Here is a 52,255-nt window from a genome sequence, read left to right as displayed (position 1 = left end):
CTGACAAGTTTCAAAAATGAATAGATCGTTTTAAGAGTGTAGAGTACTATTTTGTTTTATTTCGGAGAAGCTTAATTCTATAGCCTCACAAATGTAAATAACTTCAGAAAAGTTCTGTGTTCAGTAGAGGGGCCTATCCTACCAGAACTTACAGCCTCTTCCCTTTTTCCAGATATCGTTGTGTGCACTATAAACGGACTTTTATAATGAAGGATTTGTACAATTTTTTTGACAAAATATAAGCCCCTTCTCCTTCATTAAAACAACAAAAATCGGACGCTAAACATATAGTTGTTCAAAATTGGCCATGTAAATTACATTGTTGGCACACTTTTTAATTTACGTAAATCGTCACTTTCATTTCCCAATTCGAAAAGCGTCTTTAAGGGCTGGGGTATGAGCGACCTTGAAGTTCCGGTATCTGGAGAGGGGAAGCAATGAGTTACCCCAAATCACAGCGGCAGGTAGTGACTGGGCCGCCGAGTGCTAATATATATTTATTTTGGAAGGTTCGTGTTTGTTTTAAATTTTGGGGCGTTTTTCCAAAATTTGATATTTTGGTCATATTTCAAAAAAGCGACATGCCAAAGACAACTCTTTGGGCACATAGTTTGTTATTGTTATTGCAGTTCTTTTCCACATACCTAAGTTAACATTCGATTGGGTGATTTACTAATATTATATATTTTATGACTGCAATTTGGCGTTTTCAATGCGTTTTACACGTATCATGAAATTAACGCAAATATCTAGTCACGCTGCTTTTAGAAATTTTACCTGATCGTCGGCTTTTGCAGGCAATAGAATGCAGATTGGCTCACGATAGATGTCGTATTCCTCTATGTGGTTCACTCATTGATAAAATGAGTTTGCATTCCTTGTAACAACACACACATTGCCGTCTGGAAACCGGGTCTGGTACTGATTTTGGGACAGCCAATAGACTTCAGCGCCGTATCAAATCTCATAAAAACCACACGACTGACGACTATGTGTTTATGTTTCCCGCACGAAAGCTTGTGTCTACATCTATTACTATACTTCTTTGGAAACGTTGACCTTTGACCATTCTTTGTATAACGCCCTGATATGACCTTGATATGTTCGCTTGATTGGGTACGTTATAGCATCCATTTCATTGAGGTGTTAGGACTTGGTCAGTACTATACTTGCAGGGATACAATAGTTTAACATGGTGTGTGAGCATGGTGAAAGACTCATTATTGATTAGGCGCGGACATATTAAAGGCACAGGTCCTTTGCGTGTATAGCAGAAAATTATAATAGAATGTGTGAATAGAATGTTTGGAATTTTGCAACTAAAATACTAACTGCATTCTGCATTATGTATTTATTTATTTATTTAGGCCTATGCCTATTTATTTATTTACTGACTTATTTATTTATTTTATTTATTTGGTATATTAGTTAGTAGGCCTCGTTAGTAATATTCCATGATATGCCTACGTCGGTTTATTATTGATTGTTGATAACTTGACAACTTGATTGATTGATCGATTGATAGTCATTTCACATTATATTCCTAGTTTATAGGCCAATTTGAATAACATCGTACATTAGATAAATAGACCTATCAGTATTGATTTATTCTATTCAGCAATATCAAGGATTACTATCAAACTTCTCATAGCTGATTGTAAGTTGTCTCAGTGGTAACGCAGTAGGTTTTACAACACCGAGGTCCCGGGTTCGATTCCCACCTCTGCCTATTTTTTGCAAGGCTGAGAAAATGAATGAAATTTCTGGACTGCAAACTTATTTGGCGCGCGATCTGAGCTGGTCCTTTTCTGGTGGCTGTGTCTGTTACAGGCACACTCCCTCTGCATCCAAACCAGGTTCACGCTCATTACACCTCCCTTAACGTGCGATAAAATAGGGTAAAAATACAATAATGAGGGTAAAAATACATTAAACACAGGCAAAAATACATTAAATACGGGCAAAAATACATTAAACACGGGCAAAAATACATTAAGGGTATACGATCAGTGTATTGTTGGTCGAAGCAGCAAAAAAATGTAGTTCACAGCATCTTGCGAATGGCAGTGAGCTTTAGCAAAAAATTGTATTGCTCAATTCATAGCGAGCGTGTAGAGGAATTCAAATATCACAGATATAATAATATTTATAATATTTATTTATTTATTTATTTCAATTGTCATAAATTACAAACATGAAAAAACACTAAAAGCAATTTAAATGACAATCCTGGAAAGAAGAAATGTACTTTTGTAGGTCCTGTAGTTCTTGGGTTATGTTGTAAAGAGGGCTGAAACAACATCACTTTTATAAAACATACATAACTCATTAACAACAATAAATTAAGCAAGTTTACAAAGTATATGATTTGTAGAATGAACTTTTGCAAAACACCAGAAGTATTAATTATGCGTAACATATTTTAATGTACTCAAGTAATAATGATTGATCGCATCAAAAGATGATGTTAATAAGCATGATATAATTATAATTAGTGTGACGTATAAGAGGCCGATTGTAATTGGTTATGAATGATTATATAATTCTAATTATTATGATGGATTAGAGGGCGATGGTAGTTAATTAATAATTATGACATAATGATAATGAGTGTGAGGGATAAGAGAGTTGTAAGTAATTAACAATGATTGTTAAAAGTGATTAAAGTTATATTGATAAGAGGAATGCTAATTGTTAATGAGTGGTTTAATTAAGAATGAGTAGCATTTATTTCATGGAGTAAATACGTATCATAATATTGAATATTGATGTGATGGAGAATGAAGATATCGTTGTCGCCGTGCTACAGCGACGCCGCAAAGGTATCGCTGTTGCTGTGCTACAGCGACGGCGCGAAGCTAGACCTTTTATGAGGGGCCTACACCGACGGCGGTAAGGTAGACCTATTTCCGTAAGGCTACACCGACGGTGCAAAGGTGCACCTTATGTAGACCTAATTGTTAAAGTTGCCATATTAGCAAATGAGTATGGTGGAGGAAGGTATCGTTGTTGCTGTGCTACAGCGACGGCGCAAAGCTAGACCTTTTTTACAGGTCTACACCGACGGCGCGAAGGTATCGCTGTTGCCGTGCTACAGCGACGGCGCGAAGCTATACCTTTTAATGGGCTACACCGACGGCGAGAAGGTGCCGTTGTTGCCGTGCTACAGCGACGGCGCGAAGGTGTCGTTGTTGCCGTGCTACAGCGACGGCGCAAAGCTAGACTTTTTGAGGGGCTAAACCGACGGCGCGAAGGTATACCTATTTCCATATGGTAACACCGACGGCACTGGGGTATACCTTACTTGGTCATGTCACCAAATGAATGTAGGGGAGGTAGGTATCGCTGTTGCCGTGCTACAGCGACGGCGCGAAGCTATACCTTTTTACGGGGCTACACCGACGCACAGTGGGCCAGAATCGCCTCAAAGTGTGCCAAAATTATAAACAGACATTCAAACGCATAAAAACACGGTGAAATGACTATATTAGGGGTTTTTGAGGCTGCAGAATTCAATGGAGGCATTTTCAAAAATGTATGACGTCATCAAAATGCTGAACGGTGATTGGTCGATTATTTTTACAACAGTATTTCAAATGACATATGTAAAAATTTTAATTGAAAAAGCAAAATAGGGGTTCCAAGGGGTGCGAAATTCAGTGATGACATTTTGGAAAGCGTATGACGTCATTAATATGCTGATATGTGATTGGTCAATTATTCCTCCCACAGTTATTCAAATGCCTGTGTAATAATTATTATAAAAACTTTCAAATCGGGGTTTTAAGGACTGTGGAATCCAATAGAGCCATTTTCCTAGGCATATGACGTCATTAAAATACCGAACCGTGATTGGCTAATTACTCTTACAACAGTAATTCAAATGTCCGATTGGAAAAGTATTAGCAAATAGCATATTCAAGGTTATACGGACTGCAAAATTCACTGACGGCATTTTCTAATACGTATGACATCAATAAAATGCGGACATTTTAATTGTCTAATATAAGCAAGCAAACAAACAACCAACCAGACTAGATGTTGGGGGTGGTTTCTCTTCCAAAATTTGTACGTGATTCTTCCTGTCGGACTCCAAAACGTCGCCATTATCTTAAACGTAATTTTGGCCTTAATTTTCAACCCATCACTATATACCAATTTCCTTGAAAAAGCAACCAATTTTGCCCAAATTGGGTACTTTTAGCAAAATACACAATGTAGGCATACTGGGCGCTTTCGTCTGTGGTGAAAACCCACCCATCGCTTTACAAAAATGGGCGAAAAGCACCCCAAAAGGCAAGTCATATACGTATACCATGGCAATGGGAGACCCCACCCGGATGTTAAAACTTATTAATTTAATTCACGAATTTAATATTTAATTAACGAATCTAATATAATATATAATTCGCAGAATATTAAATTCGTAGATTTAATATTTAATTTATTTAATATTAAATTCACAGATATAGGCCTAACATTGAATTCGCAGATTTGAAATTTAATTCGCGAAATTTATATTAAATTCGCGGATTTTATATTTAATTCGCAGATTTGATATTTAATTTACAAATGTTATATTTAATTCTTGAATTTAATATTAAATTCGCAGATTTGATATTAAATCTGCGAATTATATATTTCATCTGCAAATTTAATATTTGCGAATTTAATATTCAATTTGCGAATTAAATATTCAATTTGCGAATTAAATATTAAATCTGCGAATTAAATATGACAATTTCGAATTAAATATAACATTTGCAAAATAAATTTTAAATGTGCCAATTTAATATTAAATCTGTGAATTAATTAATTATAAATTTAAAATTCGCAGATTTGATATTTAATTCGCAGATTTAATATTAAATCGGTGAATTCAATGTTAAATTTGTGAATTAAATATTAAATTCTAGGCCTACTACTGTATTTAAAAGTTTGTTAAACTTTATCCATCTCTATACGGAGGTTGAACGGAGTTTTGTCTCCCATCAAGCTATTAATAGAACACTGTGCATCTCCAGATGTTTGTACACGCTGCAGCGCGGTACATCTCTTTTCACCTGAATTTACGATTTAGTGGCCACTTTTACTGCCACAGGGCCTCATAAAACTGACTCCACTGCAGAAGACTGCAAAAAGCTGCAACTGAATTTGGTACCACCACAAAGATGAAACTTTTCTGAATGTGCCTGTATAAGTTTTAAGGCGGGAATCAACGGGAATCTAATCTTTCGAGATCAAATTTGTTAAAATGTAATATTTCCTTAGTTTCGAGGACGGTTAAGCCAAAATATTTAATTCCCTGAAGGTTTTCACGTTCTTCATATCCTATTGTTATATTCTACAAATAGTTTCTCAAATAGCTGTGAAAGCACAAATGAATCAGAAATGTCAAAACAAAATTATAGAATTTTACCCCCAAATCATGATTTTGCTAATAAGAAGCATATTGTGGCGATTTCGCGTGTTTATTATAAAAAATACAACCTTTAAGAACAAACCAGTGGTGAAATATTTTCAGAAAATATTCTTAGGTTCATTATCTCTCCAAATCACATAAAAAAAATTCGAACATTGAAAGTCACTAAAGTAGGGTTTTGGCACACTTTGACTTTGACCTGGCCCACTGTGCGACGGCGCGAAGGTATCGCTGTTGCCGTGCTACAGCGACGGCGTGAAGCTAGACCTTTTTACAGGGCTACACCGACGGCGGGAAGGTATCGCTGTTGCCGTGCTACAGCGACGGCGCGAAGCTAGACCTTTTTTACAGGGCTACACCGACGGCGGGAAGGTATCGCTGTTGCCGTGCTACAGCGACGGCGCGAAGCTATACCTTTTACGTGCTACAGCGACGGCGCGAAGGTGTCGTTGTTGCTGTGCTACAGCGACGGCGCGAAGCTAGACTTTTTTGAGGGGCTAAACCGACGGCGTGTAAGTATACCTATTTCCGTATGGTAACACCGACGGCACTGAGGTATACCTTATTTGGTCAAGTCACCAAATTAATGTAGGGGAGGAAGGTATCGCTGTTGCTGTGCTACAGCGACGGCGCCAAGCTATACCTTTTTACTGGGCTACACCGACGGCGCGAAGCTATCGTTGTTGCTGTGCTACGGCGACGGCGCAAAGCTAGACTTTTTGCGTATTTTGTAATGGCTTGGTCATGTTAGCAAATAAATGTAATGAAGAGGAAGAAGGTATCGCTATTACCGTGTTACAATGACGCCGCTAACCTATAGGCCTACCTTGCCATTGGGTGAAGGTGCCGCTGTTGCCGTGCTACAGCGACGCCGCGAATGATTTTTTTAATTATTTGATTATTTAAAGAATAAAAATTAATGACCTGCTTGGTTTTAGGATTAACCAACACATGTTTATTTACGCTTCGCCCGCCCATACCCGAATATTAAAAAAGCCGTTAAAAAACTAATCCCTATTAATCAACATGCACGTATTGAATCATATATTTGCATATTGATACAAGTGATCGTTGGATTGTAGATGATGCTTGGGCGATATACATAGGATGCACATGTGAAATGGAGAGTTGCTTGTTTGTTGACAAGAGCAAATATTAAGTTAAGTTGTCATTGGTAAGCGCATAATGCACATAACTTAGTTTGCACCTGGTTGTCACTGGTTGGGGCATTTTATGAACGACGTATACACTGGTTTATGTTATTTCATAATTTCCAGATATTATAAATAAAAACAGGACCGTGACCACTGAAAAATTAATTAAGAAGAAACAGAACTTTTGCACCTGAGTACCACTGGTTGGGGCCCTTTATGAACGACGTATACACTGGTTTATGTGATTTCATACTTTGCAGTTGTTGTAAATAAAAACAGGACCGTGACCACTAAAAAGTTAATTAAAATGGTCATTCATCGCTCATACAGTTCCGACTAATTAGGTGAAAAAATAAGCATCATAAGACATTTATTTTACAAGTTCAACAAAACATTGTGAATGAAACAGAACTTGTAATTATCTTCCATCTTTATTCAGATTTGTATTGAACGTAAAACGCGGTCAATGTAAAGTAAAGCTTGCGAATGGTAGGGCGTTTTATGAACGACGTATAATCATGATAATTTTTATCATTTATGCCTATACTTAGCAAGGTCTTTTAAAAAGAAGAAATTTGTTACAAAAATCATGGAAATCGGTAGTAGGGTTGTTGAGAAATTGTCGTTCAAAGTTCACACGGCGATGTCGCTGTAGCCCTGCAACAACGATAACCTTCCTCATAGGCATCGCATTAATGGGTGAATATTTATAAAGTTTGTTTGTTTGTTTGTTAATTAATTCATTAATTATCAAACGGCGATGTCGCTGTAGCCCTGCAACAACGGTAACCTTCCTCATGGGCATAAGATTAATGACTGAATATTGATAAAAGTTAATTGTTTAAGAACGTTAATTAATTGATTAATTATCAAACGGCGAAGTCGCTGTAGCCCTGCAACAACGGTAACCTTCCTGGTGTGCATCAGAAAATTTACATTTATAATTAATGACTGACTATTGTTAAAAGTTAATGTTTTTATTTAATGTTCTTATGTTAATTAATAATTTTTTATCTCTTCTTTAAATAAGACAATTAATGAATGGAAACTGATCATTATGCAGATTTATGATTCCTGGCTGATTATGGGAAACAAAGCAATAACTATGAATATTAATTAAATTTAAAATTTACTAATGTTCCTCTTCTTGATTATATAGTGGCATTATTAATTAAATTACTACAATGTTGTTTTGAATCTCTCTCGTTCGTTTATTTAATTTGCTGAATTAAGTGATTTATTAATTGCACTGATTTAATCCATACATCATTCAATGTAGGCCTAATCATATCATCGAGTTTCGCGCCGTCGGTGTAGCAGGGCTAAAACTAGGGTAGCTTCGGCGACGGCCAAATGTGGTAGGGTATAGTAAAGTTTAGCCTAATATATTGATTCAGATAATGAAAATCTATTTTTTTTGGCTGCTTCGACCAACAATACCTCGTGTAACCTTAAACACGGGCAAAAATACATTCAATACGGGCAATAATACATTTAACACGCGGGCAAAAATACATTAAACACGGGCAAAATGCAATAAAAACGGGTAAAAATAGAATAAAAATTCCGGTTACTTGCAATAGCTCATAGCTGGCATAATTGGCACATGTCGTACACCGTACTATTATTATAATTTGTCAAGATCTTCTCTTCCTTGTCCATGCTGAAACCGTGGTCTACGGCCTTGGTCCACAGATCGATACATTTCAAGTACTCACCCCATACAAAGACGTATTTAGTAAACTAAAAACATTCAGTATTAAGGCTTAGGCCTATATGATGGTTTTAAAAATCTTGAAATTTCTGTCAACGGTTTCACAAAACAAACCTCTGCTAATTAATTTGTCATATATACATTATATTATAGTAATTGCATTAATATTGCAATAAGCAGGCACTTTAAAAGCCACTGCTTTAAACAGCACAATGTTGCTATGACTACAAATTCACCTTTATGCCATCAATTCTATTTTAAATTGATTGCCAATATATAAATTCATCGATTTTAGACTAGCGATCTTTCGACCTAGCGTTGCTTATTTATCATACCACCACTTAAGGCAAAACGCATTACGGTATATATTCAGTCAAGGCAGCGAGCAAACAATAGCAGTTATTTCATGATATTTTTGCTCAAATTTAGCTTTTCATTTTGAATTGGAATTGGAATTAACACAAAAATGCGTGTTGAGTTGGTGATGGGCCTTTTGGTTCTGTTAGTTGGAGCCGTCATTGCTGAGAAAACGAAAGACACACGATCGTCACCGGTAAGTACTATATTAAAAGTAAGGATGACGCAAATGAGATGGTATGATATCTCTATTTAATTCTCTTGCGACCTGTTGAACACGTTTTAACAGGTTTTCTTTAATAATGCTACAATTACGAAGAATATTAAATCACTCTTACTGGTAATTCATATATTTTTGAAATCAGTGTGTAGCGGCAGAAAATGTACTATTTTTAGTCATGTGGTTTTTGCGTTATATCATTATATAGACAGAAAAGTGAACAAAAAATTCAATAATTTTCATTCATATTTGACTGATCGTATGTTAATCAATTCAATGCCTCTGTGTTTTAATTTCAGTTTTTGTTCTTTGATTATTATGTTATTACTAAAGGCCTATTCTGTTACTTTCACTATAAATCTATGGCCTATGTTAATTCCCCCTTTCGTAATTGATTCGCAGCACGGTTAGTCTTATAGTAGATCTTGCTATACATGCTGTTACAACATGGTGAGCTGAAACTGTGGGAAAAACATTCATAGAAATTAGCACAATTATAATGAATTATAGGAATTATTCAATTTTTCAAATATTGTTCGAAGAAATTTCCAGGATTTCATGTTGTCTTGTGTAAATAATATACAATGTCATGTATATAATTGTTCACCAATGACCATATACCTGTTGAGCTTATTAAATTTAAATGGCGTATAGACCCATCACAGCTCAGCCATTGCATATTTGGCCGAAGAAAACGGCTGGTAAATTTGGTTTCAAGCTTATAATTTAAACATTTCCAATGATGCCGGTGACGGTGATGCCTTATTTTATTGGCTAAAAACAAACGAATTGAAAGAGAACGAGACTGAACAAAAATCAAGAGAACAATTCCACCCTATGCACTCTGGCAAAAAAGGGTGCTACAAGGGTTCGTCGGCTTTACACCAGGGGGCACCTTAACCAATAAAGCATCCAGGGGTCTATTTAGAGCCCCTATTGTTCTATAGTAAACGCATACCAAAAAGTAATTACCCCCTTTATCACGATATAAAACTCAAACTCCATGCATCAAATTAAATAAAAATTCCCTCTAAAAGGAAGGCCAGCCTCAATGCAGAAGAGGTCTTGTAAATAGTTTGGGTCACCGTGAAAGGCATTTTTAGGATCACGCTTACATCCATGTTACATGACAGTTCACCAAACCATCAATGGTCCTGTCAACTCTTTAATTCATTACTCCAAATTGTTCTGTATTTTTGTCTTTACTGCTTTTTACCCATGCTTATTATTAAAATCAAGAAATACACTGCAGTTGTTAGTTAATTCGCTATGTTAACTCAACTTACATGCACATTTTATTTTAAAATAATTTTATATTATTTCGCAATGTATATAGTTTACTATAAAGTAGATAGTGGCAAGCACCTGATATTAAGGACTGATCATTCACTACAATCTTCACTTTTAAACTGTATTTTTAATGTGTTGATTGTTAGTCCGAAACTCCTGCAAAGCTATGGACATGGCATCTAACCTACTCCATTCTGTAATAGTCTGCATTGTGTGTTTTCTCAGTCTTCAATCATTTTGTTGAATGTAATTTTATGAATCAAATAAAAAAGATAGAAATTGGCCTCACTTTAGTTATGTGTCATTCTACAGTATTTATAATTTATAAAGTAAGACAATAATTTATTTATTTTCTATAAGTGCATGTCAAAATATGGGATATATTGTTCAATATTATAGCTAGCCCTAAAAACTTTATTTTCAATCGGATTTTTCCCGTTGAAAAGACAAAACTGATGTTAAAGATAGCAATAATATCATCAATAACATTTTGAGTCAATTTTATCCATAAAACGATACAGGATAGGATAGATAATTACTTTGACTTCAATGTGGTCCAATGAAGATTTTGATTCTACAACATTATTAGATCTGTTATCAACATATCAATTATGCACTCACAGGCAACCAAACATCATGCTATGCTCAGTAGTCCACTGATATGACCTCGTGACCATTCCCCCGCTTTGACCATGTCATTTTTTTGATATGCTGATTGCTGAACAAGTTTATGTTTATATGTGTAGGCCTAACCTATGATAACTTTTTAAGTCATAATTAATTCAAACATAACTTTGGCAATACTCAATCGTTTTCGTTCGTTGAAACGGCAAAACATACTTTGTTTTCCTTGCAAATCGAATTAGCAGATATCAAAAACAATTCCACCACGAGAAGTAAAAAAATAATTCATACCAATAGAAGAAGCTTATAATCTTAGCTAATCTTTAGTGTACACAAACCCCATCTCAGAAACAGGTACCAGCCCTATGGGCTGGCGAAAAGTTGCACTAAAATTAAGCTACTCAAGTCAGTGTACCCTTAGGGACGCACCATTAGATTCTCAGGGGGGGGCATGGGAGTTTGGGTCAGGCAGAATTTTTTTTTTTTTTTTTTTTTTTTTTTATTTTTTTATCGCCTCTAAAGTGTGGTTTTATTTTTCATCTCATTAGTGGGCAAAGTTTTTTTTTTGTCTCACTAGTGGGCGAAGTTTTTTTTTCAAAAACTCCCATGCCCCCCCTGGAAATCTAATGGTGCGCCCCTTACCATGGTTTCATTCTCTACATGACTGGTCAAAGATGACCCGCGGTGACCAGTGCAGTGACGACCAGGCACTCTTAAGCATGTTAAGGGATCTGGAATGAGCGTTTTGAGCGTCTCGACAGTATTTTTTGTGGGACATGAGAGCACATCAGACATATCGAAGTGCATTCTGAATACGAAGAATGTCTTTCTGATATCAAATAATTTTCATTTTTGGAAATTCACGATATAATACAAATTTTATGACAAATTATTAAAATTTGATATTTTTCACATTTTTGATATAACAGTCCTCGAAGTAAATTTTATAAATCTAACGACATATTCTTAAAGTGTATGTAGCTGGGAGGAAAAGCCGACGATCAATTGAAAATTTTGACCTTTCATATTGAAGATGTGGATTTTCCCAAAAAACCTTTTTTGTGGTGTTTTGGGAAAAAAATCCATATCTTCAATACGAAAGGTCAAAATTTTCAATTGATCGTCGGCTTTTCATCCCAGCTACATACACTTTAAGAATACATCATCAGATTTATAAAGTTTATTTCGAGGACTGTTATATTTCAAAAATATCAATTTTTAATAGTTTGCCATAAAATGTGTATTACATTGCGAATTTCAAAAAATCTAAATTATTTGATATCAGAAGGACATTCTTCGTATTCAGAATGCAATTCGATATGTCTGATGTACTCTAATGTCCCACAATAAATACTGTCCAAACGTTCATACCCCATCCCTTAACAACAAAAGCAACATTTTCAATGGGTTTAGGTGCAACTTTTGAATGGGGGTTCGTTTTCATTCAAAGGTCCCCATGGCAACAAATTTTGGGCTATTAAGACAAATGAGGCATCAAAATTTACAAAACAAACCTGGGTTTTCCTTTTGTTGATGCATAGATTTTGACTTAATCTCATACTAAGGGGGGGGGGGGGGTACTTTTTGGTATAGATGTTTATAAGGAACCTGTGAACCCAGTGGAGAACCCTTTTTCCTGATAGTGTTCCCATAGCGGGAAGGTCTTGCACCCCTTTAAAGTTTTCGGGTTACGAGGAAGGAAATAATCTGCCCCAAATATGCGTGAGATCAGCAGAGTGACATGTATAAACACTGCAAATAAAAGTAACACTTTTTAAACACATGTACGCGTTTACTGAAAATAGTTAATAGGCCTACCCACATTATCTAGAACACTTTTAGATAATGTTTAAAACAATGTGTTTAAGGAAGCTTTTATATCGTTAGTGTTTATAACCGTTTATATATAACACTTTGGTGTATGTAAGTACAAACTTTAGAGTGCGATGATTTTGAAAACGCAATGAAAGTGTTAGGATTTATTTTGTATTTGTAATATGTAGGGTAGAGGTTTCTGAAAATACCATTCATAACGTGGATATTAAGTATTTTAAGATGTTGATAAACACGTTCATGTGTTTAAAAAGTGTTACTGAAACCTAAACATGTTTATTTGCAGTGTAGTGTTTTTGTGATGATACCATCCGCATCATAACGAAATCATTTCTTATGTTCCAGAAACTGCTGTGAAAATGGTTAAAAATACGCAAAGCTGCAGACATGTCTTATTATCTAAATCGTTTATTGAATCATGTCCAAAAATTGATAAAATATTAATAATGATCCCCTGAATGTGTAAATAAAGATGGTAATATTATGACGGTGATATGCACATACATGCCAACGGTATCTTTGGTTGCATAATTTTCCCTGTGTGATATTACCATACGAATGCTTGGGATTGATTAATTTAGTCCGACTTGAAAGAAATAAGGCTGCGCTCAATATCCTAAAATGAATATCTATATCAGTTATTGATTTATCGTTTTTAAAGGAAGTTGAGTGACGCTTTTGATATAATAAAATTGACTGTATAATGTCTCACCATGGAGGTATATAAATAAAGCGCTCCACAGACTCCGAGTATTGTACGTACAATATTGTATGCAACATATCTACGTTATTTAATCTATTGCCATTCTATTTCCAGTAATGTTTAAGTTCTAACGAATGTTTGATGACGAAAAGTCGATAATATGTTACATGTAATATCTAGTAGAAATATATTATCGATTTTACGTCATCAAACATTCGTTAGAACTTAAACATTACTGCATGGAAATAGAATGGCAATAGATTAAACAACGTAGATATGTTGCATACAATATTGTACGTACAATAAAAAGTCTGAATACTGCTTAAATGGAGAATGATCGCCAGAATTCTAATCTCCTAAGTGGAGATTATCCCGTTACCTCTATTCAATGAGTCACCAAACTTGAATTGACCAGCCACTTCAGCCAAGCTATTGGTCTCCACGATGGTTATGAGCCTCTACCATGGTTCATTGATTGTCACTCCCAAAATTTCCTCATAGGAATTGACCCTACATTGACCCGTACCGGAAGCCTTGTAAAAGAGACTGTATAATGACGTCAGCTAGTCAATCAGATGTTCAAAGTCACCAGTTTTGATAGCTTATAGTTTCAATGTATGATCGTGCGAAAACCCGAAGAAATTTGGATGTTCTGTTCTCAAGTTATGAAACTGTTTTCTACACTAGTTGTGCCGTAACTTGACAAATATACTTAGTTTTCATGTTCATATATTAAGCTTTTAAGAGGGTCTGAGGGAGTTCAAACATAGTGCAAATGAAAGCAAAACGTTTTTACCTTCCGATTGTGAAAAGATTATGTTGGGCCAATTTGGGCCATTTGAGTTACGAGCGAGCAAAATTTACCGGAAGTACTTCGGAATTCAAGCAAAAGTGATGATCAGACAATCTTTTCTAGAGCGAAATTGATAGGCCCTATACGGAATGTATAGGCCCTACATACTTTGTTTAAACAGTTTCTCATAGTTTAGTGTATGATAACCGTGATTTGGGTTGAAGCTTCGGGTCAAATTGATTGAGTGCCATGACGGATATGTCATATTATTGTTTTTTAAACTTTTAAATCTGTATTGTCATGAAATCGTATAGGCCGCCTAAATCATCATCATTAAACTTCTCATTTTATAATAAATAATTATCAGTATTTAGGCCTAAATGATTATATTAATATTATTAGGGGCTACCATTTTCTTTGGAGGAGGGTTCCAAATATACGGGGGGTCATAACTTTTGGGAAAAAAAAAGTCATAATTCAATTTTTCATGACCAAAATGTAGGAAGTCACAAGATGACAACAGATAAGGTGTTTCTTTTATCAAAAAGACTGTTTTCTTGATGCAATTTAACTGAGACTAGTATACCTAAACCTAGGTATAGGCCTACTAGTCTCAGAATTTAAGCACTCAATTTTTGGCGAAAATGAGATTTTGATATCAAAATTTTATGAAACATGAGCACTTTCCAATAAGTATAAACTTCATTTTACCCCATTGAAATCAATGGCCAGTGAAACAGACTTCACAATGTAATCAGCTTAGCATAATCAATATAAACCTGAAAATGCCCATTCAACAATAATTGGTCATAACCAACGTAGTACAAAAGAGGCTTGGCTGGATCATTCTCCATTTATTTATATACCTCCATGGTCTCACCATCTGACCATGGACGTACCGTACTAAATATTTAGTACGTCCATGGTCTCACAAATTGACAAGTTATTTGGGTGTGTGTGTGTCAGGGGTGTGTGTGTCCGAGGGGGGGCTTTCGTTAATAATTAATTAATCTCTATTAAATGCTATCTTCTGAAGACATTTTGTTGTTTCAACAAAACATGATTATTTGACTTTCTTAAGTTTCTTTGTCTCTTTTTAAACATATAAAGGTCGAAATACAATAATATTTCAATACACGTGATTGTTTTTCTAATAATACACTTCCACGATATCAAAGTTAAGGATAAATTGAAAGGCTCTGTTTAAAAGAATGTTTAAAAAGAAAAAGCAAAATACGTATGCAAATCTGTTATGAATTTAAGGATACAGTTGCAAACTTGCATTTTTATTTTTAACCCGTTGTTTCAAGGGATTTAAATATGCTCCTGACAATTTTTTTTAAATCTCCATGACACATCACTGAGGGTGTCGCAATTTTTTCCAAATCACGTGTGATGATGATTATTATTATTAGTGTTATTGTTATTATTATTATTGCTATTATTATCATCATCATCATAATGTAATTATTATTAATGTTGCTGTTGCTATTATTATTATTATTATTGTTGTTGTTCTTGTTGCTATTATTAGCCTATTATTATTATTATTATTATTATTATTATTATTATTATTATTATTATTATTATTATTATTATTATTATCATCACTATTATTATAAGTGTTATTATTATTATTATTAGTGTTAGTGTTATTATTATTATTATTGTTATTATCATTATTATTATTATTATTATTATTATTATTATTTTATTACTATTATCATGAAAGCGCCCTTTCAATAGATCGCCTCTTTAAAAGGTTATTAATTATTTTAAACTGTTGTGTTTTGGTAGTTCACAGCATCTTACGAATGGTAGTGAGCTTTGGCAAAAACTGCACTGCTCAATTCATAGCGAGTATGTAGAAGAATTAAAATATCACAGATATACTTTTATAGGTGTTGTGGTTCTTACGAGTTATGTTGTAAAGAGGGCTGAAACAACAACACTTTTGTAAAACGTACATAACTCATTAACAACAATAAATTAAGCAAGTTTGCAAAGTATGCGATTTGAAGAATGAACTTTTGTAAAACATCAACGTGTTAATTTTCAATAATATAATGATCTAAATAATGAAAATCGTTTTCGGTACATCATTGCACGAGAAGCGCGCAAAATTTCCAAGTTTACTCTTATTTTTGTTCAAAGCCAAGGTGTTTGACTGTAATTCTGGTCAGCATGTATATGTATAGGTATCTATACTGAGCTGGCTAGCACGGTATTGAAGAGCCAGGCCATGGAGGTGGGGGAGGGGGGAAGGATTCGCCGTGAAAGCAAGAACCTCTGCTGTGAGTTCTACCCATGCTAAAAATAATCTCTAAGTGCAGAAACCATATTTATTTCCATAGAAACGCGAATGGAATTAAGTGAAATTTGTTCGTTGAATCAATTATTTCACAATGAATGGGCACCATTAGTATTATAATGATTAAAGAGGCTGTATCAAAATGATTGGTACCCATCAGTTTCCAGTGATAATGGGCGCGCAAGACCACCACATCAAAATGGAACAGGTCTATAAAAGGACATTAAGAGGATCCAATGTCGTATAACGAAGAAACAGACTTCGTCAATAAACACCAAAAAATGATGGGTACCAATCATTTTGATACAGCTTATATAAACCAAACTGTGGCTATAATACTTTCAAAAATATCGTTCTCTTTACATTGTACATATGCAAAGTATTCTAGCATGGCAACCAGCGTAAAAAACTATAAAAAAAAGGTTTTATTTGAAACTCTATAATAGTGACAGGTTAAATTGCTAGAATTTAAACACACTTTGTCTCATATCCCTGAACAGACACAATGCAATTTTGCAGGCAGAAGCTTAATCAGCGCCAATATTGCAACATTGAAACAAACAACTATACAAACATCCTACTCCACCCCATCCCCGTATAGGCAATGAGGATAAAGTGCCTCGCCCAAGGACACAACACGTTGGCACGAGCAGGGCTCGAACTCGCAACCTATGGATTACGAGTCGGGCGCTTTATCCACTCGGCTACACGTGCGTCCAGTGAACACAACAGTGAGATTGAGATTTCCAAACGTAGGTTTCGGACGTACGTTGATCTATTCCTGTATCGAAGCGAGGTCACGTGCAAATCACAACTTCCGTCGGCAAAAAAAATATTTCCGTCGGTACATTTCCAAGTTGTGCCCCCTCGGTTCCAAAATCCTGGCTACGCCGCCGCGCCACTTATAATGTAATAAAGGTACAGCGATGTGTTGAAAATCGACTAAATTTATACGCGATGTCCATACGCAGAGATTGCCCATTGAAATGTATGTGATACTTTCGCGTACAAAAAATGACATTGCGATTTCCCATTTTGGATTCCAACGTACTGAGTATAAAACGCAGATGCTACGTTGAAATATGCTGATTTTACCTCATGTCGAAGTTCACGCAACGCGCCCAATTTTCAGGACGAAAAAGTCTCATTTTGAAAGTAAAGTCATGATATGGATGTAGTGTTCTTTAATCTACCAAAATATATGTTTTAGGGCAACTATAATATTTGCGGAGCACAAAAATACAATTAAGTTTAAGCAGCATGTTAAGTCAAAATTTTAGTCAAAATCAAAAGCGGGCTGTTTGAATTAGGCAGAGACTCAGTAGCCTGCCCCTTACTATTAATTTTTCAATTACTAAAGTCCGTTGGCTGATAAAGAAGTGCACATCGACAACTAAAGCCTGTTTTTATAGGCTTGAGACCCGCACAAACACTCCTTTAGGATATATGAGAACAATGGTACCACTTTCTCAACTGGTGCGCTTACAAATAATTTTCTATTCATCACTTATTATCAATTTGATGGCGGAAACCTTTTGTTCGAAACAATGCATGGTACCACTTTTATGAATATACTGTCGGCAAAGCAATTTGCTGCAATCTATTTGGCAATCTATTTCTCTCCATGTTTATTTTAACCTCTTTGCATCTGGGAGCTATAATAAGCCCAATCGGCATTGTAACTTCCGGTTTTTGAGAGCAGTTTTGGGACACTTTGACCTCTGACATATCGGGCAAAATCCTCCAATTATTCCTAATTGAAACATTTTTGTCATAATCTTATCATTAAAAATATGTAAATATTTAATTGATAAAATAATTGCCTATACCCGGAGTTTTTCTCTGGTTTATCTGCCTATACATGTCATGTTTAATTGTGCGATGCGTGCATGGTTTTTCTTTCACCTGTACATTTTAATACATTTTGTATAACTATAATAGTTTTACATAGTAATATATTAGTTGCACCAGAAAATCATCCAACACTACTTCATTACATTGTATACTACATCTTCGTCAAAAGTGGAACTGAAAACCCCTGGGCTAAAACCCATATCGACGTAGCCGTCTATAAAACCTCATTAAAATTGTTATTGTTCGTGTCCTCCAATACATTAAAACAATGATACTTAGTTTATAATTTCTGTTTCTTTTCTTTTTCTTCATGCAGGCTGACGACGAAACGGTACCCCCAGCAGATCAAACCCCTAGTCAACCCCGTCACGACCAGTCGGACCCTATACATCCCGACGAAGGCAAGAAAACACACCAGCGTGGACGCCATGGTAGCAAAGCAGCCCATCGTAAATCAAACAAAGAAGGCCAGCATGAAGGTGCGAGACAACACGCAGGAGCAGCGGCTCTGAAGGAAGAGATCATGAAGATCAAGAGTTCTGATCTCCCCGAAGAAGAGAAGCAAGCACGTCTTCACTCTCTCCGCCAGCACGTGAAGGGCAATCAAATGCTCCAGACCATGCCCCCAGAAGTCCGTGAACGTCATACAGAATTCCAACAGGCTATCAAACAGATACACGAAGATCCTACTCTGAGCGATGAGGAACGAAACCAGAGGGTTGCCGACGAGAAAGCAAGATTCAAATCTGATATGGAGGCATATAAAGCATCGGTATCACCAGAAGAGATTGAAAGGATGAAACAAGAAAGAAGAAGGACCATCGAAGGTCACACAGCAGCAGCTATAGCCGCTAAGCAGGCAGGAAACCATAAGATGGCAAGGGAATATCACCAAAGAGCTAAGATGGCGGCTAAAGGACACCCTCCACCTCCACAGAGGAAGCGTAGAGTACCGGCAAAACGTCCATCTCTTTCAGAGCCCGATTTCTTTTAAGATATTAAAGACGGAGGTTAGCTCATTATTGCAAAAAATAACTATGCATTAAGTTGGTTTTTGTATATCTTTGTTAGAATCATAGCTTTATAAATCAAACTCAACCATTGACCTGATGCCCCTCCGTACAATATTATAAGGGAGACTCTGTGCATTTTTCGCTGTGAAGTGAAACAGCGCCACCTTGTATCCAGGTTAACGTCTCAGCTCATAACTAAAGCATATTCGTCATTTTGACTTCACTTTTAAATTTTGCTTAACATTAATCAAACACTATTGACTTTCTAAACACAGTTTTTGGAGTGTGCATTTAGATCTTCAAATGTAAAGAATGATAATTAAATGTATGTTAAATATAATACATACATACAAAAGAGAATACCGTAAAGATTTGCCTAATGGCGCACACGGGCTGCCTTGACATAACTGGAATTTTAGGCACAAACTGAAAATTCCCTCCTGTAGAAATCTCACCAGCAAATATATAAATTCACGGATCCTTAATTTTTGTTGGGCGTTTCAGAGGAGGAAGCTCTCTATTTGTACGTGAAATGTACCGTAAGGCAAAAGACCACATGTGCACTATTAGGGGAATCTTCACGGTTCTAATGAAATTAATTTCATTATTATATTCAAATGATGTTCTGCAGCCATGGTGTATATTCAAGACAAAAACAATATATGTATATTTTGTACAAATGTTTTGACATGATACTGTAGTTATTGGAAGTGACAAGCTGTCGGTTCTACGCTATTTAGCGTATCCCGACAGTGGTGACCTTTGACCATGTCAAAGGTCACCATGTGTCTTTGTCTTGTCATTCTTAATAACGTAGGTTTATTAGAAATATCTGTTTGAATTGCGTTGTGATGTGAAACAATAATTTGCGACTTTATTTCTCTTAAATAGATTTGTAACATAGACCCCGTTCATACCAGAAATTAAGTGCGCGTTCACCTTATGGTTAATGAAGATCAAATGAAGACACGGTCCCGTTAACGAACGCGTACAAGGGCGGTTTGTCGGTACACGGCGGTTTGTCGGTGGCGCACTATGTTTGCAAAAAAGCATTGACGTCACTACCGAACTTGAAGCGAACCAATGTATATAAATCTAATTTCTAAATCTTCATTGATTATTCATCGAATAAGCGATTTTCCTGGTGTGAACGGGTTTACAGACAATAGTATATTTCGTTGAAAAATATTTGTATAGCCATTCACATTATGTAAAATCCAAAAAAAGTAAGAATTTATACCATCACCAAGTTTGAGTATAAATTCCATGCACTGACTTTTAAAGAATCGAAGTTGGTTTTAGCTATCAATTTGTTTTGATATAAATTGACTGGGAAACCTTCAATTTTGCATGTCTTCATTTTTCATGCTCATGAAAATGCAATGATAATAAAACATAACTTCACATGCTTATAACCTGTTAAAATATTAACTGCAACTGACTTCGATTAATACTTGACCGTACTTGACGTGTATTAAAATTCATTTTACAACGAGCTATATGTGTTTTTCGCTTCTATGGTCTCTTGAAAATGATATATAATAATTCAAATGTTTTGCATGCATTAAATAGATGCATTTGTAGGATTGTAGATAAATAATTCAAACTTTTTATAGCTTGACAAATCCATTAAATGAGTACTCACGACTTTAGTTTTCGCCACCAGGGCTGATGGCTTGATCACAAGTGAATAGGTCCACTGCTTTTCCCGCGAAACGGCTTGTTGACATTTCCCGGAAGTGAAGATGTTTTTGTTTTGAGCAGTGGACCTATTCACTTGTGATCAAGCCATCAGCGCTGATGGCGAAAGCTTAAGTCGTGAGTACTCATTTAATGGATTTGTCAAGCTAAAAAGTTTGAATTGTTTTGCATGCTTATTTTTTGTCGTTACAATATTGCCGCAGGAGTTTACGTGGCAACTATAATTGCTGCAGCGACAAAACGCCTCAGTACGCCGCGGCTGCGTCAGGAATTTCTGGGGGGGTGGGGACATGGGGAAAAGTGAATTTCAGGTGGGCCAAAATCAATCAATTTAGCGCAAAATTGCTGAAAAAATGTGACATTTTCGTAATTTTGGGGTTTTACTGGGGGAAATCGGGGAAGTAAGAAAAATATGGAGGGGGGGGGGGACTTGCCTCCCCGTAGTACCGCCACTGTCAGTGAAGTATTATATACGAAGGATAATCCAGTAGTGGAGACAAAGTAGTAGTTTGTCAAGATTTGCATGTGACAATTTTGTGGTAATTGGTCTCAAATTCGAATCATTCATTTCGCCATCGTGAATTTTTCGTCACACATGGAATAATTCATTAAACATGTTAAATGTTAAATGTGCCTAATTTGTCCAATGTGAAAATAATTTAATTTCTCCATCACAATGAATTAATTTCGCCAACACAATGAATCAACGTATTCAACTTCAATGTATAGAGGTTAAAGGATATCTCCAGCAATCACAACATTATGTCTTATATGTTAAAAATTTAATTATTATTTTAAACAAAATCACATTGACCATAAAAACGAATTAAAACAGCAGTCTCTCAACACGCGATATTCAAAATTCCCGGCGTCAAGATTGTCGAATGCAATGACGTCCCAGTAATATAATGTAGGCTGACAACAATTGAGAACAAAATAACCATGACGTCATTGTACTATAGATAATTTCGGCGCGGGAATTATGAAAATCGCGTGTTGAGAGCCGGCTACACTCAGATACACTGAGAGTACATTAGAAATATCAAATTGCATTGCAATCAAAATTATATGATATCAGAAGGACATTCCTCGTATTAAAATGCAATTCGTTATGTCTGATGTGCTTTCAGGTCCTACAAAATATACGCAAAAATGTTGCTATCCCAGCCCTTGAGTCTTAATTTTGGTAAACATTGTATATAAGCGTTTTAAGGCGATTTAATACCCTGATTTTCATCAGTACCCATCTTCTTTTTTTTGTTGCAAATTTATAAAGTATATAAATATGTTTATCATCTCATGTCCTGAACTTATAAAATATCTCTACATACAAAGTGGTTTTAAACCATTTTAGAAAATCATTTTAGCCCTATATATTGTTTTGTTTACTGTATCCTGGTAACTGAGATGTGTGTTTCATAACAAACCATAATTTATTCTATTGAACATGTCCAAGTAGAATACATGAATAGAATACATTAAATCCTTTGTTATACTATCTATAGAAATATACGCACTGATTATAACACTGAATAAATTAAATAGGCCTAAATAATCTCTTCCACATAGACAATTTAATACTACACCATGTATGTATCTTCTATAATATGTAGTTAGGAAAAGAGATTAAAAAGGCTATAAGGTCATGAAAGGTCAGGTTATAGGTCCATTGGTTCAGGTCAAATTCAGGCATCAATTTTGAATACATGTGATAGTCTGTGATATCATACATGTCATAATGAGGCATCAATTATGATATTTTGTCTGTTACTGGATATATAATGGAAATGTGTGAGATGGATATACTAAAATACCTTGGGATGTAAATGGTGAGTACAATTTAGATTGCCTAGTTGAGTTGGATTGGGCAAATAAATATAAAATAGTTACCAAAATCACAAAAATGAAGCTTACGGAAAACTACCTAATATGGTGGTATAGGTGACAAAAAATACAATATTTTTCAACATTGCTGTAGTGTGGTTGTGGTAACCTGTTACCTATGGCTTAATTAAGTTTCAGTGACATAGTGTTGCAAGTTCAAAATACAAAATATAGCTCGACATTAAAAATAGAAGCATTTTAACTGGTTCCTTTTTGATAGTTGTGGAGCACCAAGTTCATGAAGTCATAAAAGAAATCAGGGACCACTTATTCCCATTTTACATATCACCATTATTTCCCTAATGTGTTAGGAACACATATCCAAAATTTTAACGAAATCCGTTGATAGTAAGCTTTCCAAAATGAAGTGAATTTAAATCATCAGTGATGTACCTCCTTTTGGCTTCTATCTTCAAAAGCATGTAAGCTACATTCATACCGATGCCACCAATAAAACGAGAAGATTTGCCCTTCATTTTGCATACCACTTTGTCCAATTTTTTGTTTGTAATTTCTTCACAAAATGCAAAAAATGCAAAAAAAAAAAAAAAAATCAATGGGTGTAGTACCCCTTAACCAATTTTTTTTTTAAAGGGAGAAAAAAAATAAACGGGGGGGGGGGGGATTGGACGATGGTCAAAAGGCCGAAAAATTAAAAAATATCACGACGGCCATACTTAAGCCTATGAAAAACAGGGCTACAAGTGCCACACCGTTGCAAGTCGATCGACCCGGGGTGATGTAAGGCAGCAGACCGGATCATTCGTAGGATATCAACACTGTTACCATCGAAGCTACACCACATTTCGCCATACTGCATTCTAGAAACGCTTGCTGTTAGAATAAGAAAAAATTTAATGCTAATTTATTGCACATTCTAGGGAAGCGTGATAACCTTTTTAAAATAACCGAGTGAGAGGGTTTTCAAGAAAATATTTTCCTGTCAAAACTGAAGCATCCTCTGTATAAAAGAAAATATGAATATTAACTGCACATCATATATAACGATTCGTGATACCCAATTGTAGCACATTTGATGTCGTTTAAGAGACAGATAATTTTATTTCAATTTTATATACGCCAAAATATTTTTTTAATTGAGCAAGAATAAGGATAGAAAAAACGTTGAAAATTCTATGTGAATATTACATTAGACCCGGCAAAAGATTACTGTTTCGTTTTTATGGTAATCTAATCTTTTATTTCCTAAAAAACATTAAGGGTCTAATGTCGATTATTCACATACTTGATCAAAACATCGAACGTTTATACAAGAAAAATGGTAGGTTCCTCTATAGTATTTTACTGACCATGGAAATGTACTGACACACGAGCACGTGTCAAAATCGATATAATGTATTGTCTATATAGACGCCCATTTATCATGTTTATTGTTGGATACTGTAAAAATAGGCTTCGATGCACACCACTCCACGCCATACATAAATTCTGCCAGTCACATTTCCCCAATATGAAATTTTTTTAAAGTAAAATTTTAATTTTAATTTTACTTCATTAAAATTTGGCGGAGGCGGGGTTCGAACTCACGGCGCACTACTTTAGACACACTATGAACCCAGCGCCTTAGACCACTCGGCCACTTGTCTTGTTGCAACCCATTTGAAACTTATTTGAAGATATAATCGCAACTTCAACATAGGCCTACCACGTGACAAGCAAAGGCAGAGAAACGTACCATATTTGGGAATTTTATTTACCTAAAAACATTAATGTGTATTATTAGCGCTCAATTGTTGTTAACTGATGCGTGTTCTATAGGCCTATACAAAAAAATCCAACAATAAACATGATAAATGGGCGTCTATATGGACAATACATTATATCGATTTTGACACGTGCTCGTGTGTCAGTACATTTCCATGGTCAGTAAAAATTCCAGTTTTCAGAAAGAAACTGAAAACTCAACTTTTCTGTTAGCTTCTTTCTTGTTCCTTCTGTGTTTCCTTTTTTCATATCTCTCCTTTTCAGCGCTTTGATAAATTTTAAAGGCGCTTTATAAATATCTATGCAAGAGGCAAGGCTGGGTTCCTGTAGTGCGGAATGCGATAGTGGCGATGTAGTTTGTATGGCATATCATGTTTCCTTTGGTTAGCCTCATCGATGAAGGACATCACACAGAAGTTGCAGCCATTTAGGATATATGGAACAGTGTACAGTTGCTGTGATGGTATAGCTGGCAGGATCCTAGATTGGTCTTGGCCCATAATCTCTGGTTCGTGATGGTTGGCAGTTGGTTATGTATGGCGTTAATATGCAGCCTCTTCCATGATGTGTCAACTTGCATGACGGAGTCCCACTCTGAGCCACTGTCCCTGCTTAGCACAACCATATAGGTAGACAAGCATTATCATCTTAATCCACATCTTTGACAAGACCGGTCAAGCACTTTCTGTGGTCCTGCAGCTTCATGTCTTTGATTAGCTTCTGGTTCTTTCTAAAGCCAACGCCTGCTCTACCGGTCTGTCCTTTGCACATCTCATTTAGTATCAAGTGGCGTTCTCTCTGTTCTAGTTCCTTGACTCTGATCAATCTGACTTGCTTTGCCTTCTTTCTGAGACAGTCTTTGTACAGAGCTTGAGTGCTTCCATCTAAGAGTGTTTGTTGAGATGGTATTTGGTGTCCTGCATGCACTTAAGGACCCGGTGCTTAATCTCGCCGATTACCTCTGCGTCGTCTCGCAGCATTTCGATGGCTCTACTGCGTCTTGCAGTTTCAAGCCGCAGCACGCCGATGAATTAATATAGTGTAGCCATATACCTGGTTGCGAATTCGCGAGCAGTTATGGGCATCGAGTTCGCAACATCTTGCCATCTTCTTGCTCTGCGGTTTGCCATTCATTACTCAAAACCTTTATATTAATGTTTATTGTAGTACGTACTTGAGTTTACTCACCGTGAGCAATTTGCGGATCAGTCGATATAATCCGGCAAAGAATCAACGCACTCAAGGACATTAATTTGTAAGGGTATTGTTGTCAAGTGTTATAAGCCGGTTGCGAGAAATGTAGGAGTTGGGCCGATGAAGCCGATGAACGGTTGACTGAACATGGCTTTTCATCGAGCAGACACACATTTTGTTAGTGCATATCGCAACAGTATTTTATTTCTCAGCATAGGCGCATCGGCTTGGGTCTGCGTCTTGGGTTGCGGGCACGCCGCAGACTTTATCGGCGAGATTAAGCACCCAGACCTAAGAGAAGTGGTGAGCCTCTTTAGCTGTAGGCCGTATCTATTCCTGCTTCGGTACAGGGCGGTGTTGGCGGTGTATCGGCTTACTCCAGCCGATCGCTTCAAGTGTTTGGTGCAGGTAACCTCCAGATTCTCGAGGAACGTAATTGGGAAATTATAGATGGTGAATTCCCATTGGGTATGATTGCGTTGTTGTAGATCCACATCTTCATGATACCGTTGAGTTGGCTATTGTCCGTTGTTTTCATCATATATGCCAATTTATCTTTCACGGATTGTCTGATAGCATGGTCTTTCTAGTCTTCAAATATTAACTTGCCAAGAAATCTCATCGGCTGACTGTTGATGAGCCTCTATCAATTCGTCGGCCGTATCACATACTGACGTATTCGACATTTTTAACATTTTTGAGAAAATTGGTATATTAATTTGTTATGTTCTACTCTATATATTCACCGAAAACCATGCCTCAAAGTGGCTTAATTAGTAAGATATTAATTAATTTAATTTTGACGTATTTACAAAACCTTGAAATGTCTGTATCACATAACGACGTATTTGCCGATCACCTATACTGCGCAAGCCCAGTATGTCGTATCTGCAATTTGAAGGATTTGCCGTTTCACATACTGACGTATTTGCGCGACGTATTTGCGCGACTTTGTCATTACACGATAAAATCGCTGTTTTATCCTTTTCACATACTGACGTATTTGCGCAACCGTTTCACATACTGACGTATTTGCGCGACGTATTTGTCATTTGAACAGCGAAATTGTCATTAGACCTTTTCACATAGTGACGTATTTTATTTAATATTGTTTTTTGCAGAATAAGTTATGCTCTGATAGTAATAAGTGAATTATATTGAAAATATAGTATATTCGCGTTACTGCTAACCTGGTTTTAATCGACAATAATGTTTTAATCAAGATTATGAAGCAAATGAAAATCTCTAAATTTTCAACTTCGATTTTCTCGAAATGCGTATTTTGCAAATACGTCAGTATGTGATGCGGCCGACGAATTGTTAACTTAGGGAGTTTTCTGTCCTTCTCGTCTTTGTTTCTTCATCGCATGCGACCGGCATTTGATTGGTTTGGCCCGGGGGGCACTTCCATAGCAGATATGCACCATGTGCCTCGGGATAGCCCCCTTTTTCAAACCGGCTTGTCACCACCTATCCCTTTTTTTGTGTTTATGGTCCTACCTATTATCCAATGACCCCCTTAAAAAAATTAATGTACTCAATGACCCCCGTTTTTCTATTTCCTGCTACCTAAAGACCCCCCTTTTTAATTCCCAAATTTAGGTGTTATTTGTGTTCTCCTCCAGAAATAATGAGATTTTTCACTTTCCAAGGTGGCCAAGGTGTTTTTTCGCAGTTTGGCACTTATTTATGTACTTAATGATACTCTTTTGGCAATCCTGTACCCAATGACTCCCATTTTACAATTTGTTACCCCAATGACCATCATTTTTTCAAAGTATCATACCGAATGACCCCATATTTATTCAGGTTGTGTACTTCTTCTTCTTGCGTATGTCAGGAAGAAACAAGATATAAAAGCCAAAACATTAAATTACATTACATTTCAAGCCCAGTACGCATCAAACAGTCCCTGGTGGCTTCGTCAACTTCAATCAGGCCGGAGATACCATTCGGTGGTCTATGGAGATGACAGGATGATATGATGTGGTCGGCTGTTTGTTCCTCACTACCGCACTCGCATGCTGGGCTTTCAATTAAGCCCCATTGGAACAGGTTGGCATTGAAGCGTCCAACTCCACTTCTCAGGCGGTTTAATTTTGTCCAAGCAGACCTGGGTAGATTGAAGCCTGGGATGGTGTCTGTTGGGTCTGTGACAAAGCGCTGGAGTGGTGAGGAAGACTGAAGCCATTGGTCTTTCCATGCCTTAGCTGTCCAGTCCTTGGCTGTCTGGTTAGGCTGTGTTGTCTTCATCAAGACTGTTGCTTGTTGAGCAAACGGCTTCCTGGATACCAATCTCCTGCTTTCCCCCTCACTGTTCCTAGCTCTTGACTGGGTGTCATGAAGGAGGAGTCCTGGTTCTTCAGACCGGAGTGCTATAGCTACGGAGGCTGCTTTCCTTCTGATGTCCGGCGGAGGGATTCCTGCTAAAACCGGAAGCTGTTCAGTTGGAGTTGGTCGCAGACATCCTGACACAGTGCGCATAGCTTCATTTAGACCTGTGTCTACCGGGGTGTGGTAGCTCCTGCTCCATACTGGTGCACAGTATTCTGCTGGTGCGTATACCAAGGCCAGGGTTGATGTTCTGAGGGTCTTGGCGCTTGCTCCCCAGCTGGTGCCGGCTAGGTGACGAATCACTGCGCATCTTGCTGTGATTGATCTTGTCCCTTAGATTAACCAAGTGCTGCCGGTAGGTGAGGGCTCTGTCCAGTTTCACTCCTAGGTATGTGGGGCAAGCCTCGAAGTTCAGTCGCTTGGACTTGATGGTTACATTGAGTTCTCGGTTGGCTTCCCTGTTGTTGAGATGGAAGGCAGAGGAGACAGTCTTAGCAACACTCAGCTTGAGCCGCCATTGGTAGAGGTAAGTATCTAGGGTGTCCATGTCTAGGCTGAGCGCTCTCTCAATTGTGTCCCAAGAGTTGCCAGACTTCAGGATTGCCAGGTCATCTGCGTATCCATACTTCTTAGCAATGGTATTGGGCAGGTCATGGATGTAGATGTTGAATAAGAGAGGTGCTAGGATGAATAAAAATATTCATGTACTCAATGACCCCCGTTTTTCTATTTCCTGCTACCCAAAGACCCCCCTTTTTAATTCCCTAATTTAGGTGTTATTTGTGTTCTCCTCCAGAAATAATGAGATTTTTCACTTTCCAAGGTGGCCAAGGTGTTTTTTCGCAGTTTGGCACTTATTTATGTACTTAATGATACTCTTTTGGCAATCCTGTACCCAATGACTCCCATTTTACAATTTGTTACCCCAATGACCATCATTTTTTCAAAGTTTCATACCGAATGACCCCATATTTATTCAGGTTGTGTACTTCTTCTTCTTGCGTATGTCAGGAAGAAACAAGATATAAAAGCCAAAACATTAAATTACATTACATTTCAAGCCCAGTACGCATCAAACAGTCCCTGGTGGCTTCGTCAACTTCAATCAGGCCGGAGATACCATTCGGTGGTCTATGGAGATGACAGGATGATATGATGTGGTCGGCTGTTTGTTCCTCACTACCGCACTCGCATGCTGGGCTTTCCTTTAAGCCCCATTGGAACAGGTTGGTTGGAAGCGTCCAACTCCACTTCTCAGGCGGTTTAATTTTGTCCAAGCAGACCTGGGTAGATTGAAGCCTGGGATGGTGTCTGTTGGGTCTGTGACAAAGCGCTGGAGTGGTGAGGAAGACTGAAGCCATTGGTCTTTCCATGCCTTAGCTGTCCAGTCCTTGGCTGTCTGGTTAGGCTGTGTTGTCTTCATCAAGACTGTTGCTTGTTGAGCAAACGGCTTCCTGGATACCAATCTCCTGCTTTCCCCCTCACTGTTCCTAGCTCTTGACTGGGTGTCATGAAGGAGGAGTCCTGGTTCTTCAGACCGGAGTGCTATAGCTACGGAGGCTGCTTTCCTTCTGATGTCCGGCGGAGGGATTCCTGCTAAAACCGGAAGCTGTTCAGTTGGAGTTGGTCGCAGACATCCTGACACAGTGCGCATAGCTTCATTTAGACCTGTGTCTACCGGGGTGTGGTAGCTCCTGCTCCATACTGGTGCACAGTGTTCTGCTGGTGCGTATACCAAGGCCAGGGTTGATGTTCTGAGGGTCTTGGCGATTGCTCCCCAGCTGGTGCCGGCTAGGTGACGAATCAATGCGCATCTTGCTGTGATTGATCTTGTCCCTTAGATTAACCAAGTGCTGCCGGTAGGTGAGGGCTCTGTCCAGTTTCACTGCTAGGTATGTGGGGCAAGCCTCGAAGTTCAGTCGCTTGGACTTGATAGTTACATTGAGTTCTCGGTTGGCTTCCCTGTTGTTGAGATGGAAGGCAGAGGAGACAGTCTTAGCAACACTCAGCTTGAGCCGCCATTGGTAGAGGTAAGTATCTAGGGTGTCCATGTCTAGGCTGAGCGCTCTCTCAATTGTGTCCCAAGAGTTGCCAGACTTCAGGATTGCCAGGTCATCTGCGTATCCATACTTCTTAGCAATGGTATTGGGCAGGTCATGGATGTAGATGTTGAATAAGAGAGGTGCTAGGATGAATAAAAAATTCATGTACTCAATGACCCCCTTTTTTTTTTTTTTCCTGCTACCCAATTACCCCCCTTTTTAATTCCTCAAATTTAGGTGTTATTTGTGTTCTCCTCCAGAAATAATGAGATTTTTCACTTTCCAAGGTGGCCAAGGTGTTTTTTCGCAGTTTGGCACTTATTTATGTACTTAATGATACTCTTTTGGCAATCCTGTACCCAATGACTCCCATTTTACAATTTGTTACCCCAATGACCATCATTTTTCAAAGTTTCATACCGAATGACCCCATATTTATTCAGGTTGTGTACTTCTTCTTCTTGCGTATGTCAGGAAGAAACAAGATATAAAAGCCAAAACATTAAATTACATTACATTCCAAGCCCAGTACGCATCAAACAGTCCCTGGTGGCTTCGTCAACTTCAATCAGGCCGGAGATACCATTCGGTGGTCTATGGAGATGACAGGATGATATGATGTGGTCGGCTGTTTGTTCCTCACTACCGCACTCGCATGCTGGGCTTTCCTTTAAGCCCCATTGGAACAGGTTGGCATTGAAGCGTCCAACTCCACTTCTCAGGCGGTTTCATTTTGTCCAAGCAGACCTGGGTAGATTGAAGCCTGGGATGGTGTCTGTTGGGTCTGTGACAAAGCGCTGGAGTGGTGAGGAAGACTGAAGCCATTGGTCTTTCCATGCCTTAGCTGTCCAGTCCTTGGCTGTCTGGTTAGGCTGTGTTGTCTTCATCAAGACTGTTGCTTGTTGAGCAAACGGCTTCCTGGATACCAATCTCCTGCTTTCCCCCTCACTGTTCCTAGCTCTTGACTGGGTGTCATGAAGGAGGAGTCCTGGTTCTTCAGACCGGAGTGCTATAGCTACGGAGGCTGCTTTCCTTCTGATGTCCGGCGGAGGATTCCTGCTAAAACCGGAAGCTGTTCAGTTGGAGTTGGTCGCAGACATCCTGACACAGTGCGCATAGCTTCATTTAGACCTGTGTCTACCGGGGTGTGGTAGCTCCTGCTCCATACTGGTGCACAGTATTCTGCTGGTGCGTATACCAAGGCCAGGGTTGATGTTCTGAGGGTCTTGGCGCTTGCTCCCCAGCTGGTGCCGGCTAGGTGACGAATCAATGCGCATCTTGCTGTGATTGATCTTGTCCCTTAGATTAACCAAGTGCTGCCGGTAGGTGAGGGCTCTGTCCAGTTTCACTGCTAGGTATGTGGGGCAAGCCTCGAAGTTCAGTCGCTTGGACTTGATAGTTACATTGAGTTCTCGGTTGGCTTCCCTGTTGTTGAGATGGAAGGCAGAGGAGACAGTCTTAGCAACACTCAGCTTGAGCCGCCATTGGTAGAGGTAAGTATCTAGGGTGTCCATGTCTAGGCTGAGCGCTCTCTCAATTGTGTCCCAAGAGTTGCCAGACTTCAGGATTGCCAGGTCATCTGCGTATCCATACTTCTTAGCAATGGTATTGGGCAGGTCATGGATGTAGATGTTGAATAAGAGAGGTGCTAGGATGAATAAAAAAATTCATGTACTCAATGACCCCCGTTTTTCTATTTCCTGCTACCCAAAGACCCCCCTTTTTAATTCCCAAATTTAGGTGTTATTTGTGTTCTCCTCCAGAAATAATGAGATTTTTCACTTTCCAAGGTGGCCAAGGTGTTTTTTCGCAGTTTGGCACTTATTTATGTACTTAATGATACTCTTTTGGCAATCCTGTACCCAATGACTCCCATTTTACAATTTTTTACCCCAATGACCATCATTTTTTCAAAGTTTCATACCGAATGACCCCATATTTATTCAGGTTGTGTACTTCTTCTTCTTGCGTATGTCAGGAAGAAACAAGATATAAAAGCCAAAACATTAAATTACATTACATTTCAAGCCCAGTACGCATCAAACAGTCCCTGGTGGCTTCGTCAACTTCAATCAGGCCGGAGATACCATTCGGTGGTCTATGGAGATGACAGGATGATATGATGTGGTCGGCTGTTTGTTCCTCACTACCGCACTCGCATGCTGGGCTTTCCTTTCAGCCCCATTGGAACAGGTTGGCATTGAAGCGTCCAACTCCACTTCTCAGGCGGTTTAATTTTGTCCAAGCAGACCTGGGTAGATTGAAGCCTGGGATGGTGTCTGTTGGGTCTGTGACAAAGCGCTGGAGTGGTGAGGAAGACTGAAGCCATTGGTCTTTCCATGCCTTAGCTGTCCAGTCCTTGGCTGTCTGGTTAGGCTGTGTTGTCTTCATCAAGACTGTTGCTTGTTGAGCAAACGGCTTCCTGGATACCAATCTCCTGCTTTCCCCCTCATTGTTCCTAGCTCTTGACTGGGTGTCATGAAGGAGGAGTCCTGGTTCTTCAGACCGGAGTGCTATAGCTACGGAGGCTGCTTTCCTTCTGATGTCCGGCGGAGGGATTCCTGCTAAAACCGGAAGCTATTCAGTTGGAGTTGGTCGCAGACATCCTGACACAGTGCGCATAGCTTCATTTAGACCTGTGTCTACCGGGGTGTGGTAGCTCCTGCTCCATACTGGTGCACAGTATTCTGCTGGTGCGTATACCAAGGCCAGGGTTGATGTTCTGAGGGTCTTGGCGCTTGCTCCCCAGCTGGTGCCGGCTAGGTGACGAATCAATGCGCATCTTGCTGTGATTGATCTTGTCCCTTAGATTAACCAAGTGCTGCCGGTAGGTGAGGGCTCTGTCCAGTTTCACTCCTAGGTATGTGGGGCAAGCCTCGAAGTTCAGTCGCTTGGACTTGATGGTTACATTGAGTTCTCGGTTGGCTTCCCTGTTGTTGAGATGGAAGGCAGAGGAGACAGTCTTAGCAACACTCAGCTTGAGCCGCCATTGGTAGAGGTAAGTATCTAGGGTGTCCATGTCTAGGCTGAGCGCTCTCTCAATTGTGTCCCAAGAGTTGCCAGACTTCAGGATTGCCAGGTCATCTGCGTATCCATACTTCTTAGCAATGGTATTGGGCAGGTCATGGATGTAGATGTTGAATAAGAGAGGTGCTAGGATGAATAAAAAAAATTCATGTACTCAATGACCCCCGTTTTTCTATTTCCTGCTACCCAAAGACCCCCCCTTTTTAATTCCCAAATTTAGGTGTTATTTGTGTTCTCCTCCAGAAATAATGAGATTTTTCACTTTCCAAGGTGGCCAAGGTGTTTTTTCGCAGTTAGGACGCAGCCATGTGGCATACCGTTCCTCAGACTGCGTGGTCTGCTAGCTTGGCCGTCGCTGGTCTTAAGAATGAAGTTGCGGTTCGAGATTAGCTGCACGATGAAGGACACCATCCGTCTGTCTGGTATGAGCTTGAGGAGTTTGCATATCAGGCCTCTATGCCACACGGTGTCGTATGCTGTTGGCAGATCTACATACAGCACCAGCCTTCTGGTTCCCTTCAAAGCTGTCTTCGATGTCTTGGGTGAGGAGGGTGACCTGGTCCACTGTTGATCTGCCCTGACGAATGTACTGAATGACCCCATATTTTTGTAATTGTACATTTGACCTGAATGCCCCCTACTTTTAACATGGCCGAGGCACATCCCTGCCATTTCAGATAGTGCGTATCTACATGAGGAAGTCGTTGACTATGTTGATCAACTTCTGACAATATTCTGGGCTTTTGGCAATCAGTGTGAGATCATCTACGTAGGCTTTAGCAGAGGAATCGGTGGTTGTGTTGCTCACACGGTACCCAAGGTGGCTGTGTTTAAGCAGATCAAGACCTAAGTTGAAGACAGCCAGAAATTGGATGCAGGATAGTGGACACCCTTGGAACACACCAATACTACAGTGTATCCAGTCTATTGTCCAATCTTTTGTCTTTACACGAATATAACTCTCATCGTAGTATTTAAAGATCATCCTCTGGATGTTATCTGGCACATGGTACCATTCCAATGCGAACTGAATCAAGTTGTGTGGTACAGTGCCATGTACGCATTTTGGAGATCAAGCCACAATAGGATTTCCATTTCTTTTGGCATCCTGGAGCATCTCGGTTAGTGCCTCTGTATGTTCTACACAGCCAGCTACTTTCTCTCCATGAAGCCTTTCTGAATGGATTTGTCAATAATAGCTATACATTTTCAATATTAATATCAGCTGTATAATTATGTAGCTGCTTTCCTCAACATTAATATCACCAGGAGAAAATAGCTTCTGTATATTAATATAAGCAATAAATATTGCTATTATTTCTCATTATTTATATCAGCAATAGATATTATACTAATATCAGAAATCAACCAGCAATATAGAAACTTCGTCAATAGTAAATATCAGCAGCGGATAGCTACTGTATCAACACTTGTCTTAATACTAATTATAGAGAGTTTGTCCGTCTGTCCGCGCGCTATCGCGTGCGAGTGGAGCTATCTGCGTGCTCGCAGAGCGAGTACGCGCGGATCTATCGTGTGCTCACAGAGCGCGTACGCGGAGTATCAACGGGCGTGTGCGCAGAGTACCGACGGGTGCAGTGCGGTCCGATGAGATGCACCGATGTATTATAGGCCCTGTTGCGTTCATCGATTGATTTCATTACTTTAGTAACGGCCTACATTTTCGGGGTCCTCCAATGTAGTAACAGGGCACTCAGGGCTTGGAAGAGGCGAACGACGGGTTTCCAGATTCATATGGATACCGAAGTAAGCATCACAGCTACAAAACAGAGTTGTGTCAAGTTCACGTTGGGTCTTGATCACTAAGAGACGCAGCCCTATATCATATTAGTTTAAAAGGTCAGGGCAGTTATTTAGGTGATTGGTAATTCGAGATATGCCTATTATGAGAACCACCCAACCCGAGAACCGCGAAATCTAGTATTATATAGATATAGATTATCTACTTTTTTTTATCAACACTGATATGATTTTGCAACTTTTGTTTGTAAACCCTTTGATACGAGCGTCAGCGTACTAGGTCAAGGTCAACTGCAAAATTGAAAGAAAAAAACAACAATTCAAACCATTCCGCGGAAACATGGCATGTTGCCTCAGGGGATTGACCGCTAAGTCAGGTACCGCGTGAGCAAACTCATGATAGCGCAAACAGCGCGAGTGTACACAAAAGAAACTTCGCGCGTAAGATAAGCGATGTCGCCAGGTCTGTACGTTGTACCGGCGTCAGCTGAATTCGAGTACGCTTCCAATCTGTGTATTAATAATCTAAGATTCAAATAAACAAAACAACAACACCAATTCTTATTGACACAAGGTGTATCCATTTTACCTTTCACACTGTTCATAATACATGTAATAAGTATCCGTTATAGAAAGCTAGCACCAATTGCACTTTGAACTTTACCGATCAAATTATTCTGAATTGCAAGCTTCCAGCTTTTGACGAGATTTGAACAATATCGAGTAAGTTTATAATTTTACTTAATTGCTAATATGTAGGCCTATGCATTTTAGAGTAATCAATAACATTTAATTTTATTATTACGTGTTACGTGGATATTTACCCATAATACACAAACATATTTGTTCCACTTGTAAGCCTTTATTGATTTTAAATTTCAGTCAACAGAAGCTATTAAAATGTCCAGTGTGTTTTCAACAAAATAGTCAAAATATTGTGATACCCTTTAAATGACAGAATGTTACTGTAGCTTTCACTGTGTATTTTACAGAATGGTTTACAAGTAATCTGAAAGCTTTCAGCTTCATTAGACCACTATACACTTACTAAGCATACCGCGATATCGATATTACGACCGTAAACATGGTAAATACTACTTCCGTGTTTTTTACAGTCTGTGTTGTTGAATCATGGAAGAATTGTGCGGCCGCCATACTATAGACCATTAGGAAACGAATTTGGAGAAAACCGTCTGTTAATAAAATACTACGCTGAGCCACCAGCCTGGGTGGCTCACGCTCCAGTAATTTCAGATGATTGAGCTCAATAATACTTCAAAGAATGTCTTCCAATTCATGAAAACAAATAGATAATCAGCTTATCGACTTGTGTTTGTAATTATCAGAAGGTTTTCTTCAAATTCATTCTCTAATGTATGAGTTTATGAGGGGCTGTGCAATAATTTTGAGCCCCGGGGGTAAGATTTCTGAACGGCCCGCCTAAAATCGCTCCCCCTTCGGCCTGCCAAAAATCGCTTGCCCCCTGCGGCCCGCCAAAAAATCTTTCCCCCCCCCCCCCCCCTTGAACATGCCAATCTCAATTGGGATCTCAATTTGAAGAGTTTGGTTCCAAAAGGCATTAAGTCCAAAGGCTGCTTTGTGGAATTTTTTTATTTGAAAATATTCCTAACAATTTATTGGTTATCTTAAAAAAATGCAAATTTCTTTAACCTCCTACGTGCGAAAAAGAAAACAATAGATATAACAGAAAATATTTTGTTTTGTTCCAAAAGGTGTTAAGTCCAATGGCAGCCATTTTTAAACCTGGCATTGGAGAATTTTAGGGGACAAAATGATATTGAAAATAAGCAAGAGTTTATCCATTCCAATCGTTAAATGTCATTTAAAGTTTAAAAATGTAAAAATATACCAGAAAAATGTGACACAAGGCAGCTATTGGACTTAATGCCTTTAGGAAACAAACTCTTTATTTTATTTGCAAACCCTGAATGGTTATGTTGCTAGCGCTGCGAGCAGGAAAATTTGCATATTAAAGCGTTTCCGTACTGTTTTCCTAAGCCTTTTTAGAGCGTATAATTAAAGAGGCGCCTCATGAATGTATGCCAAAATTCGCTAGCCTCCCTCTCGTCTTGCCAAAATTGCCCCCCCCCTTATCGGCTCGCCAAAATGTTCTTGCCCCCCCCCCCCAATTTAACCCCCAGGGCCTCATAATTATTGTACAGCCCCTGCTGCGTGGTAACATTGTTCATGGCACTTTGTAATGGCACTTGTGTGACGATTGTTTGTTTGTTTGTTTACCGAAGTTGGTCCGTAACGGGCACACTTTGGTCCATGGAAAATCCATTGTCCAGACCTATGCGAAATGCACAAGCCAGACTAGGTCAGCCTATAAAATAAATATATAGGACCACGGACAGTAGGCCACTCCCTACAATCAATACAACAATTCCGTTGTTCGTTTCCTTTATCAAACCTCTATTCTGGAATCAGGAAAGGAAAAGTAAATAATAAAAACAACAGTGAAAAAAAATGAATACAAAATATAACAAAACCGGAAAAATATCATAACCAACCAACCAACTAAACAAGCAAACACCATTCAGTAAACAAGGTTCGTTAATTCAGTAAATGCGCTTACTTGTGTACGTTTCAGCAAACACTGTTGCCTTTGTCACTGACACTTGGTGATGACTGTTACTGGCAACCGACTAGATGTATTTCCAGGGGATTTTCTTGATCTCTGCTCATTGAAAATGTGACATAGTTGATACTGTCCTTCGTCTCTGTTCATGGTGGCACCCTCCTTTTCTCTAAAGTCTTTCCTTCATCATATAGCATCCTTCATCCAGCATTTAATTAAACCCACAGACGAAAAATCAACTGGCAACTCTGAGATTTGCTCTGGATATACACCTAGCGTCAGTTGCCAGTAACAGTCACTCCGAAGTTTTGACAAAAGCGGCAGTGTTTGCTCAGTGTCACACAAGTAAGTGTATTATGATTTTCTGAATCAAATATAATGAGTGTGTTCTACAGATCCTGTTCAACCAACAATCAAAATTTTTACCAAGTACATTAAGGTCTGATATTATATATTATAGCGAGAACAATTCGACGACTACTAAAACAAACAACCCCTAACAAACAAGCAAATAACTGAGATTCTGATTCTTATTTTCTTATCCAGCTTGTTCGAACCGGCAAAGACAATGGATACAGCCGCTTGCAGTACGTCGGCGGAATGTTCTTTTGACATCCTCACCGATGATGTTCTCATTATCATCTTCTCATTCCTCACTCTATATGAACGTCTTATGGTCATGAGGTATGTAAATATTTTTGGATATAAACATATATTATAGTAATATATGATTTTATAAAATTTATTTATCCATCAATCTTTTTGTTGTTGTTGATTTTAAACCTCTGTTGCACTTAAGATGGCAATGATGACTTTAGAAGCTTATTGAATCAGTTATCAGCACGAAGACGAAGACCAAAATAAATTGAATTAAATTGAATTGCTTGTCCCTTCCCTTTTTAGCATGTTTAGCTTGCAGTTTATCTTAGCTTAGTTATTACACAGCCCCGTACATTCATCAGTATACGAAATCATGATGATATGCAACAGGAACCTAACTCTTTGTTCTTACGAATCTGAACTGAACACAGATTAATAAATTCTTACGCATTGCTTTTACCTTTTTACAGAGTTAACAAAAGATGCAAGAGAATATTTTCAAGTTCTCATGCCTGGACCTATATTGATTTCTGGGAAGAACAGAAGACAAACAAGAATTGGGCAGTTGATGGATTCAATAGGACAAGGATGTTTTGGCTAGACGACAAGTCTTGGATGTTCCCCGTCGACGAGAAAGCTGTACTTGATTTCCTAAAGCGGTACACTAGTGGAGCATTGAAATCCATTTATCTTCATACTGCAAGTACAAATATTCTGGCATATCTACAGCAAACGTATGGTAATCTTGAAACTATTTCTTTCATTTCTGCGAATGATCCACCAAGAGAGGCACGTGCATTAGACATGAAGCATTCATATAAACCTCTTCCCCATGATCATGATGATAATTTGCCAGTAGCTAAAAGTGTCAGAGTATGCGAAATTCCAATGTACACTGTCGGTTGCAATGGATGTGGAGAAATGCATGACAAGTTGGTGATTCGTCTTGGAAAGTGCAAAAACCTGCGACGTTTGACAATTACTGGAATGAATCCACGGTTTTTGAAACCTGATGGATGGGACGCACTTTCACAAGATATAACAGAGCTGAACTTTCTCAGTACTGCGATACCTAGAAGAGGCTGTCGTGGGCAAAGTAGTGGACTTGATTTCAGTAGCCAACTTTGCACAATGTTGGCAGCACTTTTGAAGTTGACAAAAGTTAGATGCTTCAGACTTTCAATCGATAATCCGGACAACGCGGATCGCTACTTCAAAATTGACGAGTTCTTGTGTGGCATCGCTGACAAATGGCAGGATTTGAGACGTCTTACCTTGATTGGAATACGTCCTCCTTCAGGAGAAATATTTCCTATGATGATTGCAGCACTAACACAATTGCAGGTGTTGGAGCTCTACGGTCAGATGATAACAGATGAGAACATTGCACATATTGCTAAACATCTCAAGAAGCTCACATCTCTCAAGCTTGCAGATGGACCCTATACCTCGACTGGTATCAAAGGTTTGTGTGGTCATCCTTCTATCGAAAGACTGTACCTATTGCAGGGCAAGCAGTACCAACCTGTCCCCGAGTGGGTTTCGGCCGTGTATAACGTGATTCTTTCTCTTCCCAAGATTGTCTATGTCAAACTCCTAGGATACAGGATAATAGCACTTCACGCGAGGGAAGAAATGCCGACGATTTCACCCACCGTTCAAATAGACGTGGAAAATACGCGACTCCGTATGCCAGTTACTGACTAGATGTTTTAGTTACTATATACATGACATACAAGGTGCTTCAAAATAACAGTCATCCTAGGCTATTTAATAAAAGGCACTTTATTTAATGCCCGCATGACCCGTGGGTGCCGCCATAACAAGACCATCAAATGATCAGTAGATGTTCTACAATACTAACAGATATAGGAACTTTTCAGAATATGATCAAAATTACTACAATAGGCTAATTCATTATGGGGATTATGCTTTTCTAGAACTAAATTTAGGAAGTTTTTACCGGCGGAAAAAAGTTATCGACGGAAACTCGCACAATAATGCTACAAAGTTAATTGCAAAAAAACCAACAAATTTGCTAGACAAATCTGGACATGCATCCCACGTTTCTAATTGAAATATACAGGAATACCATCCGATGTGTCAGAGGTCACTTTTCCAGACTTCCAGTCTACAAGCTATAATGTCAGCGCATATCTGGTCACATGGGTATTAAATTAAGTGCATTTATATAAAAACACAGTTTTTGTTAGCTACATTTTATTTCAATTGTTTTATTTTCATATTATTACAATACCTTAAATCACAAGTTTTGAAAAAATCTACGAAATTTTGTCCAAGGGGTAACGCTATGTAAATTAGTCGTTATTTTAACATTCCCAATGAAGCAAAATATAGCTCTATGTATTTATGACGTTGGTTATCATACCAGGGATATGAGCTAACCCTCATATCGCTGATCAAACACCACCCTTGATCTGATCTCGACCCTCTGTACAATATTATAATTAATGAGATCCTGCATGCGTTTTTGCTGTAGGTGAAACTGCGCCACCATTTATCCAGATTTAAATCTCAGCTATGCTAAATCGGATTCGTCATTTTGACTTTACTGTAAAATTGTACTAAACAAACACTATTTTTGCTATGATTTCTTTAATGCTAACATGCTTCTAGAATACCGTAAAACCTCGTTTACAAGCATATAGAGTGCTTTTGATGTAAGCTTAACTTGGTGTCAAGAGTATAGCTAACCATCAAAATATCCCACAACGAAAGATGAGCACAAGCACATCTTTGTTTTCATATTTTCTCTTACTACTTTTTACTTTTCTCTAATTGTTTTTTTTTTCACGGTTGAACTTATTGTACCAAAGAACCATATTGACAAATTAAATATGTCACATCTTGACTCTTGGTGGTAACAAATAAAGGAATATGGTAATTTTTGGTTAAGGCGTTTCTGCACGTTATATCTCCTTCCATCAACATAATGATATTGATGACAATTTGCATTTAGGCTTTGTTTGTGTTTTGTTGAGTTGAAATCACTCAAATTAAAAAATATCCACCACTAATTGCAACAGAATACATTTTGCATGCATCCATCTCCCAAAAGCTCACGCAAAAACATATCAAAAGCCCCTAAAAATCCATGTTGTGGAACAGTGCCTAATTTGCATAAATCCAAAATGGCCGCTTATGCAGGGGTGAAATTTCAAATTTGGTCATATCATGCTAAAAAACATACAAATTTATTGCTCTCGTCATAAGAATTCAGAAAAAGCATAGTTTCGAATTAAGAAAATGTATAGTTGTCGATGTACATTTCGTGAGTTATAGGGGAAAAGGTCAAATGTAAATCCTTTGATACGAGGCGTACTAGGTCACGGTTGACCGCAGAATTGAAAAACAAACAAACAAAATAAAACAAAACAAAACAACCTAAATAAAAACAAAACAAAACAACAACAACAACAAAAACCCAACAAAACAAAACAACAACAACAACAAAAAATAAAAAATATCAAATCAACAACAACAACAACAAATCAACACCATTCTTATTGAAATGTGTATCAATTTTCACAATGTACATCATGTATCCGTTATAGAAAGCTACAAAGTGCACTTTGAACTTTACCGATCAGATTATTCCGGATTGCAAGTTTCCTGATTTTGACAAGATTTGAACGATATCGGGTAAGTTAAAAATTTCCACAGATTATTTGATGTACGATAGTTTAGAGTAATCAGTAGCATTCAATTTTATACCACACTGTAGTAAATAACTTACGGATTGGTGTTACATGAAGATTTAACCATAATACACAGATTTATTTTTCCCACTCGTAAGCTTTTATTGATTTTAAATTTCAGTCAACAGAAGCTATGAAGAATTACGTTTTCAAAGCGCAGTGGTTTTTTTTAAAAAGAGTCAATTGTGATACCTTTTAAATAACAGAATGTTACTGTAGATTTCGCCTGAGACTAGTTAAGGTATACTAGTGTCAGGATTTCGCTGTGTATTTTTACAGAATGGTTTACAAGTAATCTGAAAGCTTTCAAGTTCATTATATTAGACCAATATACACTTACTGTGCATACCGTGATATTAGATAGCGCTGATATATTTCACATGTACTTCCGTGTTGCCTGAATTGTATTGGTGTGGCCGCCATCATAGACTAACAGTCTATTGATATCCGGGATTGATATGCGTTGTTAGATTATTCAGCGCACTTATTGCGTGACGTTTGCTTGTTCGCCTTGGTTGGTCCATAACCCACGATTGGGTCCATGGAAAACCCATGGTCCTGACACATACAGAAGGAAAAAAACCCGCAGTGATTTATAGTGCGCTACGCACAAGCACAACGCCTATAGACGTTGACCCACAAGCCTCAGCGCACTTTATTGTCGCTGACCACTAAGGTCTCATATTCTCTGTAGACAAGGGCCAGTCTTCAGTGAACGGCTCTTTTCAGAGCCACCAAAACCTTTATACAGATAGGCGAGATCTGCTTGTTCTCTGTTGACAAGGGGCAGTCTTCAGTGAACGACTCATTTCAGAGCCATCAGTAGACAAGGGGCGGTCTACATGTCTCATTCTTAGGTACTTTGTCCTGAAGAAGTCAGAGCTACTCCTGACGAAAGCTTGACAGTTCTAAACTTGTCCGACGGTGAACCCGCTAAAAACCCACTAAAGGTCCCATATCATTTCATAAACCATTTAGGGACTGCAGCTGCAGCTTCAAGGGCGCATACCCTGGACAATGACTTTCGCAACCATCTCCCCGAGTTCCGTACGAGTTACATAGAGACAATTAGCAGTATAAAAAGTCCTTGTCCAGGGATATTTCAAGCTAACTCATTTTTCCACGAGAGCGTACTAAACCACCGCGAGGGTTCGAACACGCAACCTCTCGCACCATAGTCGAACGCCTTATCGATTGAGCTAAATTGATTGCTATAAATTTCTCATTAATCCCCTTTTTTGGAGTCAGGAAAGGAAAAGGAAATAGTAAAAACAATAATAGTGAAAAAAAAAACAATTAAAAATAAATGAATAAAAAATAAGTACAACAAATCCAGCAAAATATCAAACAACCAACTAACTAAACAAGCAACCACCACTCTGTAAAAAAAGGTTAGTTAATTCAGTAAATGCACTTTATACAGGATGTAACAATAAAATTTGTACAATTTTGAAAATAGAATGACACAAGCATGTCGCTTATTTGTTGGTTTGATATTTATATGCCTATCAAGATCATTTCTTTAGCCACCAAATAACCTTTGTTCCAATAAAATCGATGGTATACAAGTGAAGATATGGCCAACTATGTAACCTAGTCTTAAAACTGCTTGGGCCACTTTTGTCTAAGTGTTACAAATGTGACTGAATAGAGTTGAGCCATGGACCAGTTGGACGGTGCTATTAGCTTTAAACAATGGGGTATTCGAAGTGAAAGAAATGATTACATAATCCGTGAGTTTTTGAAGTCACAACTATGCACTGACATAACAACCTCATTTACTAGAAATCGTGGCTGCAGCTCAACAACTTCAACCCCAATTCACGTTGGAAGACCGTATTTTTATGGTTGTGTCATTAATAATTTGAAACACATTTCATGACTTCATTAATAGATTTTAAAGAAATATCATATTATTATTAAGTTCATGTTAATCATATGGAGAAACACCACTTATAATTCCTTTGCGTCAGTTCTTTAAAGCACGATAAGCATATCTACGCGGTTCAAACTTGATATGCGCAAACAAAAGTGGCCCAACACGTTTTCTGGACGATTTAATTAATTGGACATAACTTTTGAACCCAAGCTAGTAAAGAAACCAACTAAACGTCTTCTTTTAGCCAATATATTACTGATTAAAGTGCACATAAAATTTGTACCATAACTCTTTTTAGTTTTTTCCTGAGAAGTCAAAATGCAATTGTACAAAGTTTATTGTTACACCCTGTACTTGTGTACGTTTCAGCAAACTACTTGCAACCGACGGTAGATGCATTCCCAGTTGCTTTTTCATCTGGGGATTTTCTTGATCGCTGTTGTAGAAACTCATCGACATTATGACATAATACTGTCCCTCGTCTCTGTTCATGGTGGTGCCCGTCCTCTTTTTAAATTCTATAGTCTCCTTTATCCAGCGTTTAAATCCCCAGATGAAAAATCAACTGCCAACTCTAAGATCTGCTGGAGTTACATCTAATGGTTGCCACTAGCAGTCACTCACCATCAAGTGTTGACAATAGCAACAGTGTTTGCTGAAACGTACAGAAGTAAGTACATTTTCTAAATCAAATAAACGAACTTACTGAGTTTACTTTATCATGATGAATTTGTTTAACTAGCAAAAAACATTTTTACCACGTACAGGTCTGATATGATATTATTGGGAGAACGACTACTAAAACAAGCAACACCCAACAAATAAGCAAACAAACCTTTGTGAAATTCATATTTTCTTATAACCTGATCAAACAGGCAAAGACAATGGTGCTTATGATATTCAGAAAAATGGTATGTGCCACTGCATGTATAATTTGAGGTAGAGCCTCCGCACGGAAAATTAACCCACAGGCAACACCTGATAAACATAGTGTTCGATTTTCATTCACCAGGTTCACTACCGGCAAATTTGACAATGGGTGAAGTTCTTTCCAGTACATCATTGGAACGTGTGGAATGTTCTTTTGACATCCTCACAGATGATGCCCTCATACTCATCTTCTCATTCCTTACTCTGTATGAACGTCTTATGATCATGAGGTATGTAGCCCCATAATACATAAAATATATCATAGAAAAGTTTAAAAGTAGTCAACAACACTCACGTTTTTGTCCGGATAATTTCAGAGTAACCATACTCCGTCATACTGGTGAATGACTGATGTATGCACTTTACTTCCTGTTGGCAATGTCCTTTTTTGACCTTTTGTCAGGTGTTTCTAGAAGTAAAGTGTCATAGATTTTGGAAAGTTCTCGGCCCCGTCCCTATTAAGGGTGGGGCTGGTCTCTTTCTTGATGAAAATGGCTTCTCTCACTTTTCTTGGCAATAGTTTTTCTTCTCTGCAGAGCACTTCGACCTTGTCAGTGTCAGCATCATGTCCTGTGCGCTTGTGGTGCTCTGCTGACGTATTTGAGGCGGTGTCGGCAGTATGTTCTTTTAGTCTTTCTCCTAAAACTCGCATCGTTTCTCCCACGTATACTCTGTCGCAATCTCCAAAGGGAACGCGGTACACCACTCCTGATTTTTCATCATTCCGCGGTTTATCCTTGGGCGCGACAAGTACCTGACGAAGAGTTTGATGTGGTTTGAAGACAGTGGAGATGTTATAATTGCCAAACACTCTTTTGATTTTTTTTGACAAGTTCTAAACGTAGGGGACTACTAAAAGCTTTCTTTTTTGAAGATGAGTCCGCGGCGCTATGAGATTGGTCGCCCTTAGATTTCTTGACTTGAGCCCGTTTGAAACTCCAATCTGCATAGCCGCAACGTTTCAGAGCCGATTTGACGTTAAGTTCTTGATCTTCATGATCTTTGTCTTCCGAGTCAGTGACCAATGTGTACGCCCGATGAAAGAGGGTCCTAATGACACTAGGCTTATGTTCTAGTGGATGGTGTGAGTCGAAAGCTAAATATTGGTCAGTGTGTGTTGGTTTTCTATATACACTGACCTTAACTGTACCGTCCGCTTGTCTTTTTACCAAAGTGTCCAAAAAAGGCAACTGATCCTCCTTTTCGGGGTCGTTGGTAAATTTAATGAACTCGTTTAGGCTGTTGATGTGCTCTGTGAATTGATGGACCTTGTTTTTGTTGATAACCACGAAGGTATCATCCACGTAACGCAACCGAATTCGTGGGGGGGGGTCAATGGCGGAAGCTATTGTTTTCTGCTCAAACCATTCCATGTATAGATTGGCAATGATCGGACTAACGGGGAGGCTCATCGCACATCCATGATCTTGCTGGTAAATTTGATCTCTGAATTTGAAATAGGTTGTGGTGAGACAAAATTCTAAAAGATTGACCACCTCCTTAGCGTTGAAATATGTCCGCTTGGTCCAACTGTCGTCTTTATCTAACAGTTCTTTAACAACTTCTAAGGCACCGTTGTCTGGGACGCTTGTAAACAAAGCAGTTACATCATAGGACGTAAGCACTTCCGCTTCATCTAAGGTAAGATCTTGTAATTTGGCAACAAAGTCCTGGGAATTCTGAATATGATGGGGGGATCCCCGCCCAGCGGTGATAAAATATCTGCCACGAACCGAGCTAAGTTGTAACACACAGACCCGATGCTCGAAACAATAGGTCTAACAGGGATTGGGACTATACATGCCGAAGGTCGCAGTTTATCATAAAGATATTGATCGAGTGGAACCTTTTTTCTTAAGTTCTTTCCAAAATTTATGACACTTTACTTCTAGAAACACCTGACAAAGGGTCAAAAAAGGACATTGTCAACAGGAAGTAAAGTGCATACATCAGTCATTCACAAGTATCACACCGCTGATGACTGAGTATGGTTACTCTGAAATTATTTGGACAAAAACGTGAGTGTTGTTGACTAGTTTTAAAGTTTTCTTTGATGTCTACTACCAACACGTATAAATCTCTACACTCTACATATAATATACATCATCCCGGGAGTGGTATATAAATTCAGTTCAGCACTTCAAGTAGTAAATGTGTACAAACCTTGAACTATATTATGAGGCGAGCGAAGCGAACATGAAAGTTTGCATGTTAGAACGTTTCCGTATTGTTTTACTAAGCCTTTTACATCGTTTATTTTAAAGGTGCCCCTTCATGCCCATGAGTGGGTGTCAAAAATTGCTTACCCCTGCCTTTTAACGGGCCAAAATTGCGTGCCCCCCTTTCGGATTGCCAAAATATTCATGCCCCCTCCCGTTTTACCCTCCTACCATCCCCAAGACTCATTTTTATTGCACAGCTGATACATGAACATTCGTCAGTATGCAAAATTATGATAATATGCAACAGGAACTAAACTAACTGAATCTGAGCTGAACATAAATCAATATAAATTATGTTTTTACCTTTATACAGTTAATAAAAGACGTACATGACCATTCGGTAGTACGCGAAATCATGATGCTATGCAACAGGAACTCACTGTTCTTACGAATCTGAGCTGAACATAAATTAATAAATTCTTAAATTGCTTTTACCTTTATACAGAGTAAATAAAAGATGCAAGAGAATATTCTCAAGTCCTCATGCCTGGACCTATATTGATTTCTGGCAAGAACAAAAGACAAACAAGAAGTGGAGGATGTTTGGGCGAAACGATAAGAATTGGATGTTCCCCGCCGACGAGAAAGCTGTACTACATTTTCTAAAGAGGTACACTAGTGGATCATTGAAATCCATTTATCTTCATATTACAAGTGAAAAAATTCTGGCACATCTACAGCAAACGTATGGTAATCTTGAAACTATTTCCTTTCTCTCTGCGGATGATCCACCAAGAGAGGCACGTGCATTGGACATGAAGCATTCATATAAACCTCTTCCCCATGATCATGATGATAATTTGCCAGTGGATAAAAGTATCAAAGTATGTGAAATACCACTGTGCTCTGTTGGTTGCTCTAGATGTGGAGATGTTGGTGACAAGTTGTTGATTCGTCTTGGAAAGTGCAAAAACCTGCGACGTTTAACAATCACTGGAATTAATTCATGGGATTTGAAACCTGAAGGATGGGACGCACTTCCACAAGATATAACAGAGCTGAACTTTCTCGGAGTTCTTGGTCACAGCAGCCAACTTTGCATACCATTTGTTGCACTTTTAAAGTTGACCAAAGTTAGTTCCTTTAGACTTTCAATTGCCGATCCGACCTACAGCAATATTGATATTGATGAATTCTTGTGTGGCATCGCTGACAAATGGCAGGATTTGAGACGTCTTACCCTGGTTGGAATACGTCCTCCGTCAGGAGAAATATTTGCTGTGATGATTTCAGCACTCTCACAATTGCAGATACTGGAACTCTATGGTGAGATGATAACAGATGAAAACATTGCACTTATTGCTACACATCTCAAGAAGCTCACATCTCTGACGTTTACAGATGGAAACTACACCCCATCTGGTATCAGAGGTTTGTGTGGTCATCCTTCTATCGAAAGACTTTATCTGGAGGAGAAAAACCAGCATGGCCAGACTCTCGAGTGGCTTTTGGCCGTGTATGAAGTCATCCTTTCCCTTCCTCAGATTGCCTACGTTAAAATAATAGGATACAGGGTTATAGTACTTCATGCACAGCACGAAATACCGACGCTTCCAAATAATATTCAGATAGAAGTGGAAAACGCCTGGGAAAGAGTACGACCTCGCTATAATTAAAAACCAGAAAGATTGACATATCTTCGATTCTTTACAATGATTTGCATACGGCATTTCTTTATGATGAAGAAGATAAATTGACATTACCAGCCAATATTTGTTTAGTTTCAAATGTAATCATGACATGTAAAGGATGGTGGACAAAAAGTGACCATTTTGAAATCGTGAGATGGTTTTGTCATTATTTTGACTCTTGTTGCAAATTTTAATATTTTGATTCGTTATAACATTAATTAGGTACGGATGGCCGATAGCATCATATTAGACGTCCAACTACCAAACAACTTACACGTATTCGTTTAACGACCAATGAAATCTTGGACGCTTAAGTATTTAGATGACTAAGATTTTTTTAGACTTGACCAAATTCCATGATTTAGTGGTGGACGTTATCGTAAATTAGAAAGCTCGCAAAAAGACCTTGACGACTAGCAGCGCGTATAACGTACACCATGTGCATGTGACATGACCTGTTATGTCATTGTTCTAAAAAGTTTTACGTTAAAAGCCGATAGGTAGGATTTCAACAGACCTCCGTTGCACTTTTTTGCAACACTTGTTCAATCTGTTGATGTTCCAATTTGGATGATAGTTATTTTGATGAGTCAACTAACTGTCTAATTTGAACATTCTAAAATTAAGTTGAAGTGTAGCATTTTTATGCGACCCCAAAAATAATCCGCGAGCGGCAAATATGGTAAAGAAAAAAAAAGGCATTAGTGCAGGCTTCAGATAGTGCGGGATACTCTTCATGTGCTTCCGTAAACAGATGCATCGGTAGGATTGTAGATCAAATTATTTAAATTTTTGTGTGACAAATCCAATAAATCCTGGATACTCTAATAGTTCGCAAGGAAGATGGTTCGGTAAAAATGCTTGTGTACCGTAAAAAGACCCATACGGATCAGTATCTTAATTTCAAGTCTCAACACCCACTCCACCAGAAGCTCGGTGTAATTAGAACGCTCATGGACAGAAAGGATAATATAGTGACGGAAGAAGTAGACAAAAGGAAGAAGAAAGAAAGATCAAGAACGCTTTGATGGAATGTGGTTACCCCAAGTGGGCGTTTGACAGAGTCAAACACCAGATGGAAGCGAAAACCAAAGAGCCAAAAAAGCCTAAGAAATCCGACGAAACACCATCAAAAGGTATGGTTGTGATCCCCTATGTCGAAGGTCTTTCTGAACAACTCCAAAGGATTTTTCAAAAACACAAAATTTCAACAGCCATGAGACCTACAAACACACTCAAAAGCATTCTTGTGCATCCCAAAGACAAGAAAGACATCTTAGAAACCAGTGACGCAGTTTACGAAATCCCCTGCAAAGGTTGTGATAAGTCGTATGTGGGAGAAACAGGAAGGCAATTCGGCGTCCGTCTAAAAGAACATCAAAAAGACTCTGAAACGGTCAAAGACACAAAGTTCACCAGAGCAAATAGAAAAGCGTCAACATCAGAACAACATAAGTCAGCGATCACAGATCACGTCGCCCAAGAAAATCATGTTATCAATTGGGAGGGGCCAGCATATTAGACAAAGACTCAAATGCTGTTTCAAGAAGAATCCGAGAATCAATTCAGATCCGCAAGTTTGGGCAAAAGTCGTAATCGACTTAAGCCGTATTTTGAATTACGACCGCAAATTATTTCGTTTAGTGGGTGTTTACACTGCATCGGCTGAATTCGATTCCAAATTCGCATTCACAAATATCGAATTCGTTTGTTACCAATGGTTACGGCAGGTAAATACGAATTCAACAACGTGTTCGTTTACATTAGTGAAAAGTCGTAATTAATGACGACTTATTCGAATTCACTTGAAATGAATGATGATACAAGTCATCATTGGAATTACGACTTTTGAATTACGACTAATTACGACTGTACCTGTTTACACGTATGATACGAATTAAGTCGATTACGACTTTAGTGAATTCGATTACGACTTTCGCCCAATGTAAACGGGGTATTAGACTCGTTTAGGAGACCAGCCCCAAAAGCGACTGGGAAAAGGAGAAGCAAACGATTTTGTTCTTGTAAAAGATCCGTGAAGGTTCCCAGATGCAAACATTTTATATTTTTCTATAACAGCATCGGGAGAGCTTACATCATATTTCTTTTAAAATGGGTTCTGGATATGGATCAGATCACTCTCTGTGTATAGCTTCCAGTACACTCGAACTGAAAAATGAATTTGTCAGTTTTGGTCATAGAAATAAGAGGAGAATTCTGTTTTTAAAAATACTATAAGAAGAAACGGAATCTGAATTATTTATTTATTTATTTATTTTATTTATTTATTACACTTTATCACTGGCACAGAATTGCAAAAAAATATATAATATTGCACATAAGTTACATCAAAAATTACACAATATTATGAAAGGAACATTAGTTTTAAAAGTCCAGTGAATGGCTGGAGCGAACAGGTGCCAGGCACCTCTAAGACCGCCCCACCAAAACCAAAAAAGAAGGGAAGGGAAAAATAAATTAGAGGGGGAAAATGCAGGTAAGTTACATTTGCCTGAATTTGGACAATTACAAAAAGAGGTCCAAGTGCAAACAGAAGTTGCATCAAAGGTGCGAGCAAATTTGGACTGGTAAAACTCCAAAACTTGTTGCTTAAATGAAGCAACAGAATTTGTAGATCTGATAATACTAGGGAGCTGGTTCCAAATGGGCACCATACGCTGAAAAAAGCCCATCTTGTGGCACTCAGTTTTAGAAAGCTGATTTACCAGCAACAAAGGATCAGAGGAAAATCTGGTGGTGGGACGGTCTTTGTTAATACCATTAAAACTACATAATCATCTAGATTGATGTCATATAATCCCAGATTGCACTTGAAAAATATATTGAGATCAACATATTCTCTTCTAAAACTTAATGGAAGAAGAGTTAGCTCTGTTAACCTTTCTTAACCTTTCTTTGTCTTTTCTGAATAAGAATATTGCAGACCAAAATATATTAATGTTCTGGAAAATAATCAAACCAAAATGTTAAAATTAAAAGATATCAGCATAAATATCAGTGGTAGATCATCAGTGGTATTTAAAATAAATAAAATAACAAACGTCCTTCATCAACACCGATATCACCAGTAGGTAGCTCCGTTATTAATGGCAATTAGGGTAAGATGGGGGTAAGTGGGACATTTAAGGATATTATTGGATACAAAACTCATTTATAAGTGAGTAGAGATTGGACTTTATGTTTTTATAATTCAAGTATAACCCTAGGACAATGTCTGGTGATTTGGGGCGATACTCCAATTCAGTACAGAAGGGCGGGGCCCAATTATATAATGACTCTGTCCCGCTTACCCCAACATTTTTGGGCGAGTGGGACACATTCTGGGGTAGGGGTAAATTTGACGCATATATTTATGATATTATTACAATAAAAGAACATATTTTACAGCAATGCATATTTATATTGGAGCATTTGGGCATTATTAACATAATTATACCAAAAATAGTAATATTATACTATCAATATATTTATTAATTTCATCTGAATACATGACGTAGATTTTTTCTTGGTTTTTAGTGGCAAAAACCCATGATTTGCGATTTTCAGCCACAAAATCAATAACCAAGTCATTCAATAGGCATGTTTAGTATTAACTTAATTTTTGAGCTTGTTGGGGGCATTATATGCAATTTAACTAAGTAATTTGGTTATTTTTTGTGTCAAAATGAATTTCAAGAACCTACCCTAAGTGGATG

The 52,255-nt window shown here is 38.2% G+C and overlaps 3 protein-coding genes across 5 annotated transcripts; all 3 read left to right on the top strand.

Moving 5' to 3' along the window:
• Positions 1-8,609: 8,609 nt before the first annotated feature.
• On the top strand, positions 8,610-20,779 carry LOC140137709 (uncharacterized). The gene is made up of 2 exons (XM_072159469.1): positions 8,610-8,843; positions 18,592-20,779. Exons 1-2 carry the CDS (start codon positions 8,757-8,759, stop codon positions 19,267-19,269), a joined length of 765 nt encoding a protein of 254 aa, XP_072015570.1. The 5' UTR covers positions 8,610-8,756; the 3' UTR covers positions 19,270-20,779.
• Positions 20,780-35,594: 14,815 nt separating this feature from the next.
• Positions 35,595-41,251, top strand: LOC140137707 (uncharacterized). Its single transcript, XM_072159468.1, has 4 exons — positions 35,595-35,679; positions 35,949-36,043; positions 38,105-38,242; positions 38,629-41,251. The coding sequence occupies exons 3-4, from the start codon at positions 38,127-38,129 to the stop codon at positions 39,863-39,865; spliced, it is 1,353 nt and encodes a 450-aa protein (XP_072015569.1). The 5' UTR covers positions 35,595-35,679; positions 35,949-36,043; positions 38,105-38,126; the 3' UTR covers positions 39,866-41,251.
• A 487-nt stretch (positions 41,252-41,738) lies between these two features.
• On the top strand, positions 41,739-48,776 carry LOC140137706 (uncharacterized). 3 transcript variants are annotated; one of them, XM_072159465.1, is made up of 3 exons: positions 41,739-41,821; positions 44,769-44,916; positions 47,354-48,776. In XM_072159465.1, exons 2-3 carry the CDS (start codon positions 44,792-44,794, stop codon positions 48,522-48,524), a joined length of 1,296 nt encoding a protein of 431 aa, XP_072015566.1. In that variant the 5' UTR covers positions 41,739-41,821; positions 44,769-44,791; the 3' UTR covers positions 48,525-48,776. The 3 variants fall into 3 exon arrangements, with proteins under 3 accessions (XP_072015566.1, XP_072015567.1, XP_072015568.1); XM_072159466.1 differs by lacking the exon at positions 41,739-41,821 and adding an exon at positions 44,132-44,426; XM_072159467.1 differs by lacking the exons at positions 41,739-41,821; positions 44,769-44,916 and adding an exon at positions 46,624-46,704.
• Positions 48,777-52,255: the final 3,479 nt, after the last annotated feature.

Source organism: Amphiura filiformis, chromosome 17, assembly GCF_039555335.1.
Source record: "Amphiura filiformis chromosome 17, Afil_fr2py, whole genome shotgun sequence".
Taxonomy (NCBI): Eukaryota; Metazoa; Echinodermata; class Ophiuroidea; order Amphilepidida; family Amphiuridae; genus Amphiura; species Amphiura filiformis.
The sequence above is the reverse complement of the archived record's forward strand: the minus strand, read 5'-3'. Positions and strand labels throughout refer to the sequence as shown.

Excerpts from the sequence above, each read along its gene's own strand:
- LOC140137709 (XM_072159469.1), top strand. The coding sequence starts at position 8,757 with ATGCGTGTTGAGTTGGTGATGGGCCTTTTGGTTCTGTTAGTTGGAGCC. Across the intron at positions 8,844-18,591 it reads AAGACACACGATCGTCACCG|GCTGACGACGAAACGGTACC; the intron begins GTAAGTACTATA and ends TTCTTCATGCAG.
- LOC140137707 (XM_072159468.1), top strand. The coding sequence starts at position 38,127 with ATGGATACAGCCGCTTGCAGTACGTCGGCGGAATGTTCTTTTGACATC. Across the intron at positions 38,243-38,628 it reads GAACGTCTTATGGTCATGAG|AGTTAACAAAAGATGCAAGA; the intron begins GTATGTAAATAT and ends ACCTTTTTACAG.
- LOC140137706 (XM_072159465.1), top strand. The coding sequence starts at position 44,792 with ATGGGTGAAGTTCTTTCCAGTACATCATTGGAACGTGTGGAATGTTCT. Across the intron at positions 44,917-47,353 it reads GAACGTCTTATGATCATGAG|AGTAAATAAAAGATGCAAGA; the intron begins GTATGTAGCCCC and ends ACCTTTATACAG.